General features: G+C 37.2%; 7 protein-coding genes, 1 long non-coding RNA gene, 2 other non-coding genes and 3 pseudogenes across 12 annotated transcripts; 7 read left to right on the forward strand and 6 right to left on the reverse strand.

Annotated features, from left to right (window-relative positions):
• Positions 1–344: 344 nt before the first annotated feature.
• LOC104720404 (FBD-associated F-box protein At4g13985-like) lies at positions 345–2,866 on the reverse strand. Its single transcript, XM_010438310.3, has 3 exons — positions 1,155–2,866; positions 923–1,063; positions 345–824 (listed from the first exon to the last, which is right to left on the reverse strand). Exons 1-3 carry the CDS (start codon positions 2,133–2,135, stop codon positions 462–464), a joined length of 1,485 nt encoding a protein of 494 aa, XP_010436612.1. The 5' UTR covers positions 2,136–2,866; the 3' UTR covers positions 345–461.
• A 2,411-nt stretch (positions 2,867–5,277) lies between these two features.
• LOC147936131 (putative xyloglucan galactosyltransferase GT14) lies at positions 5,278–7,247 on the forward strand. The gene has a single exon (XM_087469783.1). It carries the CDS (start codon positions 5,664–5,666, stop codon positions 7,221–7,223), a length of 1,560 nt encoding a protein of 519 aa, XP_087325909.1. The 5' UTR covers positions 5,278–5,663; the 3' UTR covers positions 7,224–7,247.
• Positions 7,248–14,070: 6,823 nt separating this feature from the next.
• Positions 14,071–14,705, forward strand: LOC147936132 (protein RALF-like 32 pseudogene; annotated as a pseudogene). Its single transcript, XR_015568034.1, has one exon. The product of XR_015568034.1 is annotated as a protein RALF-like 32 pseudogene (transcript).
• Positions 14,706–16,868: 2,163 nt separating this feature from the next.
• Positions 16,869–21,196, reverse strand: LOC147936133 (uncharacterized; annotated as a pseudogene). The gene is made up of 6 exons (XR_015568641.1): positions 21,047–21,196; positions 20,282–20,553; positions 19,176–19,827; positions 18,886–19,085; positions 18,213–18,457; positions 16,869–18,001 (listed from the first exon to the last, which is right to left on the reverse strand). The product of XR_015568641.1 is annotated as an uncharacterized LOC147936133 (transcript).
• A 582-nt stretch (positions 21,197–21,778) lies between these two features.
• On the reverse strand, positions 21,779–24,586 carry LOC147936134 (heat stress transcription factor A-5-like). The gene is made up of 3 exons (XM_087469411.1): positions 24,157–24,586; positions 22,329–23,507; positions 21,779–22,010 (listed from the first exon to the last, which is right to left on the reverse strand). Exons 1-2 carry the CDS (start codon positions 24,400–24,402, stop codon positions 22,341–22,343), a joined length of 1,413 nt encoding a protein of 470 aa, XP_087325537.1. The 5' UTR covers positions 24,403–24,586; the 3' UTR covers positions 21,779–22,010; positions 22,329–22,340.
• Positions 24,587–26,343: 1,757 nt separating this feature from the next.
• LOC104720405 (FBD-associated F-box protein At4g13985-like) lies at positions 26,344–28,865 on the reverse strand. The gene is made up of 3 exons (XM_010438312.3): positions 27,154–28,865; positions 26,922–27,062; positions 26,344–26,823 (listed from the first exon to the last, which is right to left on the reverse strand). The coding sequence occupies exons 1-3, from the start codon at positions 28,132–28,134 to the stop codon at positions 26,461–26,463; spliced, it is 1,485 nt and encodes a 494-aa protein (XP_010436614.1). The 5' UTR covers positions 28,135–28,865; the 3' UTR covers positions 26,344–26,460.
• A 2,411-nt stretch (positions 28,866–31,276) lies between these two features.
• Positions 31,277–33,246, forward strand: LOC104719061 (putative xyloglucan galactosyltransferase GT14). The gene has a single exon (XM_010436906.3). It carries the CDS (start codon positions 31,663–31,665, stop codon positions 33,220–33,222), a length of 1,560 nt encoding a protein of 519 aa, XP_010435208.1. The 5' UTR covers positions 31,277–31,662; the 3' UTR covers positions 33,223–33,246.
• A 7,112-nt stretch (positions 33,247–40,358) lies between these two features.
• Positions 40,359–46,058, forward strand: LOC147936135 (disease resistance protein RPS6-like; annotated as a pseudogene).
• Positions 46,059–46,106: 48 nt separating this feature from the next.
• Positions 46,107–46,760, forward strand: LOC147936136 (uncharacterized). Its single transcript, XM_087468604.1, has one exon. It carries the CDS (start codon positions 46,107–46,109, stop codon positions 46,758–46,760), a length of 654 nt encoding a protein of 217 aa, XP_087324730.1.
• Positions 46,761–46,988: 228 nt separating this feature from the next.
• LOC104719062 (uncharacterized) lies at positions 46,989–48,924 on the forward strand. Its single transcript, XM_010436907.3, has 8 exons — positions 46,989–47,179; positions 47,280–47,342; positions 47,554–47,620; positions 47,715–47,815; positions 47,895–47,939; positions 48,027–48,308; positions 48,401–48,503; positions 48,624–48,924. Exons 1-8 carry the CDS (start codon positions 47,051–47,053, stop codon positions 48,704–48,706), a joined length of 873 nt encoding a protein of 290 aa, XP_010435209.1. The 5' UTR covers positions 46,989–47,050; the 3' UTR covers positions 48,707–48,924.
• Positions 48,925–56,793: 7,869 nt separating this feature from the next.
• LOC147936137 (uncharacterized) lies at positions 56,794–57,467 on the reverse strand. The gene is made up of 2 exons (XR_015569236.1): positions 57,330–57,467; positions 56,794–57,110 (listed from the first exon to the last, which is right to left on the reverse strand). It is a non-coding gene; the product is annotated as an uncharacterized LOC147936137 (long non-coding RNA).
• Positions 57,468–59,592: 2,125 nt separating this feature from the next.
• LOC147936138 (small nucleolar RNA R71) lies at positions 59,593–59,702 on the forward strand. Its single transcript, XR_015569798.1, has one exon. It is a non-coding gene; the product is annotated as a small nucleolar RNA R71 (small nucleolar RNA).
• Positions 59,703–62,020: 2,318 nt separating this feature from the next.
• On the reverse strand, positions 62,021–62,127 carry LOC147936139 (small nucleolar RNA R71). Its single transcript, XR_015569696.1, has one exon. It is a non-coding gene; the product is annotated as a small nucleolar RNA R71 (small nucleolar RNA).
• Between the last annotated feature and the right edge of the window lie 8,905 nt (positions 62,128–71,032).

The raw sequence follows: 71,032 nt of genomic DNA on the forward strand, positions 1-71,032 counted from the left end.
ATTGTATGAAATGCAATAATTTTATAAACATTCTTCTGAATATGCAATAATTTCATATTGTACTTTAATTTATTTATTTTCAAAAAAAAAAATTCAAATTAAGAGACTCAATATTAAAACCCACCATTGGAGGGGAACATTTTAATTAAAATTCCAAAAATTCTTATTCAACCAAAAATACAAAATATATTAATTAAAAATTTTAAGAGTCCCAAAAATATAACCATCATTCACCCATTGTGGATGCCCTTAGTTCCATTAGGGTGACAGATTGTCAGATTCTTTTCGCTTTCTATAATCATCCAATCATAGAGTGAGTTCTATGAGGATTTTGTTGACTAGAAAGCATTAATAGAATAATAGTCATACGTAACAAAATACCAAACATACGATTCTTCTTACTAATTTATACAATTTCTCAATTTCAAGTTAAAAAAAAAAAAAAAAAAAGAACATAGAGTTCACGATAACTTAGTACTCAAAAGACAACCTTGTACGCAGTTCATCACCGGAATAAAGACTTTGTGAGGATCAGAGGACAAAACTTGGCATGCGGTAGAGAGTCTTGGAATAGTAAGGAGTTTCCTAAGGATGACAGATTCTTCCTTACGTCTCAAGTTACCTAAGCATAGTGTGAGTTTCTTGAGGATTGCTGAGTTCTCTAGAAAGTAACTCATTAGTTCCAGGTTTATTATCTCTGTCGCCTCCTCCTCCTCATCCTCTGAGTCCGGCTTCACAATCTTAACATACTCGAGAGATGTTAGAAACCTACGAGGTCCTGGTAAGATACCAACTCCCTCCTCGTCTGGACAAGTACAAAATTCCTGCAAGTACGAAGAAACAAGTTGATATAATGTCTTACTTTTAACAATTCCATTCATATAGTGAGGAAAGAAGTTTATGATTCAGCAAAAGTCCTAACCAAGACAAGAGATTTTAGATTCGTGAAGCTCTCAAGAAAGATTGGCAACATTTCCCACCTGTCGTCGGTGAATTCGACTCGCAAGAAAGATATATTACGGAATAAGGGTAGTTTTTCACATCTTGAGTAGTCATATATGACCTGTTAGAAGGTAAAAAAAAGAAGAAGAGATTTTAAGAACTTATAGGATAAAGTAAAGCATCCAAATAGTAAATTCAGCATCGACGGTTACCTCAAGAGTACTCGAAGAGATGATCATATCTATAACACAAGATATCCCGACAAGAAAATTACGAATCCTATGTCTCTTTGGTAGATCATCTGGATCGAACTCATCTTCGATAAAGAAGCCAAACGCAGTATCGATATCAGCCTTAACAAGGGAACCATGATTTTCTATTAAGAAACTTTCAGTTCCCTGATCACTGAGCCTCAGATACTCAAGCATAGGAGAATCAATTACAACTGTCGTAAAACCCTCTTCCACAACATAAGTGAAGGTCAATAGAGACGGAGAACACACTTTAAGATTTTCTAAATTGACGTTGTTTACAGTTAAGCTTTCAAGGACAGGGGAGCCTGAGATCAGCATTTCGAAAACCAAATCGTTGTCAAACATAACTGCATCTAGAACGATAACTTTGAGAGAAGGTAAAGACACAAGCTCGGGGGGCTTAAGCAAGTACAAGTCACAGAGAGTTAAAGATACCAAGCTCTCACACGAGTAAACTGTTCGGGGTATCATCACCTCAATGACCTCATGGTCCTCATCATCATATATCCCCAAAATTTTGTTCAGGATATGGAGATGTTGAACTTTCCGCTCAACAACAGTGTTGATCCACTGGGTGATATGACTATCAAACTCGACATCATCTTTCCAACTAACCGTTAACCTAAACTTTTGTAAGCACGACTTACTGTTGAAACCCAGAAACCTATAAACGAAACCCAACAAAGCGTTGAAATCGGAGGAATCATCACACTCAATCAACATGAAATCACGACACTCCAAGTCCAAGCCAGGTACATATCTCCAGATGTTTCTCCATCGGCGGGATAACACACTACACTTAACCACATCCTTCGTGGGAACTTTCAAGAGAATCTCATAAAGCAAGCAATCTGGTAAGTTTCTCAGCCGATCTACTTCCTCGACTTTATCACCTGATCGCTTCGTACCAACACTTATCTCTCCGTCTTCATCATCCATGTAACCTTGCCTAACTAGACCAAAGCGGAGCGAAATAGAAAATCTTCCGACCAAATGCGATTGTATCTACTACTTTGTCTCCACTCCAGTTAGGGTTTCAGGTCTCAAGTATCGGTAACTACTTCAGTTTAACTTGGCCAAGCTCGATCCATATGTTTGGGCCTTTCAAAACTTAGCCCAGTATGGATAAAAATCGAAACAAAATCGATTAAAAAAAGTTTCGGTTCAAATCGGCGAATTTTAAATACTGTACCGATTAATTTAAACTTTTTCGGTTCAATTCGACTAGCTTTAAGCTAAACCGAAGAAAACGAGAACACCGAGACCGAGCAGTTAACACCAAATAATACGAAGAGCTTATTATGGATCTTACCTTTGAAGTTCTTCAAAACCATTAAAATTATTACCTATATGAAGATGAAAATCTTTAAATTTTCTTGACAGACCAATAATAGTATCAAGAATTCAACATACTAAAAACCATACACGATGACATCACCAAATGAAAACTTTAGGAAAGTTGAAATTTCGTCGGTGGTCATATTAGTTTCATAAAATTCGCCGAGATCAATGGTGGTTGAAATCTAAAAGTCACCCTTCTTAGTTAGGCTCTTACGTTGAATTTATCAAATGTCAAAAATACTCAAAACTATAGAGAATCAACTGCTACTTTTCATATGATCATCATATCGCTAACCAATGTTAAACATTAATGTATTGTTTCCTAATATACGGATCTTGATTCTTGAAAGGACATAGAAATAATAATTATGAGACTGAAAAAAATATTAAAAAATTTGATATCCCTTTCGTTTCTTATAAATGTCTTTTTTTTTTTTTTTGTCATCAAATGTTTTTATTTAGTACTAGTATAGAGTATAGTATATATATATATATTAACACTTAAAAAATACTTTTATCACTCTTAAAATCAGTTTTTTTTTCTTGTAAAACTATGTGTAAAACTATGCTTTTAAATATCATCAATTTTTTTATTTTATTTTTCTTTTTATTAGTTCCCTTTTGTTCAGTTTACATACTCATCTGATCTCTATTAGATATAGGGGATGTATTCAACTTGGCATTTTAAGTGATTTGTGTGAAATTTACAAATTCTATGTTATTCAATCATGGATTTTAAAAAGTCTATTAAAATCCACTGTTATTGAACTGATGATTTAAAATCTACTTTAAAATCTATTAAAATTCACTGATATTGAACTGATGATTTAAAAATCTACTTTAAAATCCACTGTTATTCAAAACAGTTTTGTGGATTAGGATTTTAATAATTTTTAGGATTCTAGAGGATTTTGGAGGATTTGTTTAGTTAAAAATAAAGAAATCCAAATCTCATAGTTTTAGGTGGGATTTGAAAGAATTTTACAGAAAATCATATGAACTTCCCTAAAACCTATCAAAATTCTAAATTTACTAAATCCCATCAAATTCTCCAAAATCATGGTTTGAATACACCCCTCATACAGTATGTCAATTGGTTCACAGAAACTAATACATCTTGTAATAATTATTATTAATTATGATAAAAATATTATTAAAATAATTTTAGTCTGTGAATGGTTGTCTAGTCTCCTCCGGACCGTACTAAAGTTGGACCAATCCGTAGTAAATTCACCATTCACAATTCTAAACTAGTATGCACTACTCCATAATGGTCTGCAATTGAAAAAGAAACTGCGTACTATGAAATTGTACTATTAGTCCGATTTTTTCAGTTTACTCCTTAAAACCTCCATACCAACTCCATACCAAAAGTGAAAGTTGGATTAAAACATGATTCTTAACTAGTTGGATCCAAGTTCTTTGTTCTCATTGGTTAAATTTGTGTTTCTTTGTACTTTTGAAAAATGTGTATACATATGATCATTCATAAGTATTAAAAATTCACAAAATAAAATTCCCAAAAAAAATACTGGAGCCCATTTCAATCTTAGAAATTTAATTTTTTTTTGAATGAACCATTTATCTCAATAATCGAAATAATATTATTATGGGAGAATCAAAATAATAGCTTTTGACTTATAATTATAATATTAGAAAGCTATTTTTTTTTTGAACTCTATGTTATGGGATAATTGAAAAATAATAAATTTTGATTTATAATTCTAAATACATCTTGTAATAATTATTATTAATTAGGATAAAATATTATTAAAATAACATTAATCCTTTGTACACACCACTCCATACTATGGTCTGATTTTTACCTTTCATAATAGTATAGTGTTATACATATGTTGTATGGTGTTGTGCATACTAATGTTTACTCCATACTACAGTTCATTCCACTCCATACTAAAATGTTAGTACGCACTATCTAGTATGGAGTATATGGAGCAACCATTCAAAGCCTTAATCTTTTGTACACACCACTCCATACTATGGTCTGATTTTGAATAGTTGTACAGTATGGTGTAGATCGGACTATGCATACCAATATTTTGGTATGCATTATATTAGACTGTAGTATGGAGCAAACTAATTTGGAGTTTATAATGGTATGAAGCTCTTGAGGATTGGAATAAAAAATGCAGACCAACAGTGAATTTACAATGGTATGGAGTTGTATGCTGAAATGCGTACTAGTATGAAGATTTTTAGTATGCATTGTTGCATATTGGTACGCAATGGTGAATGGTAACTTAAGTGCGGACTAGTCCAATTTTAGTCCGGTCTGAAGCATACTATGCAACCATTCAAAGCATAATAGTATGGTGTTTTGCATACTATTGTATGGTGTTGTGCATACCAATATTTACTCCATACTACAGCCATTCCACTTTATACTAAAATGTTAGTACGGATTATCTAGTATAGAGTGTAGAGAGTAACTATTGAAAGCCTAAGATTTAAATATGAAAATGATTCAGAAATTACTCATTTTAAAGATCAGTTTCTTCTCCTTGCAAAAGTGCTTTAAATATCTTATATTTAACTTTCTCCCCCTCTCTCCTCTTTTGTCGAAGTGTAAATAAATTAAAAATTCTCAATCAAAAAAGCTACTTCATTATGTGAATTTGTTCAACACATATTTTTCAATAATTGATTCAATCATATTTGCACCTTTTTGTTATTATAAGGTTTGATACTAAAATCTACAAAAATTATTTGCACATTTTCTTTATAAAAAATTTCCATATCTATTTTTAGCTTTATACAATGAAACCCACTAATATACAAATTTGCAATTAGTTAAACATACTTAACAATTTATATTTTAAAATTTAAAATACCATTAATAGAGAATACTATTATTAGGTGGAGCCGAGAGAGAAAAGAGAAGGTCTTTATTGACTGAAGCATGTGAAACTGAATCTCCCCTTAAACTTCATTTGCCGACAACGAAACCGTCACTTTTATTAGTACCTCGACACATCCATGTGTCACTCTTAACTCTCATACTCCTTCTCTTCTCCCCAAATTCATGGTCACACACACTATCATCTCCGTTAACTTCTCAACAAATCTTCACACATTCTTTTTTATTTTTTTCCTCTACCTAATTTGATGCGACCCAAGAACTATTCTCAGATGGAGAAACCCATCTCCATCGCGACGGGCAAGTTCCGTAGCAACAACAACCATAACCATGTCTGGTTCATTGTTCCACTCTTCTTTCTCCTCTGTTTCGTCCTCCTCTGTTTCGACTACTCTGCTCTCTTCACCGACACAGACGAAACCGTTTTCTCAATCCCCGACGTTACCCAGAACTCAATCTCCTCTGAATTCACGAAAGATGACAACTTTTCTCGATTACCCGACGACCCATCTCCTGTTTCTTCTTCTTGCTCCGGTCGGTACATCTATGTCCATAATCTTCCTTATAGATTCAATTCCGAATTGCTTGATAACTGCTATCTGATTACTAGAGGAACCGAGAAAGACATTTGTCCTTACATCGAAAACTACGGTTTCGGTCCTGTGATTAAGAGCTACGAGGATGTGTTGTTGAAACAAAGTTGGTCCACGACGAATCAGTTTATGCTCGAGGTGATTTTTCACAACAAGATGATGAATTACAGATGCTTGACGAATGATTCGTCTCTAGCCTCTGCGGTCTTCGTGCCCTTTTACGCAGGTCTTGATATGAGTAGGTACCTTTGGGGTTTCAACATTTCTGTTAGAGACACTTCGTCTCATGAGCTGATGAATTGGCTTGTGGTACAGAAAGAGTGGGGACGTATGTCTGGTAGAGACCATTTCTTGGTTTCAGGAAGGATTGCTTGGGATTTTAGGAGACAGACTGATAACGAGTCTGACTGGGGAAGCAAGCTTAGGTTCTTACCTGAATCAAGAAACATGTCGATGCTGTCTATTGAATCGAGTTCTTGGAAGAACGATTACGCTATTCCTTATCCGACCTGTTTCCATCCTAGATCAGTGGATGAAGTTTCGCAGTGGCAAGAGCTAATGAGGTCTCGGAAACGGGAGTATCTGTTCGCGTTTGCGGGCGCTCCAAGGCCTGAGTATAAAGACTCGGTTCGAGGGAAGATCATTGATGAGTGTTTGGAGTCAGGGGATCAATGTTACTTGCTAGACTGTAACTATGGGAAAACGAACTGTGACAACCCTGTCAATGTGATGAAGGTTTTCAGGAACTCGGTGTTTTGTCTTCAGCCACCGGGAGATTCTTACACGAGAAGATCCATGTTTGATTCGATATTGGCTGGCTGCATCCCGGTGTTCTTCCATCCGGGGACAGCTTACGCTCAATACAAGTGGCATTTGCCTAAGAACCACACGACTTACTCTGTTTATCTACCGGTTAGGGATGTGAAGGAGTGGAATATCAAAATCAAGGAGAGGTTGATTGAGATTCCAGAGGAGAGAGTGGTGAGTTTGAGAGAAGAAGTGATAAAGTTGATACCGAGGGTGGTCTACGCTGATCCCAAGTATGGATCAGAAGGGAATGAAGATGCGTTTGAGCTGGCTGTGAAGGGAATGTTAGAGAGGATTGAAGAAGTGAGAGAGATGATGAGACAAGGGAAAGATGGTAGTGATGGGTTTGATGATAGTGATGATTATAAGTATACTTTTTCTCCATATGAAACTCAAAATTTGACATAAAAGTGAAATATATGACATTCATTACTGTGGCGTTTTAGTTTTACATAGGTAGAAACAATTTGCTCAAGAGTGGGAAAAAAAAACAATAAAAAGAAGCTATTTTGATACACAAGGTAAAACAAAAGAAGTTGTTCTATTACTTTTTATAAAGCGATGCATGACCTATCTTTGAGCAAGTAAGATAAGTACATATAAGCAAATAGTTTTCAGTTTAAGTTGGGACGTGATTTCACCTTTTTGATCAGCCAAGCCCAAGAGCGAAGCAATACGAAGGAAACTCATCTCCCTCATCGTCTTTTTCTCCAATGTATCGATCTAATATGGTTGGCTGTCTTCGATAAAAGTCCCCTCCGATGTAACTAGAAACTACTGATATCCAATTTTCTTGTGATGCTTCGAGTCTAAGCAGCTCAAATTCCCATTCATTGATGTCTTTCTCGAATAAGAAAGAGCCAAACACTTTAAGGGCAAGTGGAATATGACCTGTAATAAAGACAGCACGAGCAGAGAATCTATCAAAGCCACTAGGAACGTGTATCTCTTTGAAGGCAAATTAATTGTGAAAACATTTGAAGAGCTTCATCGTATTTTAGAGGCTCTACTTCATATAGATGCCTGATTCCAGACTCAAGTAGTAAACTCTTGTCCTGTGTGACTAAGATGAGTCTACTACGCGGACCGAACCAACTTGCAATCAAAGTGATATCATTGAGTTGGGCGATGTGATCAACACCATCGACAATAAGCAAAACCTTTCTGTGTCCAAACTTGGCCTTCACAACATCACAGTTCCTAGTTACACTCCGTGAGTACGTTGTCTTTAGAGCAGCTCTTGTTATTATCAGTGATATTTGTATATCAATATAAGAATAGGGATCTAGTTGTAAATATTGTAACCCTAGTCTCCTTGTGTACTATAAATATATTTGTAACTTATTATCATTAATCAAGAATTATTACAGCCTCTATATGGTATCAAACCTAAACCTAAATTTTTTTAAACACTACGCCTCCTCTATGGCTACCTCTAGCAATGCCTCTCCTTCCACCGGTGAAGTCATCCTGACTTCTACTAATCCTCTTTTCAATGTCAATACCTCTAATGTTACCAAAGTCAATGACATCAATTACTTGATGTGGAGTCTCCAGATCCATGCTTTGATTGACGGCTATGAACTCGCCGGCTACCTTGATGGATCTTAACCCTGCTCCATCTCCCACCATTACGACTGATGGTGTCACCATTCCAAATCCAGACTTTGTTCTCTCGAAGCGCCAAGATCGCCTTCTCTACAGTGCCTTGCTCGGCGCTATGTCTGCTACTTTTCAACCATTGGTGTCCCGAGCCACTACCGCTGCTGAGGTCTGGGAGACACTTACGTCTATCTTTGCTAAGCCAAGCCGAGGTCACGTTCAGGGTATCAAAAATAAAATTAAGGCGTGGACTAAAGGTAACATGACTATTGATGCATATGTACGTGGTCTTGTTATTCGTTTTGATGAACTTGCTACTCTTGACAAACCGATGGATCTTGAGGATCAAATTGAAAAGATCCTTGAAGGTTTTCCCGACGACTACAAATCTGTCATAGATCAGATTGAGGGTAAAGATGTTACACCAACCATCATCGATGTTCATGAACGCTTACGTAACCGTGAGTCTCGCCTCATTGCTGCTGCCGCTGCTACTCCGACCCCTTTTCCGGTCTCCGCAAACATTGTTCAGCATCGCATGGACAACAACAACAACAACAACACCAACAACAACACCAGCAACAACAACTCCAACCCTAGGAACAATGGTCGCTCACGGAACCAGAACCAGCACTCTCGCTCGTTCAACAACACCAATTGGCAATCCTCTCAAGGTAACAACAACAACCGATCTTTTAGGCCCTACTTGGGCAAGTGTCAATTATGCAACACTCAAGGACACATTGCTCGAAGATGTCCACAACTTCTCTCCATGCAACAGTCTTCATCTCACCACAACAGCCCCTTCACTCCATGGCAACCTCGGGCAAACATGGCTGCTGTCATGGACTCCGGTGCTACACACCACATCACCTCTGATCTTAACAATCTCTCGCTGCACCAGCCATACACTGGTGGTGATGATGTTATGATTGCTGATGGGTCTACTATTCCAATTACACACACGGGTTCCATGCTTCTTCCCTCACAAACTAAAGCTTTAAAATTGGATAAAGTTCTATGTGTTCCTGATATACATAGAAATCTTATTTCTGTGTATCGACTATGTAACGCTAATAATGTTTCTGTTCACCTCTTTCCTACATTCTTTCAGGTGAAGGATCTGAGTACGGGGGTCCCATTACTCCAAGGCCGAACTGAACATAGGTTGTATGTGTGGCCGATGACAAATCCGAATGTTGTGGCGATGCTCTCTTCGTCTGGACCAAGAGCGAGTCTCGTTTCATGGCATTCACGTTTGGGCCATCCTTCTCCACCTATCGTTAACACTATTCTTAATGCTTTTTCGCTTCCTGTTGCTTCTTCTTCACAAAAACACTTTTCTTGCTCAGATTGTTTAATTAATAAAAGTCACAAGTTGCCATTCACAAACACATCTATCATATCCAATCGCCCTCTTCAATATATTTTTTATGATGTTTGGACTTCTCCAATTCTCTCCACTCAAAATTACAAATACTACCTGATTCTCATTGACCATTTCACTAGATACACATGGCTTTATCCCCTACAACGCAAATCTGATGTGAAAGATGTGTTCATCACTTTTAAAGCACTGGTTGAAAATCGTTTTCAAACGAGAATTGGCACCTTGTTCACCAACAATGGCGGCGAGTTCGTGGCTTTACGTCGGTTTTTATCAACATCTGGCATTACACATCTCACATCACCACCCCACACTCCGGAGCATAATGGTCTATCTGAACGAAAGCATCGTCATGTTGTGGAGACGGGTCTTACGCTCATGTCTGTGGCTTCTCTACCAAAGGATCATTGGCCGTATGCTCTTGCCACTGCTGTTTATCTTATCAACCGGATGCCAACACCAGTCCGTGGTCTTCAATCACCATTTCAGAAGTTATTCAATCAACCACCGAATTATGAGAAACTTAGAGTATTTGGGTGTTTGTGTTTCCCTTGGCTTCGCCCATATACACAACACAAACTTGATGATCGCTCTCAAGCGTGTGTCTTTCTTGGTTACTCGGCTACACAAAGTGCGTACTATTGTCTACATGTTCATTCTGGTAGGATCTATACCTCAAGACATGTTCGCTTTGTTGAACATGTCTTCCTGTTTCGTGAGATGGTCTCCAACCGGTCAGTTCATCCTATCTCAGCCACTGGTGCATCGTCCTCCACTTCATTAGTTACATCGATTCCGGTGGCTCCATTGATGATGCAACCACCGTCGTCCCCACATACTCCCTCTCCGTTGTTGTCATTACCCATATCACGACCTCCCATTGTTCATACATATCAACGTCGAGATCGAGTAGTGGGCCAAACACAAGGCCCAACAACAACACTTCCTAGTGCTTCTACTGGATCCACAGCCCAACAACACAATAATTCATCTATACGTCCAAGTCCAATTGCTGCTTCGAGTCTCTTTGCTCCGACATCGACCTCGTCTTCTTCGTCTTCGAGTTTGGGAACCTCCGCCACATACCTTCACTCGCCATCCTCGCCGTCGTCTCCACACCACCCTCAGGTATCGTCTCTTTCTCCTTTGTCTTCTCCTACTACGTCTTTGGAGCCTACTGCTCCTCCTGAAAATGAGTCGCGACCCAGCCACAACCCCGTTCCAATGAGCCCACTGCTCGACCACAAAATGAGTTGCGACCCACAACTCAGCCGCAACCACCACAAATCCCACCACCACACCAAGCTGTTTCTATTCAACCACACAACCAAACACAAAATAATGCGCCACCACAAAATCTCCACAATATGAAAACTCGTGCCAAAAATAATATTAACTAACCCGTCCAAAAGTTTGGTCTCAAGGTTACATTGCATTCCTCTCGTTCAAATGAACTAGCTACAATTGTTCAAGCACTTAAAGATCCTCGTTGGTCACGGGCATGTTCGGTTGAGTATGATGCTCAAATTGGTAACCATACTTGGGATCTCGTACCTCCAAATGCTCATCAGAATATTGTTGGTTGCCGCTGGGTGTTCACCACGAAATTTCTTGCTAATGGGACACTAGACTACAAAGCAAGGTTAGTTGCTAAGGGTTTTCACCAACAATATGGCAAGGATTATGCTGAAACTTTTAGTCCTGTTATCAAATCCACAACAATTTGTGTGGTGTTAGACGTTGCAGTGAAGAAAGCATGGCCTATAAAACAACTCGATGTCAACAATGCCTTTCTACAGGGTGATCTCACTGAAGAAGTGTATATGTCACAGCCGTCGGGTTTTGTCGATAAGGATCGACCCTCTTATGTTTGTCGCCTACAGAAGCCAATTTATGGACTTAAGCAAGCCCCCCGTGCATGGTATATGGCTCTTAAACAACATTTATTTGATACCGGCTTCTCCAACTCCCTCGCAGATGCTTCACTCTTCATTCGCAGCTCTAGTCGCCAAATTACATTTGTTCTAGTGTATGTCGACGATATTTGTCACCGGTAGTGACTCTGGAACTGTAGATGTTGTTCTTTGTGCTTTTGCTGACCGCTTTTCCATCAAGGACCCTGTTGACCTACATTATTTTCTTGGGATAGAGGTTACACGGTCCGTCCAAGGTATGCATCTTATGCAATGTAAGTGCATCACTGACCTACTACACAAAACAAACATGATCGAAGCAAAACCTGTCTCAACTCCTCTACCGACAACACCCAAGCTTACTCTTACTAGCGGTTCTCCACTTCAAGATGCTTCCCAATATCTATCTGTTGTGGGCAGTCTTCAATATCTCTCATTCACAAGACCGGACATTTCATATGCGGTGAACCGTCTCTCACAATTCATGCACCGACCCACACATGAACACTGGCAAGCTGCGAAACGAGTACTATGATATCTTGCTGGTACTACCACACATGGTATCTATCTTCACGCTTCATCTCCTCTTTCTCTTCATTGTTTTTCCACGTCTCCTATCAAATTACAAGGTTTCTCTAACGCGGACTGGGCGGGAGACACTGATGACTATGTCTCGACAAATGGTTATGTCATTTATATGGGTCACAATCCAATTTCCTGGTCATCTAAAAAGCAGAATGGTGTTGCTTGTTCCTCAACGGAAGCGGAATATCGGGCTGTTGCCAACACTTCAGCTGAACTTCGTTGGTTATGTTCCTTGTACTCTGAACTCAAGATTGATATTCCTGCTCCTCCTGTTATCTATTGCGTCAATGTGGGTGCCACTTATCTTTGCGTGAATCCTGTCTTTCACTCTCGTATGAAACATATTGCACTTGATTATCATTTTGTTCGAAACCAGATTCAGTCCAACATGTTACGGGTTTCACATGTCTCTACTCATGATCAGTTGGCCGACACTTTTACGAAACCATTACCACGAGCCCGTTTCCAACAAGCATGTTTCAAGATTGGGGTCGTTAAACTCCCTCTTGAATATAAGTATAGGGATCTAATTGTAAATATTGTAACCCTAGTCTCCTTGTGTACTATAAATATGTCTGTAACTTATTATCATTAATCAAGAATTATTACAACCTCTATAGTTATTTCCTCTAGTAAACACTTTGAATCACGACCGCCTGGAGAAGAGTTGCTGGTATCATTCATGACGTAGCAGTGATCTTGAAACTGCAGCGATATCTGTTCGTAAACACATCTCACAAGTGTGGTTTTCCCGACTCCTCTCACATCCCAAATGCCGATTTGTCCAACTGATTCGTCTTTCGAATCAAGATGAAGCAGTAATGCGTTCACTGCTTTTATGTGCTGATCTATCCCAACAAGACTGTTAAATTTACTAGAAGTCACGGACAACTCGTTGTCATTCACATTCACAAAGCCCCTAAGCCTAGGCTTGACTCTAATAGGATTTTCCCTGTTCATATACTCGTTACTCTCAGTCATAGGTGTTCTTAAGCTTTCAGGCTCATTTACCACGTAAACCTCAATCGTAGCCCTAGGTTTAGGATATGTGAGGTTTAGGATATGTGAGGTTATCAGTTTAATTCGCCTCGCCTGGATGTCTAGTTAAATTCATAATTTTTTTGTTATCATATTTGATTTTATAACACAACTGATTTTTATATTTCAAAAAATTGTGTATATGAAATTTAACTTTTTCCTTAATACTAATTTAAATTTTAAGATAATATTTTACTACCGTCATCATTCATATATATTTTTCATCAAAATATATCAAATATACCTACGCGTAGCGTGGGTTCAAAACCTAGTTAAAATAAAACTCTTAAACTTACCATTTAGATTTTAAATCAACTTAAATAGCAAGTTTGGAATCAGAGAATTTCAATAGATAATTAAGAAATACCCTCTCACAAAAAAAAAAAAAAAAAAAAAAAAACTGATTAATTATGATTATTAAATTACTAAAACGTTTGGTGGTATACATTGTTTGTCATCATAAGTACCTTTTGTTTTGGCTCTACTAATAAAAGTACTTTTCCAATAAGAAGAATCCGGATCCAAACTTTTTACCACCAAAAAATAAAAAAATCATTATAGTAAAACAAAAACCGAAGTGTATAAGTTTTACATTAACATAGAGTGGTGCGACATTAATATACACTCGTACTCAATTATAAGTAAAGCAGTGTGTTAGGTGAAGTGCGGCCCCTCCTAGTGCTGCTCCCACTAAGTTTATCTTTACACTGAGGAAATCGTCTCAATGTGGCATTCCATGCTTATTTATTATTATATAACCAAAGACTCGTCTTCACAATTCATTCTCTTCTTCTCTCTTTTTTCTATTTTTCTGGCGTCTCTAATAAAATGGAGACAAAACCCTCTGTGATCTTTTTGACCATCACCATCTTCTTCGTCTGCCTTCTTGTGCATGTCACCTCCAAAACATCATCATCTCTTTGCAATGGATCGGTGGCAGAGTGCAGCCGTGTGGTGGAGACAGAGGAAGTGACGGTGATTATGGAGTCTTGGTCAAGCCAGAGGCTGACGGAGGAGCAAACACGGAAGCTTTCGTATGGAGCTTTGAGGAGGAACCAGCCTGCTTGCGACGGTGGTAATCGTGGCGAATCTTACTCCACACAATGTCTTCCTCCGCCGTCTAATCCTTATAGTAGAGGCTGCTCTAAGCATTACCGTTGCAGGCGTGACTCTTGACCATTCATTCACCAGCCATCTTTATGAATCTTTATGTTATGTAACTGTATACCCATATATATGTTCTTTTAATTTGTTAGTGAAATTTGAATTGTTTTGGTTCGAATTGTATAATCTCTTTTCAATCTTTGTAACACTCTGTGAATCTGGGGTTTCGTTTATTAGATTAAAAAAAGTGTTGGGTCGAAATCAAAATCTGAAAAAGATAGGAATATTTACATTCTAACACACTTTTCTATAAAAATTTGCATTCTAACACACTTTTGCACCACCACACACTTTTTTTATAGTGTTTTACTTTCTTACCCTCTAACTCTTTCTCTCCAAACACATTACTTCTCAACACACATCTTTCTTTTATTTTTTATTTTTCACTCTATTTTCTTTCATTTATCTTTTTTTTTCACCCTCTCTAACTCTCTCTCTCTATTTCCAAATAATTTTTATTTTTTTATCTTACTCCCTTTCTTTGATATATGTATTTGAATAATCTTGAGTAGTGAATTATCTTAATTTTTATTTGTTTATCTTACTCCCTTTCTTTGATATATTTGTTTTGGGTTTAGGGTTTAGAGGTTTAGGGTTTAGGGTTTAGGATAGATATAATGAACACTCTCATGCTTAGTTTTTTAGGGGATATGATGAGGTTAAAATTGTTTGATAGTTAACAACGATTGTTTCACCAAAACACAAGTAGTTTTCAGTGGACGTGTATAACTCATCATCCATGTGGATTTGATTTTAGAATAAGTATCCACAAATAAGACATTAGTATCCACAAATACGTCTCAACATAAGAAGACATTTTTAGCATCCACATAACAATTAACAAATATTCAACTATAATTGGATAATTATGTATTCATATATTTTTCTCTGATCATCCAAAAGTAAGTATTCGTCTAGATATGTTAACCATCCACATAATAGCGAACAATTATTCAAATATAAATAGATAATGTACAACTAATCAGTATACATAGCACCTCATCCACATGATGACATCAAATTTTCATTATACAAACCTAGTTTTTAAGATACAAATACAATTCGCTCCATACAAATTAATGGACACCAATTTTGTAAAGAATGTTGTCCACATAAACAATACATAATGGACACCATTAGAGAAACATTCTTATTGGAAGCAATGCATTATTATGTTAATTAGGCATTCTTATGTATCCACAAAAAAAAATATTCACAAAAACGTATCCACAAATAAGTATCCATCAAAAAGTATCCACAAATAAGTATCCACATAATAATTTACAAATATTAAAATATAATTGGATAATATGTAATACAATTATTCATTTTTAAATATAGTAAAATGGAATTTAAAATATAGAAAAAATAAAATTATAATGATTCATAAATACAAAATTGAAAATATATGTCCTAATAATTAAATAAAATGATTACAAAGAGAGAAAGAAATAAACAAGAAAAGAAAAAGAGAAAGAAAAAAGTGGACAATTCTAGTTAACACTTAGTTAGAGAGTTTCAATCTTTCTGGTTTTCCAAGTGTTTATAGCATAAAAACCAGTGATATAATTCTCAAATCTTTCTTTATCAATTAAAAACAACATCAATGAATTTGGAAATTTATAAAGAATCTAATACAAGGAGTCAAAAATTATTCAATTTCATGTTTTCTAGTAAAAATTCTTCAGACTTGGCTACATTTGTTAAAATTGCTATAAAATTAAATTTATGATTATGGTTTATGATCTAAAGTTTTGGATATATTAAATAATTAATAAAAAACATCGGAAAAAAGAGAAGGAATATAAGAGAAAAGACAAGAAATGAAGAGAGAGAAGAATGAGAAAGGAGACAAAATATTTTTATTTTTTTGTTGCTTTTAGTAAGAGTATAATAGTCATACAATAAATAAATAGTAGAAAATATGATGCAAAAAGTGTTCTAGCAAAAAATGTGGTTGGTTAATTTTCTTCATATCATCGTCTTTTATGCTTAGGCTTTGAAGTTTGAACTTACGTACATTGAAAAAGACTAATATTAATTTTATTTCATTTTGCCCCAAAAAAAAAATATTAATAAAATAAATTTCACACGAAAATTTGAGACAAAAACAACGATGAATACGATTATTTCATCTTCCTACTCAGTTACACAAATCATAATGATCCCATTTACATTTCTATAAGTCCCATCTCCGGCAAAGAAGAGTTGACAAAGACTTAGTGGAGCAGAGCGAGGTTGTGGTGCTTTCATAATCTATTCAACAGAGCTGAGTACAAGACACGTAACCGTATTACTTGAGACTGTTGTTGATTTCAGAAGCGTCCTTAAATTTACTCATTGACGTTGTAGCACAACGGATTCTTTTCCTCTTTGAAGGAGCCTCTTCATCATATATAGGAAGTGGATGTGACTCAAGTCTCCAAAGACCCGGTAAATGTTGCGTCTCAGTTTGTGTCTGCTCAACATTCGATTGCTCACTAAAATCTTGAAAACACTTGCTAAGTTCTTGGCTCGGCTCAGTTACTATCATTCATACACTCCCTTGCTCGGGTGCCCAAATTTTCAACCTTTTCGCACCTCTTTCACAATTCTCGTTCATGTTGTCTGCCTCATTCAGCTAGTCGAGGTAACATTCTCTGTAGCAACTTTGGTTGAACATGGTGAAGGTTCGAGTTCCATTTCAGAACCCAAAATAACGACTTCTGCATTTTCTGAGCAGGCCCTCAGACAACTCATTGGCAATTTACTCAACTCACCATCTAAATCAGTAGTAACTTCGCCTTGACCCTCGTGTGTATCTAGCAAATCATACTCATCAAGAGATTTTCCATTAGATGGTTCACTGAAAGCAGTTTCTTTCTGCAAGTTACCTTCGTTAGCATAGCTCTTTTGCAGATTGACGGGTGCGTTTATTTGCTTTTCCACAGAGACGGCCAAAGAAACTGCATAATCACGAAACAAGGAATCGCGAGGTGGGCAGTGTAGAAGATTAATCAAGGTCTGATAATACTGTAGAAGGCTCGCGGACTGCCTAGAAGCTCTGTTTCCAAGACACTGTTGTGTAAGTTTGATCATGTGCTTACATATGTATCCCTTTTCTGCCCAGCTGCAACTGCAAACCCCAAACTGTGACCCTGGATTCCACACAACATGAATTTCGTTGCCTTCACACTCATCTCTTATTTTTGCAGACATACCAGACATAACAACATCAGAATCTGGTATACTCAATGCTTTGCGGAAGGAAGTCAAACCGCTCACCCATTCCTCTTTCCAGTACCTGGCAAAATTATCTTTTCCAGAATATTCATCAAGCCAGAAGTAAGAATGTACTTTTGTCCCTAACTTATCGACCAACCAATCAGCACGTTGATAAGCTTCAGAGTCCCTCTCATTCAAAAGCCTGCACTTCAGCTGATAGTGGTAAAGCTCCATCGCTGCACAGGTCTCTTGGCTTGCCAAGGGAAGAGATTGTAACGCACTTGTCCAAGCTCCTATGATATTAGAGGGAAAAAAGTCATTCTCAAGGGATATTGTCAAAGCTCTGCAATAATTTCTGGTAGAGTGGCAAAGTACCAATGTAGAATTACATGTATACACTTGATGATACTTAGGGTGCATGAACCTTTAGACCAACCAATATATTTTAGATGACCATGCAGATAGAGTGTTAACAGGAATGAAAAGATAGAATCGGAAAATAACCTATTCTGGGAGACCAAACAGCTCTGAAGTACTCCACAAATTCTGGACTACCAACAAAATCCTCCACAAAACTGTTAAACAATGTGGCTGTTCCTTGTCTTCTACAGATTTTATCTACAGCCTCCCCAAGATGTCTTGAAATCTCAACGCGTGTCTCTGTTTCTGGACATCTCTTGAATATGTTCTTATGCCATGCATGGCGAACACGCCAAAAGGAAAGCAAGACCGGGCATTGAAATACATCCCTAAGAACATCACAAGCAATATCATTCAATATATATATTATAGAGGGTTGAATTTGGTTCCTTGTCTGAAATATATGCTTACACCAAATTTCTTATTAACAAACGAGAACAATATGGTTCAGTATCTGTTGATGAAGTGATGAACCCTATAATCTAAATATGTCAAGCTGCACCTAGCCAGTCCAACCAAGTATTCAAGACTTATGGTTGTAACATTCAAGAAAATTTGTCCAAATAATGCTACATAGAGCTCCAATATTGAAATTACCAAAGGCAGCTTCATTCAATATGTCGATATTTGCTTATGTACTTAAAGTTAACTGCATTCAAAGCCAATTGCTTTGCTGTGGTAAACTCTACCAGTTTTACTGAAGGAAGGAACATGCAAAATATGTTTAAATGAAAAAGTGGTCTTTGAAGCAACCAACCTGATCGTTGTTATGTCAGCAAAAGGATCATCAACTATGAACCCAGCCACCTTCCAGGAGGGATCCTTGGCATAGACTCGGTTACAAAGTGCTCTCATCCATCTATATGCATCTCCACTGGAAAACCGTGGTGCAATTATCCAAGCAACTGGAATAGCCTTATTCTCAGAGTCGAATACAACAAGACTATGGATAGGATACTGAAAATAAACGCAACACATAGATCTGAGAATCATCCTGATAATATAAATACCAAATTTAGCTACTGATTCAAACTGTAAGAAACTGACCTTTAGTTTATTTGTTCCAAACCTCGAGTCTGAAGCCAAAAGTCTACAGTTTCCAAAACGAATCATTTGTTGCAACTGCCACTCAGTTTGGATACCCAAGGAAAAAGGGTCTGTATCAGAGATTCCTTCAAAGAAAAACACATGACTTTGATGACTTTCAACCCACATGCTGATGCTGACATCATCATCCTCATTGAGCTCATATGTTGAACGTCGGATACTCCTCTCAAGTCTTCGAACATATCTATGAGTTAACAAATCATCTCGGTTACTTGGACCACCTTGTTTTTCGACTGATTCATTATGCCTTTGCATTATGGTCTCCACAGAGACACCCACATAGAGCAAAGATAATACACGTAGTCTAAGGTCTTCGGATATATATGGAGCAAACATAGCTCTTGTTCCGGCCGCTTTTTTGTCTTGTGGACCGTGGCAGGGCAACCCTTTTTCATCTACATGCTTGTCATTATTATAAATTACTAAAGCCACTGTTGGTTCTGCCATTAAGCGTTTCACAATGAAGTGACACCTACAACCTCTCTTAGAATTGGGTCGGCCTGCATTGTTCTTTTTTGCAACATATGTGCTCCTACTTGGCCGTACAGCTCCGCCTGTCCTATTGTCATCCGGTCCAAAGGAACACCAATACCTACTCACACAAAAACACTAAATTATAACCAACGATTATAATCCACACTGACTAACAATACAAGATGCATGCGGAGGACAACTAAATAGCTCGGCAATTTTTGTAGTATGAACAATCTAAATCCAAATAGCTAGCCAGATACGGCCTACAATGAGAATAATTTAGGATCATAGTATTTAGACTATCCAGATATGGTGCAACAACAAAATGGATACAGAAAGCTTGGGAAATATAAAGGAAAAGAGAATGAGACAATTAAAAGGAACACAGAAACATACACGAAACAAACAAAATATAAATTCTTTTCCCCTTTAGTAGAAAAAGATGACCACAAAGTATGCAGAAAACGAAACATAAAGTAACAAAGTAACGACGATGTGATAGTAGACTCGATAAATAACCATATAGATGATCTAACTTGCTGTGACCAATACAAAACAAATGTGTAACTTACAGAATATACTCCAGGATGCCATCAACCTTTGGCTTATATTTTTTCCCTTTGGCTTTCCTTCTTCTAGCTTCAACATGAAAACTCGTAGGACAATCCGTATTCAAGGATTCACCTCTTACAAAATCATCCACCCTAGTATACGGGATGAGAGCTAACCTATCTATATTGTCACGGTAACCTTCAACCTTTGACCAAACAAGATCAGCAGAACAAAATTCTGGCAAAGCAGGGTTTTGTACAGGTAAGGAGAAGATCTGATCCCATCTAGCCATCTGCATTTTCATTATGTAGTCATCAAAAACCATGAATAAAAATGACACGAATTAAGAAATTTCAAGAGTTGAAAACACTATTCTATACTGCAACTAGGCATATGCTCAAACAGAGATTTTGATTGCAACGATACATTTGTTCACACTTGACACTTAAAAGGGTTTGAGGTTTAAAACTTGAGACGTCTCTGCTTATAGGAAAAAACTCAATTTCAATAAATCATGTACAAGAACACAGCAAATCAATCAAATCACTAGAGGGTAAACGTAAAGAGATTAACGCCACAAAAAAAAAGTTAAAGGAAAAGATTATCATCAATAAAATCAAACCAAGGGGAATATAACACTACCTAAATCAAAACTTCGAAGATATCAAAATTCTCAAATACTTAAATTAGTTATGTATTTAAAAGGTTAGAGCTTTATTTGGAATTCGTCAGAAACCCAGAAAAATGAAGTGGCGAGTTGGACAGAGAGAGAAGGAAGCACTAACTCTGAAACGGCGGAGTCAGAAACAGATGTCGACTTCGATAAACCCCAGAGCCGACCGACGATTGAAGAAAAACGCTTTTAGGGTTCTTCTTCTTCAGTGAGAAACGACGAAACCTGGGGGAGAGTGAGAGAAGCTAATACGACGCCGTTCAAGTGTAAAATAAGAAACGACACTGTTACAGGAAAATCTAAAAAACCCGGTTTAGGTATGTGGTTTAATTACTTATAAACCTTTTATTTCGGTTATGGTACAATTAGTTGGTTTGTCGTTGGTAACTGTTAAGTTTTTACAATTGGGGAAATCAATCAAGAACAAATAAAGTATTACTTTCTCTCGAATCATCAAAATCTCAGAATCTTCGAGGTGGTTCTTCTCCTTCTTGATTTCCAATCTTTGAACTATCGTCACATGCTTGACAAAAAAAAAAAAAAAAAACTATCGTCACATTTGAATAGCATCCCCATATATACTTTTAAGAAAATGAAGCCCGGGGCGACCAAGTCCGCATCCACCCAGTTCCATTGATTATATGTAACTCGTGGGATTCGAAAATGCATGAACCGGGATACTCAGAGATATAAAATGCGTATCAAACTTTCGAGAAAATAAATTTTGATACCCAATACAACAAGTTGCCAATAAAAGAAAACGCTTTCGAGAACATACATACATACACCAAACAGAAAAAGAATTAGAAACACATTTCAGCGGATGTTACCTTCGACGGTTCTAAGGTAAGAATAATGCTTGTTCAATTGAAGACGTAAGAATAATGTTTGTTCAATTTGAATCCTATGCACTTAATTTACAGTCAAATTACATGTGTAGAAAATAAAATAATAACAAGTGTTTACACCAAGGAATGCTACTTACGCTTTGGACGCTATAGCAGCAGTCCATCGTTTCATTACTTACTCAGCCAATACATGTGCCAAAAACCAAAGACCATACTCGTTCATGTAACCTGAAAACCATAAAGACAAATGGATAATTTTTCAGCATTATATATATTGGCATAAACCGATGACAACTTAAACAAACTTTACTGACAAAACCAAGTTAACATTAGCATGCGTTATATATTCCTAATCAATGCAGAATGATTTCCAAGCAAAATAGGAAAATTTGACAGGTACTGCATATGTTCTCTTTAACAAGAATTGTCGACAAAGTCTAGCTTAGACAACCAAATTGTTGCCAAACATCATGCAAGTATCGAGAAGGCTAACATGTTTATCACCAAGCAGTCTCAAGATAACAAGTAGGTTTAAGGATGTATTACCGGTTAATTACTTTATAAGGTGAGCTGCTTAGTATGATTTGTATTACGTGAGATTATATTCCCGTTTCTTTTGTCCTCTTGCTCTTCGTATGGGTTTCCTCTATAAGTCGAACTTGCCTCCTCATTCTCTGAAGACCCCGGCCTTTCTGTTAGGAACTGTTCCCAGAATACATCATTCACTCTTGCTGGAGGAGCTGCTTTTGCTTGGCTAGCAACCTCTTGTTGTCTTCCCCGGTTTTTCTCACTTGCATTTGTTTCTATTGATTTAAAGTTTAACTCAGTACATCTTCCAATTTCCTGACTTTTATGAGTTGCCTTAGCTATCTGTGAAGCTGTCTTGTCCGGTAATGGAGCAGAAGCCAGTGTCAGATTTAAATGACATGAAAAGCTACCATCGGTCTCCTCTGAAGAATTTAGCCTCTGCTGTAAGGTCTCCACTCTTGTATTGTCATTTAAAAGTACTCTCCTCGGGCATGTCCCGGTATCCGCAAGCTCTAGTGCTTCAGGTGAAAATGGTGGGCCTTCTCTTCTGGTTAGTGTAGTTTTTGGATCACTTCCTGACAGTATTCCCTTGGGACTCCCTCCTTCTTCATTGGAACTTTGTATACTGTGTGAAACCATGTTCATATCTGAAATAGCTGGAGAAAGCTCTAGCCGCAATTTATTCGAGAAATTTTGATGGAAAATATTTCCAGACTCGGGTCTCGAGCTACCACTGCTATTATCCAGATGAGAATCTTCTGAAGGAGGCTTTGATTGCTCAACTTGAGGGAGCCTTCGCTTTTTGTTGTAAGCAGAAATATCCAATTGCTCAACTTTACGACCAAAATTCTTAACAAAAGTAGGATTCCGAATAGCCGTTTCCAAGAAATTCAGCAGCTTCTTCTGCCTCTTCTCCATATCATCAACATGCTCAGTCATTTCTTCAAACTGATGCTTCGCTACAGCCTTCTGTTGTTTGAACTTCAAAAGCTTAGCTTCGATAGCAGCCTTTTCACGTGAAAGCTTGTCCATTTGATCTTGCAACGCTGCTCTTTCTTGATCTGCCGACGCAGTAGGTGGATGACTGTGGCTGTGTATAGGTTTCCTTCTATGTATATTCTTGAGAAGATGCTTCTTATCCTTAATAAAATCATCATTCAAAAATTCCCACCTCTCTGGATCAATCTTCCGGAACCCCTGTAACCAACCAAAATCACAAGAACATTCACCGTTAATAGAAACCTAAAGCAGAGAAAGAGGAATATTAAAACAGTCCCTAAGTTCCAATCAAATGATGACACTGGAGGAGATAAAATCTGAATGCTAACAATGTAACTGCTTTTAAAGTCCATAACACAGTCCCTAAGTTCCAATCACATGATGACACTGGAGGAGATAAAATCCGAATGCTAACAATGTAACTGATCTTAAAGTCCATACAAAGCCTTCAATTTAAAGCTACACTTCATCTTCGTGATGAATATCTTAGGCAGAGGTAAAACATCTAAGATGCAATGACAACATTGGAGCTTGGAGGTGATAAAATTCCTATAAATTCACCCATTTCTACAATTCAATCTATAATCACACAGCCCTAGATGCGTTCTAAAATTCCAATTAATAGATTCTTAGCTTGCTACATACAAAGCCTTCAACTTAAGCTACATTTCATCTTCTTGCTAATCCGTAAACTCAATTCCATAATCCAATCTATAACTCACACAAAATCCTAGACGCATTCTAATAATTCCAAAACCCTCAATTCGAATTTTGAACATCCCAACTTCAATTAAACGATGCGCAACAAAAATTAGGTCAATTCGAGAGAGGAAAAAAAAAGACTAACATAGGTATTGAGCTGACGGATGAAAGAAGAGAAGTTATTGTGCTTGAAGTAAGTTGGAAGAAGAAGGCGTGAAAACTCCGCATGGTTCCAAACGATGAAGCTGTTGTTGTTAGCGCTCCACGATACAATCTGGTCCGTAGACGAATCATCTACCATCTCGTAGGTCTTCACCAAGAAGGGAGCAGGTCCTCCAACTCCTTCTCCCCCGCTCACGGATGCGGAGGAGTTACCTAATGCGCCGTTCATTGTTGAATCTAATCAGGAAACAGCAACGAGAGATGGTGATGCCCGAGAGAGAGAGAAAGTGATCCTTAGACGTAAATAAATGAATTAACTTCTTTTTTTCTTTTTTTTTGAGTAATATTACCTAAAATATCTTTAAAACTACAATTTTTAAACCCAAAAATTAGCCTTGCGCATTTGGGTACCCGTTCAGGTTCGGATCAGGTATTTCAGATTTTCAGATATTTCGGTAAAGGGGTTCTAGACCCAGTTGGGTTTTTTAAGTATTCGGGTCGGATTCGGGTAAACACCCATCGGATTTGGATCCCAATAAATCCTAGATCCATTCGGGTATTTTAAAAATTCGGATATGGATTCAGATCGGATTTGGGTCGGATTTTCGGGTTCGGGTATTTTGTCTAAGCCTACTAAATATACCTAAAATAACTACAAATGCCCCAGGTAAAAAATGATAATTCTCAACTCACTTTTGTCCAAAAGAAACAAAAAACTATAAATCGTCCAAAGCTGACACAAATTTAAAGTTTCAATGGTAATTTACTGAAAATAACAACAAAAAATATTTATAATTTTGATTAGTGAGATATTTGGAAGAAAAAAAAAATATTATTGAATTTTGTATATTTATTCACTTTTTTTTTTGAAAAGTAATATTTTCTAGGTGAATTACTATATTATCCTAATTAGTGATTTATAATTACTGCAATACGTTTGACAAAAAAAAAATTACCGCAATACTTAGTCTTGAACTCTAATTTTAACTGTGTAACTTGTTGTGTAAACAAATTGTTTTGGAATTAAAAAAAAACTAATCATCTCAAAAATTTTAGAGACTGTCATTTAAGGAACTAAATTTAAACTAGTAGACTTCTCACTCTACTCAAAGATGATTTTTAAAATTTAGTAATTCATGAAAGAAATTATTCATATAATGAGAAATTATAAATACAAGTATATTTTTCTGTAAAATAATATTCGATAAATTAATATATCGATAAATATATAAATTTATTTATCTCAAATTGATTTCTTTAACACTAAACAAGAGGAGTTTCTAGAAATTTTACTCATTGAGCCTTGCAAGAATCTTATCATTTTGGTTCAGTTTGAATCTTAAAGAACTGATTTTTCTTTTTCTTCTTTTGGTATCTATTCGTATTTCCTACTCAAGTCTGAATTATGATTATCTAGCAAAAACATTTTTCAAAACCAATTACTAATTTAAGCCAAACATTTTTTCTCTTTTTTTTGGGTATCAGTTTAAGCCAAACCCAAACATACTAACATAAAAGTCTTAGAAGCAGAGGAATCAAGTCTTGCTATCAGTGGCTCAAGTCCTGATGAGAAGCAGAGGAATCAACTTAGCAGAGAATTGGGTTTGGCTCCTATACAAATCAAGTTATGGTTTCAGAACAGAAGAAATCAGCTTAAGGTTTTGTCTCTCTCACTCTCTTGAGTTTTGAATATGAAAGAAAGGATTTTGATTTTGATTGTGGTATTGTTTTTCGTAGGCGCAACATGAGAAAACATGAAAGATCATTTTCACTTTTTATGAATTGTATTTCTATTTTATTATGTTTTAATACTTTCTATATTTAAAATTGTATGAAATGCAATAATTTTATAAACATTCTTCTGAATATGCAATAATTTCATATTGTACTTTAATTTATTTATTTTCAAAAAAAAAAATTCAAATTAAGAGACTCAATATTAAAACCCACCATTGGAGGGGAACATTTTAATTAAAATTCCAAAAATTCTTATTCAACCAAAAATACAAAATATATTAATTAAAAATTTTAAGAGTCCCAAAAATATAACCATCATTCACCCATTGTGGATGCCCTTAGTTCCATTAGGGTGACAGATTGTCAGATTCTTTTCGCTTTCTATAATCATCCAATCATAGAGTGAGTTCTATGAGGATTTTGTTGACTAGAAAGCATTAATAGAATAATAGTCATACGTAACAAAATACCAAACATACGATTCTTCTTACTAATTTATACAATTTCTCAATTTCAAGTTAAAAAAAAAAAAAAAAAAAGAACATAGAGTTCACGATAACTTAGTACTCAAAAGACAACCTTGTACGCAGTTCATCACCGGAATAAAGACTTTGTGAGGATCAGAGGACAAAACTTGGCATGCGGTAGAGAGTCTTGGAATAGTAAGGAGTTTCCTAAGGATGACAGATTCTTCCTTACGTCTCAAGTTACCTAAGCATAGTGTGAGTTTCTTGAGGATTGCTGAGTTCTCTAGAAAGTAACTCATTAGTTCCAGGTTTATTATCTCTGTCGCCTCCTCCTCCTCATCCTCTGAGTCCGGCTTCACAATCTTAACATACTCGAGAGATGTTAGAAACCTACGAGGTCCTGGTAAGATACCAACTCCCTCCTCGTCTGGACAAGTACAAAATTCCTGCAAGTACGAAGAAACAAGTTGATATAATGTCTTACTTTTAACAATTCCATTCATATAGTGAGGAAAGAAGTTTATGATTCAGCAAAAGTCCTAACCAAGACAAGAGATTTTAGATTCGTGAAGCTCTCAAGAAAGATTGGCAACATTTCCCACCTGTCGTCGGTGAATTCGACTCGCAAGAAAGATATATTACGGAATAAGGGTAGTTTTTCACATCTTGAGTAGTCATATATGACCTGTTAGAAGGTAAAAAAAAGAAGAAGAGATTTTAAGAACTTATAGGATAAAGTAAAGCATCCAAATAGTAAATTCAGCATCGACGGTTACCTCAAGAGTACTCGAAGAGATGATCATATCTATAACACAAGATATCCCGACAAGAAAATTACGAATCCTATGTCTCTTTGGTAGATCATCTGGATCGAACTCATCTTCGATAAAGAAGCCAAACGCAGTATCGATATCAGCCTTAACAAGGGAACCATGATTTTCTATTAAGAAACTTTCAGTTCCCTGATCACTGAGCCTCAGATACTCAAGCATAGGAGAATCAATTACAACTGTCGTAAAACCCTCTTCCACAACATAAGTGAAGGTCAATAGAGACGGAGAACACACTTTAAGATTTTCTAAATTGACGTTGTTTACAGTTAAGCTTTCAAGGACAGGGGAGCCTGAGATCAGCATTTCGAAAACCAAATCGTTGTCAAACATAACTGCATCTAGAACGATAACTTTGAGAGAAGGTAAAGACACAAGCTCGGGGGGCTTAAGCAAGTACAAGTCACAGAGAGTTAAAGATACCAAGCTCTCACACGAGTAAACTGTTCGGGGTATCATCACCTCAATGACCTCATGGTCCTCATCATCATATATCCCCAAAATTTTGTTCAGGATATGGAGATGTTGAACTTTCCGCTCAACAACAGTGTTGATCCACTGGGTGATATGACTATCAAACTCGACATCATCTTTCCAACTAACCGTTAACCTAAACTTTTGTAAGCACGACTTACTGTTGAAACCCAGAAACCTATAAACGAAACCCAACAAAGCGTTGAAATCGGAGGAATCATCACACTCAATCAACATGAAATCACGACACTCCAAGTCCAAGCCAGGTACATATCTCCAGATGTTTCTCCATCGGCGGGATAACACACTACACTTAACCACATCCTTCGTGGGAACTTTCAAGAGAATCTCATAAAGCAAGCAATCTGGTAAGTTTCTCAGCCGATCTACTTCCTCGACTTTATCACCTGATCGCTTCGTACCAACACTTATCTCTCCGTCTTCATCATCCATGTAACCTTGCCTAACTAGACCAAAGCGGAGCGAAATAGAAAATCTTCCGACCAAATGCGATTGTATCTACTACTTTGTCTCCACTCCAGTTAGGGTTTCAGGTCTCAAGTATCGGTAACTACTTCAGTTTAACTTGGCCAAGCTCGATCCATATGTTTGGGCCTTTCAAAACTTAGCCCAGTATGGATAAAAATCGAAACAAAATCGATTAAAAAAAGTTTCGGTTCAAATCGGCGAATTTTAAATACTGTACCGATTAATTTAAACTTTTTCGGTTCAATTCGACTAGCTTTAAGCTAAACCGAAGAAAACGAGAACACCGAGACCGAGCAGTTAACACCAAATAATACGAAGAGCTTATTATGGATCTTACCTTTGAAGTTCTTCAAAACCATTAAAATTATTACCTATATGAAGATGAAAATCTTTAAATTTTCTTGACAGACCAATAATAGTATCAAGAATTCAACATACTAAAAACCATACACGATGACATCACCAAATGAAAACTTTAGGAAAGTTGAAATTTCGTCGGTGGTCATATTAGTTTCATAAAATTCGCCGAGATCAATGGTGGTTGAAATCTAAAAGTCACCCTTCTTAGTTAGGCTCTTACGTTGAATTTATCAAATGTCAAAAATACTCAAAACTATAGAGAATCAACTGCTACTTTTCATATGATCATCATATCGCTAACCAATGTTAAACATTAATGTATTGTTTCCTAATATACGGATCTTGATTCTTGAAAGGACATAGAAATAATAATTATGAGACTGAAAAAAATATTAAAAAATTTGATATCCCTTTCGTTTCTTATAAATGTCTTTTTTTTTTTTTTTGTCATCAAATGTTTTTATTTAGTACTAGTATAGAGTATAGTATATATATATATATTAACACTTAAAAAATACTTTTATCACTCTTAAAATCAGTTTTTTTTTCTTGTAAAACTATGTGTAAAACTATGCTTTTAAATATCATCAATTTTTTTATTTTATTTTTCTTTTTATTAGTTCCCTTTTGTTCAGTTTACATACTCATCTGATCTCTATTAGATATAGGGGATGTATTCAACTTGGCATTTTAAGTGATTTGTGTGAAATTTACAAATTCTATGTTATTCAATCATGGATTTTAAAAAGTCTATTAAAATCCACTGTTATTGAACTGATGATTTAAAATCTACTTTAAAATCTATTAAAATTCACTGATATTGAACTGATGATTTAAAAATCTACTTTAAAATCCACTGTTATTCAAAACAGTTTTGTGGATTAGGATTTTAATAATTTTTAGGATTCTAGAGGATTTTGGAGGATTTGTTTAGTTAAAAATAAAGAAATCCAAATCTCATAGTTTTAGGTGGGATTTGAAAGAATTTTACAGAAAATCATATGAACTTCCCTAAAACCTATCAAAATTCTAAATTTACTAAATCCCATCAAATTCTCCAAAATCATGGTTTGAATACACCCCTCATACAGTATGTCAATTGGTTCACAGAAACTAATACATCTTGTAATAATTATTATTAATTATGATAAAAATATTATTAAAATAATTTTAGTCTGTGAATGGTTGTCTAGTCTCCTCCGGACCGTACTAAAGTTGGACCAATCCGTAGTAAATTCACCATTCACAATTCTAAACTAGTATGCACTACTCCATAATGGTCTGCAATTGAAAAAGAAACTGCGTACTATGAAATTGTACTATTAGTCCGATTTTTTCAGTTTACTCCTTAAAACCTCCATACCAACTCCATACCAAAAGTGAAAGTTGGATTAAAACATGATTCTTAACTAGTTGGATCCAAGTTCTTTGTTCTCATTGGTTAAATTTGTGTTTCTTTGTACTTTTGAAAAATGTGTATACATATGATCATTCATAAGTATTAAAAATTCACAAAATAAAATTCCCAAAAAAAATACTGGAGCCCATTTCAATCTTAGAAATTTAATTTTTTTTTGAATGAACCATTTATCTCAATAATCGAAATAATATTATTATGGGAGAATCAAAATAATAGCTTTTGACTTATAATTATAATATTAGAAAGCTATTTTTTTTTTGAACTCTATGTTATGGGATAATTGAAAAATAATAAATTTTGATTTATAATTCTAAATACATCTTGTAATAATTATTATTAATTAGGATAAAATATTATTAAAATAACATTAATCCTTTGTACACACCACTCCATACTATGGTCTGATTTTTACCTTTCATAATAGTATAGTGTTATACATATGTTGTATGGTGTTGTGCATACTAATGTTTACTCCATACTACAGTTCATTCCACTCCATACTAAAATGTTAGTACGCACTATCTAGTATGGAGTATATGGAGCAACCATTCAAAGCCTTAATCTTTTGTACACACCACTCCATACTATGGTCTGATTTTGAATAGTTGTACAGTATGGTGTAGATCGGACTATGCATACCAATATTTTGGTATGCATTATATTAGACTGTAGTATGGAGCAAACTAATTTGGAGTTTATAATGGTATGAAGCTCTTGAGGATTGGAATAAAAAATGCAGACCAACAGTGAATTTACAATGGTATGGAGTTGTATGCTGAAATGCGTACTAGTATGAAGATTTTTAGTATGCATTGTTGCATATTGGTACGCAATGGTGAATGGTAACTTAAGTGCGGACTAGTCCAATTTTAGTCCGGTCTGAAGCATACTATGCAACCATTCAAAGCATAATAGTATGGTGTTTTGCATACTATTGTATGGTGTTGTGCATACCAATATTTACTCCATACTACAGCCATTCCACTTTATACTAAAATGTTAGTACGGATTATCTAGTATAGAGTGTAGAGAGTAACTATTGAAAGCCTAAGATTTAAATATGAAAATGATTCAGAAATTACTCATTTTAAAGATCAGTTTCTTCTCCTTGCAAAAGTGCTTTAAATATCTTATATTTAACTTTCTCCCCCTCTCTCCTCTTTTGTCGAAGTGTAAATAAATTAAAAATTCTCAATCAAAAAAGCTACTTCATTATGTGAATTTGTTCAACACATATTTTTCAATAATTGATTCAATCATATTTGCACCTTTTTGTTATTATAAGGTTTGATACTAAAATCTACAAAAATTATTTGCACATTTTCTTTATAAAAAATTTCCATATCTATTTTTAGCTTTATACAATGAAACCCACTAATATACAAATTTGCAATTAGTTAAACATACTTAACAATTTATATTTTAAAATTTAAAATACCATTAATAGAGAATACTATTATTAGGTGGAGCCGAGAGAGAAAAGAGAAGGTCTTTATTGACTGAAGCATGTGAAACTGAATCTCCCCTTAAACTTCATTTGCCGACAACGAAACCGTCACTTTTATTAGTACCTCGACACATCCATGTGTCACTCTTAACTCTCATACTCCTTCTCTTCTCCCCAAATTCATGGTCACACACACTATCATCTCCGTTAACTTCTCAACAAATCTTCACACATTCTTTTTTATTTTTTTCCTCTACCTAATTTGATGCGACCCAAGAACTATTCTCAGATGGAGAAACCCATCTCCATCGCGACGGGCAAGTTCCGTAGCAACAACAACCATAACCATGTCTGGTTCATTGTTCCACTCTTCTTTCTCCTCTGTTTCGTCCTCCTCTGTTTCGACTACTCTGCTCTCTTCACCGACACAGACGAAACCGTTTTCTCAATCCCCGACGTTACCCAGAACTCAATCTCCTCTGAATTCACGAAAGATGACAACTTTTCTCGATTACCCGACGACCCATCTCCTGTTTCTTCTTCTTGCTCCGGTCGGTACATCTATGTCCATAATCTTCCTTATAGATTCAATTCCGAATTGCTTGATAACTGCTATCTGATTACTAGAGGAACCGAGAAAGACATTTGTCCTTACATCGAAAACTACGGTTTCGGTCCTGTGATTAAGAGCTACGAGGATGTGTTGTTGAAACAAAGTTGGTCCACGACGAATCAGTTTATGCTCGAGGTGATTTTTCACAACAAGATGATGAATTACAGATGCTTGACGAATGATTCGTCTCTAGCCTCTGCGGTCTTCGTGCCCTTTTACGCAGGTCTTGATATGAGTAGGTACCTTTGGGGTTTCAACATTTCTGTTAGAGACACTTCGTCTCATGAGCTGATGAATTGGCTTGTGGTACAGAAAGAGTGGGGACGTATGTCTGGTAGAGACCATTTCTTGGTTTCAGGAAGGATTGCTTGGGATTTTAGGAGACAGACTGATAACGAGTCTGACTGGGGAAGCAAGCTTAGGTTCTTACCTGAATCAAGAAACATGTCGATGCTGTCTATTGAATCGAGTTCTTGGAAGAACGATTACGCTATTCCTTATCCGACCTGTTTCCATCCTAGATCAGTGGATGAAGTTTCGCAGTGGCAAGAGCTAATGAGGTCTCGGAAACGGGAGTATCTGTTCGCGTTTGCGGGCGCTCCAAGGCCTGAGTATAAAGACTCGGTTCGAGGGAAGATCATTGATGAGTGTTTGGAGTCAGGGGATCAATGTTACTTGCTAGACTGTAACTATGGGAAAACGAACTGTGACAACCCTGTCAATGTGATGAAGGTTTTCAGGAACTCGGTGTTTTGTCTTCAGCCACCGGGAGATTCTTACACGAGAAGATCCATGTTTGATTCGATATTGGCTGGCTGCATCCCGGTGTTCTTCCATCCGGGGACAGCTTACGCTCAATACAAGTGGCATTTGCCTAAGAACCACACGACTTACTCTGTTTATCTACCGGTTAGGGATGTGAAGGAGTGGAATATCAAAATCAAGGAGAGGTTGATTGAGATTCCAGAGGAGAGAGTGGTGAGTTTGAGAGAAGAAGTGATAAAGTTGATACCGAGGGTGGTCTACGCTGATCCCAAGTATGGATCAGAAGGGAATGAAGATGCGTTTGAGCTGGCTGTGAAGGGAATGTTAGAGAGGATTGAAGAAGTGAGAGAGATGATGAGACAAGGGAAAGATGGTAGTGATGGGTTTGATGATAGTGATGATTATAAGTATACTTTTTCTCCATATGAAACTCAAAATTTGACATAAAAGTGAAATATATGACATTCATTACTGTGGCGTTTTAGTTTTACATAGGTAGAAACAATTTGCTCAAGAGTGGGAAAAAAAAACAATAAAAAGAAGCTATTTTGATACACAAGGTAAAACAAAAGAAGTTGTTCTATTACTTTTTATAAAGCGATGCATGACCTATCTTTGAGCAAGTAAGATAAGTACATATAAGCAAATAGTTTTCAGTTTAAGTTGGGACGTGATTTCACCTTTTTGATCAGCCAAGCCCAAGAGCGAAGCAATACGAAGGAAACTCATCTCCCTCATCGTCTTTTTCTCCAATGTATCGATCTAATATGGTTGGCTGTCTTCGATAAAAGTCCCCTCCGATGTAACTAGAAACTACTGATATCCAATTTTCTTGTGATGCTTCGAGTCTAAGCAGCTCAAATTCCCATTCATTGATGTCTTTCTCGAATAAGAAAGAGCCAAACACTTTAAGGGCAAGTGGAATATGACCTGTAATAAAGACAGCACGAGCAGAGAATCTATCAAAGCCACTAGGAACGTGTATCTCTTTGAAGGCAAATTAATTGTGAAAACATTTGAAGAGCTTCATCGTATTTTAGAGGCTCTACTTCATATAGATGCCTGATTCCAGACTCAAGTAGTAAACTCTTGTCCTGTGTGACTAAGATGAGTCTACTACGCGGACCGAACCAACTTGCAATCAAAGTGATATCATTGAGTTGGGCGATGTGATCAACACCATCAACAATAAGCAAAACCTTTCTGTGTCCAAACTTGGCCTTCACAACATCACAGTTCCTAGTTACACTCCGTGAGTACGTTGTCTTTAGAGCAGCTCTTGTTATTATCAGTGATATTTGTATATCAATATAAGAATAGGGATCTAGTTGTAAATATTGTAACCCTAGTCTCCTTGTGTACTATAAATATATTTGTAACTTATTATCATTAATCAAGAATTATTACAGCCTCTATATGGTATCAAACCTAAACCTAAATTTTTTTAAACACTACGCCTCCTCTATGGCTACCTCTAGCAATGCCTCTCCTTCCACCGGTGAAGTCATCCTGACTTCTACTAATCCTCTTTTCAATGTCAATACCTCTAATGTTACCAAAGTCAATGACATCAATTACTTGATGTGGAGTCTCCAGATCCATGCTTTGATTGACGGCTATGAACTCGCCGGCTACCTTGATGGATCTTAACCCTGCTCCATCTCCCACCATTACGACTGATGGTGTCACCATTCCAAATCCAGACTTTGTTCTCTCGAAGCGCCAAGATCGCCTTCTCTACAGTGCCTTGCTCGGCGCTATGTCTGCTACTTTTCAACCATTGGTGTCCCGAGCCACTACCGCTGCTGAGGTCTGGGAGACACTTACGTCTATCTTTGCTAAGCCAAGCCGAGGTCACGTTCAGGGTATCAAAAATAAAATTAAGGCGTGGACTAAAGGTAACATGACTATTGATGCATATGTACGTGGTCTTGTTATTCGTTTTGATGAACTTGCTACTCTTGACAAACCGATGGATCTTGAGGATCAAATTGAAAAGATCCTTGAAGGTTTTCCCGACGACTACAAATCTGTCATAGATCAGATTGAGGGTAAAGATGTTACACCAACCATCATCGATGTTCATGAACGCTTACGTAACCGTGAGTCTCGCCTCATTGCTGCTGCCGCTGCTACTCCGACCCCTTTTCCGGTCTCCGCAAACATTGTTCAGCATCGCATGGACAACAACAACAACAACAACACCAACAACAACACCAGCAACAACAACTCCAACCCTAGGAACAATGGTCGCTCACGGAACCAGAACCAGCACTCTCGCTCGTTCAACAACACCAATTGGCAATCCTCTCAAGGTAACAACAACAACCGATCTTTTAGGCCCTACTTGGGCAAGTGTCAATTATGCAACACTCAAGGACACATTGCTCGAAGATGTCCACAACTTCTCTCCATGCAACAGTCTTCATCTCACCACAACAGCCCCTTCACTCCATGGCAACCTCGGGCAAACATGGCTGCTGTCATGGACTCCGGTGCTACACACCACATCACCTCTGATCTTAACAATCTCTCGCTGCACCAGCCATACACTGGTGGTGATGATGTTATGATTGCTGATGGGTCTACTATTCCAATTACACACACGGGTTCCATGCTTCTTCCCTCACAAACTAAAGCTTTAAAATTGGATAAAGTTCTATGTGTTCCTGATATACATAGAAATCTTATTTCTGTGTATCGACTATGTAACGCTAATAATGTTTCTGTTCACCTCTTTCCTACATTCTTTCAGGTGAAGGATCTGAGTACGGGGGTCCCATTACTCCAAGGCCGAACTGAACATAGGTTGTATGTGTGGCCGATGACAAATCCGAATGTTGTGGCGATGCTCTCTTCGTCTGGACCAAGAGCGAGTCTCGTTTCATGGCATTCACGTTTGGGCCATCCTTCTCCACCTATCGTTAACACTATTCTTAATGCTTTTTCGCTTCCTGTTGCTTCTTCTTCACAAAAACACTTTTCTTGCTCAGATTGTTTAATTAATAAAAGTCACAAGTTGCCATTCACAAACACATCTATCATATCCAATCGCCCTCTTCAATATATTTTTTATGATGTTTGGACTTCTCCAATTCTCTCCACTCAAAATTACAAATACTACCTGATTCTCATTGACCATTTCACTAGATACACATGGCTTTATCCCCTACAACGCAAATCTGATGTGAAAGATGTGTTCATCACTTTTAAAGCACTGGTTGAAAATCGTTTTCAAACGAGAATTGGCACCTTGTTCACCAACAATGGCGGCGAGTTCGTGGCTTTACGTCGGTTTTTATCAACATCTGGCATTACACATCTCACATCACCACCCCACACTCCGGAGCATAATGGTCTATCTGAACGAAAGCATCGTCATGTTGTGGAGACGGGTCTTACGCTCATGTCTGTGGCTTCTCTACCAAAGGATCATTGGCCGTATGCTCTTGCCACTGCTGTTTATCTTATCAACCGGATGCCAACACCAGTCCGTGGTCTTCAATCACCATTTCAGAAGTTATTCAATCAACCACCGAATTATGAGAAACTTAGAGTATTTGGGTGTTTGTGTTTCCCTTGGCTTCGCCCATATACACAACACAAACTTGATGATCGCTCTCAAGCGTGTGTCTTTCTTGGTTACTCGGCTACACAAAGTGCGTACTATTGTCTACATGTTCATTCTGGTAGGATCTATACCTCAAGACATGTTCGCTTTGTTGAACATGTCTTCCTGTTTCGTGAGATGGTCTCCAACCGGTCAGTTCATCCTATCTCAGCCACTGGTGCATCGTCCTCCACTTCATTAGTTACATCGATTCCGGTGGCTCCATTGATGATGCAACCACCGTCGTCCCCACATACTCCCTCTCCGTTGTTGTCATTACCCATATCACGACCTCCCATTGTTCATACATATCAACGTCGAGATCGAGTAGTGGGCCAAACACAAGGCCCAACAACAACACTTCCTAGTGCTTCTACTGGATCCACAGCCCAACAACACAATAATTCATCTATACGTCCAAGTCCAATTGCTGCTTCGAGTCTCTTTGCTCCGACATCGACCTCGTCTTCTTCGTCTTCGAGTTTGGGAACCTCCGCCACATACCTTCACTCGCCATCCTCGCCGTCGTCTCCACACCACCCTCAGGTATCGTCTCTTTCTCCTTTGTCTTCTCCTACTACGTCTTTGGAGCCTACTGCTCCTCCTGAAAATGAGTCGCGACCCAGCCACAACCCCGTTCCAATGAGCCCACTGCTCGACCACAAAATGAGTTGCGACCCACAACTCAGCCGCAACCACCACAAATCCCACCACCACACCAAGCTGTTTCTATTCAACCACACAACCAAACACAAAATAATGCGCCACCACAAAATCTCCACAATATGAAAACTCGTGCCAAAAATAATATTAACTAACCCGTCCAAAAGTTTGGTCTCAAGGTTACATTGCATTCCTCTCGTTCAAATGAACTAGCTACAATTGTTCAAGCACTTAAAGATCCTCGTTGGTCACGGGCATGTTCGGTTGAGTATGATGCTCAAATTGGTAACCATACTTGGGATCTCGTACCTCCAAATGCTCATCAGAATATTGTTGGTTGCCGCTGGGTGTTCACCACGAAATTTCTTGCTAATGGGACACTAGACTACAAAGCAAGGTTAGTTGCTAAGGGTTTTCACCAACAATATGGCAAGGATTATGCTGAAACTTTTAGTCCTGTTATCAAATCCACAACAATTTGTGTGGTGTTAGACGTTGCAGTGAAGAAAGCATGGCCTATAAAACAACTCGATGTCAACAATGCCTTTCTACAGGGTGATCTCACTGAAGAAGTGTATATGTCACAGCCGTCGGGTTTTGTCGATAAGGATCGACCCTCTTATGTTTGTCGCCTACAGAAGCCAATTTATGGACTTAAGCAAGCCCCCCGTGCATGGTATATGGCTCTTAAACAACATTTATTTGATACCGGCTTCTCCAACTCCCTCGCAGATGCTTCACTCTTCATTCGCAGCTCTAGTCGCCAAATTACATTTGTTCTAGTGTATGTCGACGATATTTGTCACCGGTAGTGACTCTGGAACTGTAGATGTTGTTCTTTGTGCTTTTGCTGACCGCTTTTCCATCAAGGACCCTGTTGACCTACATTATTTTCTTGGGATAGAGGTTACACGGTCCGTCCAAGGTATGCATCTTATGCAATGTAAGTGCATCACTGACCTACTACACAAAACAAACATGATCGAAGCAAAACCTGTCTCAACTCCTCTACCGACAACACCCAAGCTTACTCTTACTAGCGGTTCTCCACTTCAAGATGCTTCCCAATATCTATCTGTTGTGGGCAGTCTTCAATATCTCTCATTCACAAGACCGGACATTTCATATGCGGTGAACCGTCTCTCACAATTCATGCACCGACCCACACATGAACACTGGCAAGCTGCGAAACGAGTACTATGATATCTTGCTGGTACTACCACACATGGTATCTATCTTCACGCTTCATCTCCTCTTTCTCTTCATTGTTTTTCCACGTCTCCTATCAAATTACAAGGTTTCTCTAACGCGGACTGGGCGGGAGACACTGATGACTATGTCTCGACAAATGGTTATGTCATTTATATGGGTCACAATCCAATTTCCTGGTCATCTAAAAAGCAGAATGGTGTTGCTTGTTCCTCAACGGAAGCGGAATATCGGGCTGTTGCCAACACTTCAGCTGAACTTCGTTGGTTATGTTCCTTGTACTCTGAACTCAAGATTGATATTCCTGCTCCTCCTGTTATCTATTGCGTCAATGTGGGTGCCACTTATCTTTGCGTGAATCCTGTCTTTCACTCTCGTATGAAACATATTGCACTTGATTATCATTTTGTTCGAAACCAGATTCAGTCCAACATGTTACGGGTTTCACATGTCTCTACTCATGATCAGTTGGCCGACACTTTTACGAAACCATTACCACGAGCCCGTTTCCAACAAGCATGTTTCAAGATTGGGGTCGTTAAACTCCCTCTTGAATATAAGTATAGGGATCTAATTGTAAATATTGTAACCCTAGTCTCCTTGTGTACTATAAATATGTCTGTAACTTATTATCATTAATCAAGAATTATTACAACCTCTATAGTTATTTCCTCTAGTAAACACTTTGAATCACGACCGCCTGGAGAAGAGTTGCTGGTATCATTCATGACGTAGCAGTGATCTTGAAACTGCAGCGATATCTGTTCGTAAACACATCTCACAAGTGTGGTTTTCCCGACTCCTCTCACATCCCAAATGCCGATTTGTCCAACTGATTCGTCTTTCGAATCAAGATGAAGCAGTAATGCGTTCACTGCTTTTATGTGCTGATCTATCCCAACAAGACTGTTAAATTTACTAGAAGTCACGGACAACTCGTTGTCATTCACATTCACAAAGCCCCTAAGCCTAGGCTTGACTCTAATAGGATTTTCCCTGTTCATATACTCGTTACTCTCAGTCATAGGTGTTCTTAAGCTTTCAGGCTCATTTACCACGTAAACCTCAATCGTAGCCCTAGGTGTTGTTAGTAAGCTTTCAAACTCACTTAGCTCGTTACTCCTAGTTCCAGATGTTCTTTCAGATCCATGTTTGCCTGGTGATCTGCCTGTGGATAAATGTTCAGAAATATAATTGGTAACTCCATCGATGATGTAGGAGTCTTCTTGCTCCCTAAAGAAAAGCAAAAAAGAAAGTGAGAAGATGATGAATGTTTCTCAGAATATGCATAGAAAGAAGCTGAAAACAATCGTACCAATCTAAGAAACGATCAAATGTTCGAGTAAACTTTGTCAATGCATCTCTCCAATTGTCTACCTTGTCTAAGTTATCTCCAACGACATGCTCCTGAAGATTGTCTGCTTGTCTCAAAACATTAGAAGGATCTATGCAGTAAAAGACTAGCACCACCAAGAACAAGGAACTGGTTGATCTTTGGGATCTTTCTCCCTACACTCCATTATCTTGGCTAATTCGTCTAAGCAAGAAAAAGAGGAAGCAAAGTTCTTTGATATGACCACAATCGCAGCTCTAGACTCTTCAATTGACTGAAGTACTTGCGAAGAAGCTGGTCTCCATTCATCGGTTTTGGAAAACCTTATTTCTTTCTTAAATAATGAATGACAAAGATGGCTCACAAAAGTTCGCCGAGTGTCAATTCCTCTAAAACTGACGAAAACATCGAACTTCATTTTTTTTAAGAACTTGGTCGAATGGAGATAGGCTAAAATGTAAGTCCTTGCGTAATTTCCTTTTTCACAATCGGGATTGTTTGGTAGGCTTTCGCCATTAGAGGTCTCTTTCTTTACATCATCATTCAATTTTGATTGGATACAAGAGTCCTCTATTTATTAATATACTAGTTGTTTTTGCTAAACATACAAATAATGCATGGGGGAGATTAATATATATGTACACTTGTCCTTTGGTTGGATTTAAAAGTCTTCCAAATGGACTTTTCGTTCTCACCTCGACTTGTTATGTTAATCGTAGTTGTTAGAGAGTTTCAACTCAATACCAAATGGCTTCATCCTCCTCTTCACATCGACTCTGGAACTATGATGTCTTTCTCAGCTTCCGAGGAGAAGACACACGCAAAAGCTTCGTTAGCCATTTGCATAAAGCTCTTGTTAGTAGGGGAATTGTTACTTTCAAAGATGACTGAAAGCTTGAGATCGGAGAATATATTTCTGAGGAACTCTGTAAAGCCATACAGAGTTCAAGATTTGCCGCTATAGTTATCTCCGAGAGCTACGTAACTTCAAGGTGGTGTTTGGAGGAGCTCCGATTGATTATGGAACTTCAGGGAAAGAAAGAGATTAAAGTCGTTCCTATTTTCTATGGAGTGAATCCCTCTGACGTGAGAAATCAGCGAGGAAGTTTCGCTTTAGAAAGGTACCAAGGTTTAGAAATGGCCGACAAGGTTCTTGGATGGAGAGAAGCACTTACTCGTATCGCCAACAGAAAGGGCAAGGATTCCACACAATGGTAGGTTCTTTCTATATTTTCATCAAAAGTGGCTTAAAATCTTTTGTTCTTTAGTGAGTTTTCTTCGATGTTAGTGTGGATGAGGCCACCATGATTGAAGACATTGTTCGACGTATGTCAAGCCGATTGTTATCTATGTTGCCGATAGATTTCAGTGATATTGTTGGGATAAAAACACATGTGGAAGGTCTCAGTCCTCTCTTGAACATGGACGCCATTGATGAGGTTCGTATGATAGGAATATGGGGAATGGGAGGCATTGGCAAAACCACCATAGTCAAGTACATTTATGAACAATAGAAACATAGATTTTCACCTCATTCTTGTTTCATACCAAACATTAGGAGAATTTCTTCCAAATATGGTCTCTTATACTTACAAGAACAGCTTCTTTCCAATATTTTGGGTGAACATCATGTAAAGTTTTGGAGTGTGGAACAAGGTGCTCATTGTATCAAGTCAAGGCTTGGACACCTCAAAGTTTTTATTGTACTTAATGATGTGAGTGATGTGAACCAGCTGTATGCACTAGCAAAAGAGGCTAGATGGTTTGGACTAGGGAGTCGAATTATTGTAACAACACGAGACAAGAGCTTGCTTAACAACTCATGCGGAGTATGATTTGTGTATGATGTTAAGTGCATGGATAACGATACTGCCCTCAAACTCTTCGAGCAGTTTGCTTTTGAAGGAGGATATCCTCCTTCTCATGTCTACAAAGATCTCTCAATTCGTGATTCAAGGCTTGCACAAGGTCTTCCTTTGGCCCTTGAAGCTTTTGGCTTCTATCTCCATGTCAAGTCAGTAGTGGAGTGGAAAGATGGTTTGAAATCGTTTGAAGAAGCTTCTTACGAAAACATTATGAGTATCTTGAAAATTAGCTACGATAACTTGATGAAGTTGGTAAGGCTACTTTTCTTCATGTCGCATGTCTTTTCAATGGAGATCCGATCCTACGAGTCAGTACCCTTCTTAATCGCGTGAATTTGAGATTAGGCATTTAGCCGAAAAGTCTCTCATTGACATATCAATTGATGGGTGTATAGCTATGCATGGTTTGGTAGAGCAAACGGGAAGACATATCGTGCGTCAAGAATCTGCAAGCAGACCTGCCAAACAACGCATCTTGTGGCATCATGACGACATATATGCACTAATGGCAAACTATGCAGTAAGCCTCGCCAAACTTGTTAGATTTTGTTGTGTCTCATTGTGCGAATATTAAAATGTTTGTTTGGCTATGCCATGGTTTCTTCTTAAACGTCACATTTACATATGTCTACTATTGTCAGGGTACAAGCAAAATTGAAGGCATTACACTCGATGTTAGTGCACTTCCCTATAGCTTTCATATTCAGTGGTATGCTTTCGAGCCAATGAGTAATCTCCAATTTCTGAAGATGTACACACATTCTAGAGGTTCGAAGTCCACGATACGACGCGATCTAGAGGGAAACCATATAGTTTCTCGTCAGCTTAGACTACTACATTGGGATGCATATCCTTATACAACCTTGCCACCAATAGATAGGCCATATTGTCTTGTTGAAATAAATCTGTGTTACAGCAAGCTCTCAAGCCTTTGGACTGGAGTCCAGGTATGTTACTTTTTCAATCTCCTAATATATACTTGCTAAAAGGTGTTTTTGTTTTTTTATTTTTTCTAACACAATTTTCTTCGACTATGTCTCATTCTTCTCAGAGTGTTTTGCATTTGAGGAGGCTAGATCTGACAGGCTGTAGGGATATGAAAGAACCTCCAAATCTTCAGGAAGCAGTGCGTCTTGAGGAGTTAATACTCGAAGGTTGCATTTCCTTGAAACTGATTCCAAAGTCTATATGGTGCATATCTACACTAAAGAAGCTTGATGTATCCAACTGTGATGGGCTAAATCTAAGGCTCATAATAAGGGAATCTAAATCTTTTGACTTTCAACGCAGTAGGTCCGAATTGTGCCTACGCGTTCGACTAATCCGCATGCAAGTACTTGATGCTGAACCGTATGAACTCTCAGGAATTTCCATTCCAAATCTATCAATCAATGGCGAGATAAAAATCATGTTGGTGCTTCTTGAGGGATACACAGAGCATATCTGTTTTCTTTCTGAGCAAAAGATACCCCATGAACTAATGACGTTTGAAAATGAAAAACCTAAGCTCATGTCACCTCCCTACTGTTTTAAATCACTCGACATCATGTGGTTTAGCTGCAGTGGTGATGATCAGAGCAACGATCCATTCAAGTGTTGCAGCTTTTCAGATTTTCCCTGGTTGACGGAGTTAAATTTAATCAACCTAAACATCCAAGAAATTCCAGATGGCATCCACCATTTACTGGTTCTAGAAAAACTAGACCTTGGCTTCAAAGTGTTACCAACGACAATGATTCTTCTTACCAATTTGAAACATTTGACGCTTTGTACCTGCCGTCAACTCGAGTCATTACCAGACCTATATCAGCTGGAGACACTCACTCTTTCTGATTGTACAAATCTCCAAGCAATTGTGAACCTTTCTGATGCGCAACAAGATGAAAGAAAATACTGTTTGGTAGAGCTTTGACTTGATAACTGCAAGAATGTCCAATCCTTGTCTGATCAACTTACTAGGTTTGAAAATCTAACATATTTGGATATCAGCAGACATGATTTTGAAATAGTTCCTACAAGTATTAAGGATCTCTCCTCATTGGTTACTCTTTGCCTCAATCACTGCAAGAAACTCACATCACTAAAAGAAGTAGTAATTCCATTTAGTCTCAAGTATCTATATGTGCATGGCTGTATTTCCCTGGATGCTTCCATTGAGAATCATGTTCATCACAGTGATCTTAGCCCGTGCTTATAGTGGAAGCAGGATTCTATTCAAATTACTCAGTTTCCAGCTAGAAGATGTAATGAAGAGGTAAATATGTGGATAATGCTTTGCATCACTACCCCATGCCGCATGGTTGACCACTTTTCCGACATCGTATAGCGTTTTTGAGGCTGGAGGTTGCTCAGATCATTTGCGATGTTGCATAGAGTTCTCGGTAGGGGATGGTTCCCCAGGTAGTCTTAGGAAACCATTTAAATTTGTGAATGCCCTCGCAAGTCTCCCCGAGTTCAACCACCTCATTGGTGAGACTTGGCAAGGTATGGAGCCACTGCATATGTCAACTTCCACATTGCATCGGTTCACCAAGAAATTGAAGTCACTGAAACCGGTTCTACGCCACTTAGCGAATAATCGTCTTGGGGACTTGGTTAAGAAGTCCAAGGAGGCCTATCAGGCTCTCTGTCAAAAGTAGTCGCATACACTTTCATGTCCTACAGTGCAAAACATGGAAGAGGAGAATGTCGCTTACGCTCGTTGGGAACGTGTTGCTAGTCTGGAAGAGAAGTTCCTCAAACAACGCTCCAAGTTGCACTGGTTGCAAGTGGGGGAAAAGAACAACAAGGCGTTTCATCGAGATGTTCTCAAGAGGCAAGCTTATAATTCGATTAGGGAGATCAAATTACCAAATGGCTCTCTTACTAAAACCGAAGGGAGATAAAGGGTGAGGCTGAGCGATTCTTTCGAGATTTTCTATAGCGGGTACCTGACGATTACGAGGGGCTCTCTACGGATGACCTGCAGGGTCTGTTGTCCTATTGTTTTTCTGATGCAAACAAACTCATGCTCACTCGCACAGTGTCTGCGGAGGAGGTCAAAAGAGTGCTGTTTGCAATGCCGGCTGACAAATCCCCAGGTTCGGATGGTTACCCTTCTGAATTCTACAAAGTGGCATGGGATTTTGTGGGCGGCGAGTTTGTCTTGGCGGTACCATCATTTTTTGTTAAAGGTTTTCTGCCTAAGGTAGTGAATTCTACAACTCTAGCTCTGAATCCTAAAAAAAAACAGAAGCTGGTGAGATGAAAGATTAACGACCTATCTTGTGTTGTAATGTTCTGTATAAAGTTATCTCGAAAATCTTGGCCAATCGGCTGAAACTGATTCTGCCTAAGTTCATTACGGGAAACCAGTCAGCGTTTGGGAAGAACCGACTACTTCTTGAGAATGTTTTGCTTGCAACAGAGTTGGTGAAGCACTATCATAAAGACAACATCTCTAAAGCGTTTGATTCGGTTCAATGGGATTTCTTGCATAACACGCTTGAGGCAATGGCCTTTCCATCAAAGTTTGTCAAGTGGATAATGTTTTGCATCACTACCCCATCCTTCTCGGTCCAAGTTAATGGTGAGCTAGCTGGATATTTTAATAGTAATCGTGGTTTAAAGCAGGGATGCTCTCTCTCCCCATATCTGTTTGTCATTGCCATGGATGTTCTTTCAAAATCTTTGGATAAAGCAGCGAATTCCCACTGGTTCGGGTATTATCCTCGCTGTAAGGTGATTGGTCTAACCCACCTTTGCTTCGCCGATGATATCATGATCTTTTTCAGATGGCAAGGCTAGCTCCATTGCTGGCATTGTACGGGTGTTTGACGACTTTGCTAAATGGTCAGGCTTGAAAATAAGTATGGAAAAAACAACTGTTTACCTAGCTGGTATACCAACTGAAGTGTATCTGGAAATAACTGACAGGTTTGCCTTCACGACGGGGGTTCTACCGGTTAGATACTTGGGGCTACCTCTGGTAACTAAGCATTTGTCCTCTGCGGATTATCATCCTCTGATTGAGCATATTAAAAGGAAAATTGGCTCTTGGGCCTCACGTTTTCTATCATATGCGGGCCGCCTCAACTTAATCACATCTGTCCTCTGGAGTGTTTGTAACTTTTGGATGGCAGCATATCGTCTTCCACGGGGCTGCATACGAATGATAGAACAGCTCTGCTCTGCCTATTTATGGTATGGTGCTGACCTAAATACGAATAAAGCGAAAGTCGCTTGGGTTGATGTTTGTAAGCCTAAATCTGAAGGGGGATTGGGTCTCCGCTCTCTGAGAGAAGCAAATGATGTAAGTTGTCTAAAACTTATCTGGCGTATCCTCTCCAGTGCGGATTCTCTATGGGTAGCGTGGGTGAGGCAGGTTCTGCTCAAAGGTTCCTCTTTCTGGGCTGTTGTGGAAACACAGCTCGGCTCTTGGATGTGGCGTAAAATACTGAAGTACAAGGACACTGCAAGATCCCTCTCCAAGGTTGTTGTGAAAAATGGCCAGCGAACTTCGTTTTGGTATGATCAGTGGTCTAGTATGGGACGTATGGTGGACATTGCTGGGCAGAGAGGACCCATTGATATGGGGATTGGTTTGCAGGCAATGGTGACTTAGGCCTGGAACCGTCGTAGGCGACATCATCGTGCACACCATCTTAATTTAATGGAGGATGAGCTCGCTACACTTCGGACTACTTATTCGGTTGAGGACGATGTGGTCTTATGGAAAGGGAAAAATGATGTTTATCGCCCACGTTTCTCCACAAAGGACACTTGGAATAATATTCGCTCGGTCTTCACTGTTGTTACTTGGTACAAAGGGGTATGGTTCTCCCACGCAACCCCAAAACTCTCTTTCTGTATTTGGCTGGCTGTTCAAAATCGGCTATCAACGAGAGATCGTCTTTTGTCATGGAATAGAGGCGATGATGCAACATGTGTGCTGTGCAACTCTGCAATTGAAACGAGGAATCATCTGTTTTTCTCCTGCCCTTTCTCTGCGGGGGTTTGGCTGGATCTCGCCTCGCAAGTCTTCTCTACTTGCTACTCTACCGACTGGCCGACTATTGTGGACTCTGTTTCTACCGACTGGGCTGACATAACTCTGGGATTTCTTGTGAGATACGTTCTACAGGCTTCGGTCTACACATTTTGGAAGGAGCGTAATGACCGTCGCCATGGCACTTCGCCCACTGGTTCAACACAGCTTGTTCAACGGATTGATCGCCAGATTCGGGACCAACTGCTTGCTATTCACCTTGGGGGTGACCAGCGGTTTGGGGATGGCTTACAAACTGGGCTTGCTGCACGTTTCTAATCTCTTCCGCTTTTAAAATCTCATGTGTCTAAAGTAAATGTTGCATTAGTTGTACAAACGCTATTTCTTTTTTGAATCTAATTTTAAAAAAAATTTAGAAAAAAAAAAAAAACACATGATTCATTCCAAGTCCCACTAGCAAAATTTTGTTTAACAGTTTGGGTGATTTAATTGATTGGTTTAGTGAACCGATATATCTAATCTCGTACCGACCGGTTTGATGGGTTTCTATTCTATGTGCTCTTCTCTCTGGTCTGGCCTCAAAGTGCTGCCGCCGAAGCTTTTTGTCAATGGCGACGAACCCGACGTTTGAGCTGTTTTCTTCTTCACAAGGTTCTGGTCTAGGTTTAGGGTTCCTTGAGTCACCAGAGCCAGCTCTTCCTCCTCCGCCTCCTCCTGTTGAAGTATTATCCTCCGAGGTAATGTCACTAGCTACTACTTCCTCCTCTCCAAAAACTCATCTCCACTTTCTTATGTAATTTTCCCTCTTTTTGATTTATGTGGATTTCGTCGCAGTAGGCGTCTTCCTCCGTTGATCTAGCAGTGGATAAAGTGACTTTCGGCGATATCACTCTTTTGAAGGTGCGTTTCTGTTTTCACTTTACCGAGAAAGTTCACCAAAATTTAAGAAAGAAATTGAGAAATTGAGACTCTCAGATGCTTAATAGCCTCTAAAATTCGTGAGTCACAGCGAGTGTAATCTCAAAATATGTTCAGTAAGCTCAAAGCTAGTCCCAGTTGAGATGATGATGTTCATGGAAATGAGTAATTTTAGTTACTGGTTTTGTTTTAGGGTCGTGTGAGCACTAAAGAGGTCTTTGGATTGCCTAATTCAGATTTGGTTCCTGGTGTATATGAAGGTATAATGGTTTTATTCTACCTATGGTTTGTGAGATGTGTAATGTATCTCCTGCATTATGCATTTCTTTTGTTAATCTTGAATTCGATATCTAGGCGGGCTTAAGCTTTGGGAAGGATCAATTGATCTTGTCAAAGCTCTTGAAAAAGAATCACAATCCGGAAACTTATCACTTTCTGGAAAACGGGTTCTCGAGGTAGGCTCTTTCCTTAAATTGTCAAACGATGGCTATCATTCGTTCTTTACATCACTTACCTATGAATCTATTGTTTCAGCTTGGATGTGGTCATGCACTTCCAGGAATCTATGCGTGTCTCAAGGTAAGTTGTTGCTTTCTGATACTCTATATTATGCTCTGTGTGCCAAGCCCCATCTTTCTTAGATCTATGGTCTCTTTTGGTGTCCAGGGTTCAGATGCCGTTCATTTCCAAGACTTCAATGCTGAGGTCCTTCGGTGTCTCACCATCCCGAATCTGAATGCTAATATCTCCGACAAGTCTTCCTCCGTCTCAGTAGGTGAAACAGAAGTACGCTTCTTTGGCGGTGAGTGGAGTGAAGTTCATCAGGTTTTTCCACTAGCTAATAATGACGGCGAGATTGATAAGAAGGGTGGTTATGACATCATTCTAATGGCTGAGACGATATATTCCATCTCCGCTCAGAAAAGTCTATACGGATTGATTAAAAGGGTAACACTCTCGTTTTCTCCTAGATAGAAGAAACTTTTTACAATCATTCTTAAAGATTCATTGGAGGTTGTTCAACACTTGGTTCTTTGCAGTGTCTGGCGTATCCTGGTGGAGCAGTTTACATGGCTGCAAAGAAGTACTATTTTGGGGTTGGTGGAGGGACAAGGCAGTTCTTGTCTATGATAGAGGACGACGGTAAGATGACCTATTCGATGATGTATATATATATATATAAAGCAAGGGTTGCTTTGTTCATCCTCTACAATGATAATATAACCCACGTACTAAGACCTCATAATTTTATCTTCATTGCAGGTGTACTTGCTTCAACGTTGGTGTCTGAAGTCACAGATGGTTCCTCAAATGTCAGAGAGGTATGGAAGCTTTCGTACAAATAAGTCAAAGTTCTATCAGGATTCAGTGTCGCTCCAATCCAACGATCCGACACTAGTAGTGGATTTGGGTTGCTCAGTAAAATGAGTTGAGAATTCAAAATGTCATTCATGTTTAGCTTATATATAGATTCAGTTGAATTTATAAGAATCGCTTAGTTTTGTACTTTAATACATTCTCTGACTTTTAACGTACGGCTTATGTGATCTGCTGTTGATTCTCACCGGACTAAAGTACCAAACTAAGCTTACGTGGGGGGGGGGAACCACTCAAATCTATTGCGTTTATTTTTGTTTTAACTTATTGACTGACTTTAACTTCTTTATACCTCTGATACCTTTTCTAGTTTACCAAGTAAATTTTAGAATTCCCACATTGAAACTGGAATGACCTCTTCTTAATTAGAAAAGGGAGTAACTTCGATGTATAAATATTCTTAAGAAAAATCTGAAGTATTCTTCCCTTTCTTTTTTTTCCGACAAAATACAAAATGTTAAGAAAATAGATAGAAAGTACTTAAGTTACCAGAATTTATTTATTCGTCGAGACTTGTTTATCGATTATCTAACAACCCGTAAAGGAGGGGTCGTGAATATACAACATATTGTATCTTAACTAGCACAAACACAACAACCATACAAATCTACCCTTTGATAGTAAGTTCCTAATTACCCGACGACCCGTCATTAGCACTCGGTTACGCCCTGCAACCACACGGCTATGGTAATAGCCTCACAACGTCCAGTTACGTATGAATACCCATTACTCCCTTTATGCATGCCATAGACCTATATGGCTATATGCAACAACACAATACATTAATATTTACTTAATACATTACATCAACAACACTAGTCTATCTTTTACCTGCCTTGTTAAAGGTTGTCCTAATTAAGTCAACACTATGGTTGCCCATTAATCAGTTAGTGCAGTGCAGCCCACGCTAGGCTTACATGGTAATGTATTGATGGGGATGGCTCGGATGATTAGGTTTTGGTCTCCAATTGAATTTAAGATAAGAGGCGTAGCAGTTGGCGTTGAGTCGACTGGGTCAAAAAGTCAAAATTCCCGACAATGAAAAAGGTAAACTTCTTTCACTTACACCTACTTTCAATACTTACTATACTTTCTCATCTTTTTGCTTATGTGTCATTTTTTATGACCAAACTGCCCTGCAACAATATACTAATATTGAGTAAGTTAGATTTGTTGGGGCAAAATACAATGGTCTCCTCCCCCTTTCTCTCTCTTTTTTTTTCTTTTTTTTTTCTTGTCATTTGTGTAGTTATTATCAATTAATTATATAAATCTTTTTGTACGATAGATTATGATTATATTTTTTCTATATTTTAAAATGCATTTTGCTATATTTTAGGTGAATAAATTATATATTATCCATTTTGAGCTGAACAGTTGTTCATTGATAATTGAATGGTAAATTATGGTGTTATTTATGGATACTTACTTATGTTTGAACATTAAAAAAACATATGAAACCCTAATTAATTAAAAAGTTTGTGGCTTAGTAAATTAGTTATGAATAACTAAATTTCAAAAAATAATATAATTATTGAAGATCAATGATGAAATTTATTGACAAGTTTATTGCATGTTCAAACATCACCATAGTTTAGGGTTTAGACTTTAGAGGTTATATAATTCATTATCTATGTTTTGAGTTCAGGTTGTATGGTCTAAAGTTCAAGATGTATGATTTAGGGGTTAAGGTTAAAAGTTTTGGGTTTAGGTATGTGGATGATGTGTCTATATTTTTAGTTCATGGTTTAAGATTTAGGGTTTAGGGTTTAGGATTTAAGGTTTAGGGTATAGGGTTTAGGTTTTTGGGCTTATATGGATTCAATGTCTATTTAGTGTTATGGTTACGAGCTAGGGATATATCTAACCAAATTTTAGTGGTAGAGAGGGTGGATGGACTTTAAAGTAAACCCTAAACATGGTGATGTTTTAGGGTTTAGAGTTTAGGATTTATGACTTATGTTGATTTAGGGTTTTGGATACAACGACAACATCAAATCCATATGTTCATGGTTATGTGGATACCAATAGAATTTGTGAGTTCTAGAGATTTAGGTTTAAGATACGACGACAATATCAAATCCATATATTCGTGGTCATGTGGATACCAATATAATTTTTGGGTTCTAGAGATTTATGGTTTAAGATACAACGACAATATCAAATCCATATATTCGTGGTCATGTGGATACCCCATAAAATTTGTGGATTTTAGAGATTTAGGGTTTAGGATACAACGATAACATCAAATCCATATATTCATGGACATGTGGATACCAATAGAATTTGTGGGTACTAGTAACACATGACCATAAATGTGGGTATTAGTAACTCATCAAGCTTTGTTATCAAATCCATAACACTTGACCATAAATATAGTACTAGCAACACATCAAATCCATATATTCGTAGTCATGTGGATACAAACCGAATTTGGGGGTTATAGAGATTTAGGGTTTAGGATACAACAACATCAAATCCATATATTCATGGTCATGCGGATACCAATAGAAACCCATAACCGTTGCGTTTGAATACAAAACATATTCATACATTAAGATTCATGATTTCCATCCATGCCCATCCACTAACCTTTGACCACATGATAATAAACCCTAATCTGTCGACATATGCTTGTTGGACACAAGCACATGCTTTCTTCTTCTCAGTTACAAACAATTCAAGCAACATAATATATTTTTTCTCAGCAGCTACAATTGCTTTCTTCTGCTTTCATACATTTAGAACAAGCACATGCTTTATTCCGCTTTGATATTATTTAATTTAGTTTGGTTGCTACAAATTATAACCATATGTAAAAGGTAGCATGGATACCAATTGTTCATACATATTATATTGGTATAGTACTGTTTTGTTCTAAAGTTTCTTCTTTTGATCTCTCAATGATTTTGGATTTGTATGAATTTGCCAAATTGAGAGAAAAATACATTTTTTTTGGATTTGTGTGAATATGCCAAATTGAGAGAAAAATACATTTTTTTTGGATTTGTAATAAGAGATTTCAGTTTTTATCGGATTTGATGAACAACGATGAAGGAGAAGAAACAAGGAAACATATAATTGGGGGTCTAAGGCTTCGACGGCGGATGGAAAAATTGAGAATTTGATGATTGAAGAATTGAGGATCTAAGGTTGGAATTATTTTTTATTTTATCTTTTACTTTGATATAAAAATATATACAAAAGAGGTGGAGGATGGAAAAAGTAAGGAGAGAGAAAAGTATATAGAAAGGGTTAAAAGGAGTGAGGGGTAATATGTAAAGTAGGTGTAATGGTGAATAGTTTTGGAGAAAGTGGGTGTCGGTGCAAATTTTCCAATTAATAAAGTACCAAGGCAGGGTAAAACAAAATGTATTGTTTTTTTTTTGGGCAACCATGTGTCCATCCATGTATTGCTTTTTTGTTAAAAAACAAAATGTATCGCTTAAGAAATAAATCAAGTGATGTCAATCATTTATAATTGCTACAAGAGTATATAATGAGAGATTCTCAAAAATAGCACAGAAATAAGTTTTTTTCTAAACATAGCATAACATCTCTAAAATTCCAAAAATATCACTAATTAATCTTTCAAAATTGAATTTTAAATTCAAAATACCCCTTAAAACTATATCCTAAATGCGAAATTGATAACCCAAACATAAAAAAAATTCTAAAAATTAATTTTAAATATTTGAATGTGTTAAATAATAATATTTTTGGAAATTTATTGAATGTGTGCTATAGTTGTCCATAAAACTTGGTTTAGTGCTATTTTGGAGTATTTCTCATAGATATAATCCATATATAATAAATCTGTTTATTTTTATTGTGATAAAAGACAGTACATCTATTCAATTATACCTGAAGTACTCACTATACTCAAATTGGACCATGACTTTGTTTTGGTAGGTTTTTCATTAAAAATTATTAGAGAATCACTTAACTTAATTAAATTAACCTATAGTTACGATTTTTTCTAATGACTATTATACCCTTCAGTCGACCACTAAATATCCATCGGGTCGGGATGCGGATCCTGTATGACCCAGAAACAGAAGAAATAAAATTTGCGGATCTGTTTGTACTCCATGTTTATAATATTCGGATCCTGTTTTTGATTTTGCTCAAGAATAGTTATTTTCGTTACCAAACAGAGGTATAATCCCTACAAATGAGAAATCTGGTATCCGAGTATTTAATGGTTTCAGTAATATCAAATATTAACTACTACCATACTTAATCCCTATAATTACTACGAATATTAATAATAATGAGAAATCTTTAATACTTATGGATTGTGACTTTGTTGCTTCCAAAATAATCAATAGATTAAATACGAAATTGTATATATATGTAAACTTATTTGATTTGCTTTTATATTGTGAGATATTTACGGAAACAAAAAATCAACTTACTACAATTAAATAAAAACAAATCATCATTTAGTTTAGATGTTTCAATATTTCCTTAACGAAATTATAGTAACTAATTATGATGAATATATGGAAAGAATAAAAAACGCAGAAATAATATATATGTAAAGTTGTAAACTAATTTACAGAAAATGTGTACTCTATATCCCACATCGACCAGATAGTTTGGAATATGGTTCATAATCACTATAAATATATGACTAATATGTTTTGAGTACAAATTAGCAGAAAGCTTGATTTATCAGGTATCCAAATTTAACAGTTTAATTTGGTTCTATATTTGAGCATATTTAAAATTTTAAAATGTAAACATATTATAATATATTTACGTTTTTTAAAAAAGTTCAAGAAATTATAAATATTTAAATTTTTATAAAATGTTCAAATTATTATAAATATTTGAACTCCGTCTAGAGTTTAAAATATTATAATATATTTAAATATATAAAATATTTAAGTAATATTAATATTTTTATTCTTAAAATTTTTAAAATCTAAAAAAAGTTTGAGTTAAACCCGTTAAAACAAGTTTTTTATGAAACTATAAATTAAATTGGTTTTTTACAATTTTGTTAATATTTGATAAATGATAACCTAAATATACATAATCACACTATAAATACAATGGTTTCCTAACCATTAAAATATCTCACACTAAAATTTAACAAGCAACTTCTCCTCTTTTGACAACAAACCAAAATAAAGAAAACTCATACTCTTACAAAACTACTATCCGATATTGCGGTGTGTCTATCCTCTTACAAAACTACTATTCGATATTTTGGAGTGTCTATTCTCGTACAAAACTACTATCCAATATTGTGGTGTGTCTGTTTCCATGGAAAGCTACATTTTACAAATTACTTACTCTATTAGGATTTCTAATTTATTGTATAGCCCCAAATATACAAATAAACATAAACAAAGAAAATAAGTCAAAATAAAAAACTATATTACAAAAATACAAATTACAAAAAAAAAAGTAACTAACAAAATGTATAATCTCGTGCTACAGCACGGGGTATCACCTAGTATAATATAAAAGAGAGTGACAATACATAAAAAATAAAAGAGAGTACATATAAAAAAAAATGATGAATTAATTAATAATGAGTCCCATTATTGGTATCCTTAGATATGGAAGACTCTTGAGATTCCAAAGTAATATAGCAACAGCAGCGGTTGACACGAGGAAAACAAACCCCTCCTAATGTGTGATTTTTAGGGAACGACGTCCTATTTCCCCCTCCACTATCATATCGTACCAGATTCACCCCGATCTTTGACCTCTTTCTATATCTCCCACAAACTTAAGTGCTCCATTGATTTCTACCCGAATTCATAGTTCTATTGATATTTCCCCATCAATCTGGGGTTAGACGGTTTTAAAGCTAAACCCGGTATAAACCCACAGAAAACCGGTATGAAACCAATTTATAACCCGACTAAGATATATAACCCGACCCATCATGTTCTTCATTTCCAAATCGAAAATTCCCAAATTCATTTTGTAAAAACCCTAAATGGGTAAACCAGAAGAACAAATTTTGAACCGTTTTGAGCAAAGAACAACAAAATTGTTTGAGAGAGTAAAATGCATTGTATTCTCCATGAAGGAGCTCTTGAATCTGAAAACACATAAACGATTTCTGGATTTTTTTTTTTCTGGAACGAGTGCATTATCTCTCTACAAACGGATCAAAGACAATCACATAGATTTATGTTCATGAGTGGAGCTTGGCCAACCCCGACCCCATCATCATCATCATCATCTCATTACCCACTTTCACCTCCCTAAATTATTCACTCAAGAACAACAACAAGCCCTTGGAACTCTCGATACATCTGCAAATTAAAAAAATCTGAGAATTTATCATTTGAGTCACTTAAAAATCTAGTCTTTTTGATCTGGGAAACAACAGCAGCAGCGGAGGACGTCGTCGGTGGTGAAACCATACGTCGGCTGCTCCTCCTCCTCCTCCTTCATGTTTGATGCAACCGTCTCCGGAAAGTAGATTTCACTTTCTCTGTTTCATTGATTTCGTGATCGATTTAAAAACAAAACAAAACAAAGAAGATAACACGTGAAACTAAGCTTATGTGTAATTGACTAAGCTTATGTAATTGATTATTTGTTCTTTTATGATTGTTTGCAGGTTTTGAATCCACTTCTCTAAAATGAAAGAAAAAACGAGAAGAAGAAGATAAATTGATTTGGGAATTTTTTATTTTAAAGTTTTCTAGGTTTAGTTTTGTAATTGGGTTGAATTTCAGTTTAATCTGGTTACATAAGTTCATTAGTTGGTTAATCAAATAGTAAAACCAATACTAAACCGTATAAACCAAGATTCATGGGACAATAGATGATATATGATATTCCGAAAGAGAAATAGCACTAAAACTATGGATTTGGGTAGAAATGGATGGAGCAATTAAGTTTGTGGGAGATATATAACGAGGTCAAAGATCTGGGTGAATCTGATACGATATGATAGTTCTGAGGGGGAAACAAGGTCGTTCCGATTTTGCAAAGCTCAACGCATGTCGATGTGTTGTTGTTACATACTAGGTTTGAGTAACATTGCGTGTTTTGCCCTGTTAAAGTTCATAAACAAACACATGAAACAAGAATAATAGTACGATATTTTAAAATTTGAATATAATATCTTAACTTGTACGTTATTCAAATATAACCAAAAAGCAAACAATATCTTGAGTTTTTATATATATATTACCTGAAATCATGGGTAGAAGAAGGATGAGAGCGAAGACCATCAGCGACACAAGAAATGAGATACTCTTGGTTACCATTTCGCTAGAGAATGCAACAAAAGTATTTGTTAGAAGATTTCATTAGAAGCTTAAAAGAAAAACAAAGCCTATGAAAAACGGTAAGGTTCAAAATCAATATCAAGAGAAGTTCTATGTCTAATACGAACACCAACATACATTTTACACACACAAAAAAATTACAACAAAGTGTTTCCTTTTCCTATAGAAAATTTTCAATAAGTCCTACGTATTTATACATCTTTATAACCTAATTTATAAACGGTTTCTAATAAACTTCCCATAGTTATTAACCTTGTTAGTCTAACAATATATAAAACGACATTCAATATTTTCGTTAATAGAAAACAAGATCGCTTACCTCACATATTTGTACTTATATATTTTCCCCTTATATTCTCTGCAATGAAACAAAATCGCATTCACTGATATACTATAACCGAAACAATAATATCGTCTACCTATGCATATTACGATTTGTAAAAAATGGCAAAACACTAATTTGAAAACTAATCTTTGGAATCATTGTCATATTCAAGAAAATCCTAACCAAAATCTGAGATCTCCAAAGATATTACCTACTTATTCACCAAGTTACTCACAGAAAACCCAACTTTCTCATTGATAATTTGTAAAAATACTCGCTCTTTCCCGGCAGCTCATAACAACACCACAATCAAAATTAATGTTTATAAGTTCAAAGACTATTTAAAAAAGGGAATTAACAATAAGAGTAAAATTAATACTTTAAAAGCAAGAGTCAAAAGTGTGAAATTGGTAAAGTACTAAGGAAGGGTAAAACAAAATGTATTGCTTAATAAATCATGATGTGATGTAAAATCATTTATAATTTTTACAAGAGAATATATTCAAAGTTCAAATATATAATCCATATATATGAAATTTTAAATATTTATTGTGACAATAGAGAATACATATAAAATGATGAATTAATTAGTAATGAGTACATTATTGGTATCCTTGGATATGGAAGACTCTTGGGATTCGATGAAAGTAATGTAGCAGCAGCAACGTTTGACACGAAGAAAACAAACCCCTCCTAATTTGTGATTTTTAGCTTTGCAAAGCTTATTGCATGTCGCATTGTTTTTACATGTTAGGTTTGAGTAACATTGCGCGTTTTGCCCTGTTTAGAGCATAAACAAACACATGAAACAAGAATAATAGTACAAAATTATCGATTATTAGTTTTATGAATTAGTATAACTAGTCTACCTAATTATTTTTTATTTTTTTTATTTTAAAAAAAAAATATAAATTGAAAGTTCTTTTAGAAAACTAAACTGTCACCAACTAAACAAATCTTTGGCCAACCTAAAACAATATCTTGAGTTTTATATATTACCTGAAATCATCGGTAGAAGGATGAGAGCGAAGACAATCAATGATACAAGAAATGAAATCCTCTTGGTTCCCATTTTGCTAGAGTATGCAACAAGTATTTGTTAGAATATACTAGATTTCATTAGAAGTCTGAAAAAATAAATCAAAGCCTGTAAGAAAAATTTAGGATCACAATCAACATCATGCGAACTTCTATGCCTAATACGAACACCACTAGTACGATTAGATATATAGAGGAAAAAACTTACGTTTTACAAATATTTAAGTATGTCGATCTTGAAAATTTATTTTTACACTCTACCTACAAATAGTTTCCTTAAATATTCAATATGTCCTACAAATTTATACAACCTAATTTAGGAAATCTAAAATTTTCTTTTCCAATAATCAAGCCATTGATATCTTTCTAAGAGTTACCAACTTTTTTCCCCCTAAATTTATTTGATTTGTATATTAGTTACCAAATTACAAGACATAATAATCTACATAATTGAAAATTTTCCAAAGCTAGTCAGATTTTAAGCTTTAGTCAATAAATTAACATCATATAAATATATAATATCTTGAAATTTATTTCAATGGATCTCTCATAATATATAATGGATTCTCTAGCATAGTTTTTTTTTTAAATTATTATTTAGACAATTAATCTTGGTAAAATACTTGAGTCATACTTATTAACTTTAAGTTACTTTATGATAAATAAATAAACAAATCTTGCTCAAACACGCTATGGTAATTTATACATAAAATAAATTTTCATGACAAGATAGATATTTTAAGTCTTACTAGGTTCGAACCCGCACGTACGTGCAGGGTCATATTTGTTAATATAATTCAAATTTAAAATGGTTTGGTTTTAATAAGTTTATGAATATTTGAAATAATTATGATTTCACTACAAAATTTTAATCCAGGTATACCAGATCAAACTTGAACAAAATTAGTAACCGTTAGATTTTTATTAAATCCGTATACTATTAAATCAGATAAAAATCATCTAAAAATTAAACTTCTCGAATGGGATAACCTAAATTATCAAGATGCGCAAACACACCACCATAGGTCTATCGTCCAACAAATTTAATATTTTTTTGACCCATATAAAACCCGTTTCGTGAAACCCACATGAGTAATGTGGGACACCTATAGAGAGAGATTTGTTTGCACAACTTAATAATTTAGGTTATTCCATATATTTTTTTTTTCTAATTTAGTGGGGGAATCATTGCACAAGCTTCAACAAAAGGTAGCCTTACCAATAGTTGCCCGACAAGCTCCTTGAGTTTGGCTCTCTCTTTTTCTTTCTTAGAAATTTTAGTTGGATATAGTACCTTGGGTTGATAAATGCGCGTCGGAGGTGGAACTTGAGGTAGAGTGTCCTTGGTGAGCTCCTCGTGGATAAGCTCTTCTCTTTCCTTTTCCCCTATGGTTCCTTTTTCTTCTTCGACAGGAATAACTTCGGGTGCTCGATCTTTCTCCAAGTACCCTTCTGGATATTCTGGTTCTTTGTAGGCTGTTCCGCTCCTCAACGTTATAGCTTTTAAGTTTGCAAGGTCAAGCACTTGCTCATTGGTCTCCAAAATGGGCTCCTTGAGTTTCTCAGGAATAAGAAAGTTTTCCCTATTCTGCTTCTCGAGGTTACTAACCTTGATTGTAAGGGAAGTCATCTTGTCGTTCAGATCCTTATACGTATCGCTCATCTTCAAATTAATGTCTTCAGTAAAGGCTTGTGCGTTGGCCGCAATCCCTAGCATCCAATCTCTCAAGTCAGGGCCTTGATCTCTCATGGTTGGATTAGGAAATCCTCTTTGAAAACCTTGAAAGTCGGTAAATGTAACTCTGTTTTGGAAATTGCCTAGGTTGAATTGATGTCCTTGATCTTTGAAGTTTCGGTTATGAAACCTCCCTTGGTAGTTACTTCTAGCTCCAATGTAATTCAACTCTTCTTCTTTGTCACAAAATCCTTCCTCATCTTCGAACGTGTCATCTCCTTTTTGAATATGCTCGACGATCAAACTCGTTGTTTCTTTGAGCTGTCTAATATCTGAGGCTTGATCAGAATCTTCCTCCACGTCCAAAGGGGTTGAGCGTCCAAAAGGGTCGAGCGGTAGTTGTTATCACTCTCAGCTAAATTGCAGATTAAAATCCGGGCGTCCTCAATCGTCTTTGTAGCAAAATTACCATTACTTGCTACATCAAGAGATAGCTGGTTTTTAGGGTCAATTCCTTCAGAAAATTTGTTCATCAAGCCACCATCTGTAAAACCATGATGAGGGCAGTCCCTCTCATATGCTCTAAAGCGCTCCCAAGCTTCACTAAATGATTCAGTTTTTCCTTGTCTAAATCCTTGTATTTTACTCCTCAAGAGGTTAGAGCGAGATCTGGTGTAAAAGTGATTTAGAAAAGCGGCCTTACATTCTTCCCAAGTCGTAATCGATGCTGGGGGCAGAGACTTCAACCATCTACTTGCCTTGTCTTCAAGGGAAAACGGAAACAATTTACACATCGAGTAGTTCTGAGATTCCTTGGATGTAGCAGTTACTCCACATATTTCTTCGAAAAGTTCAATGTGGTCTATCGGGTGCTCTATGCTAAAATCATGAAACTGGTTTTGCTTTACCAAGGTGATAACTTGAGGACTTATTTTAAAATGATCTTTTGGCGGTCTTGTAGGTTGAATCGCAGATCGGTCTTGAATGTGTTGATAAGGGGTATCAAATTCAGCAATGGTTTGAACGAATGGATCAAGTTGATCTTGCTCACAAACATAATCATGTTCTCGGGTGTACTCTTCGTCATCCATAGCAAGTCCTTGACCGTTCCTCCCAGGTGGAGGATTGTTAAGGTCTCGTAGATTGTGGTTCTAGTTTTCCATTGAGCTAAACCTAGAGTTCCTGAAAATTTAAAAGAAGAAATCAAAGTAAACTGAAATAAAAAAAATGCAAAACGAAAACAAAAATAAAAGATCCTAGACGATAATCCTAGTCTTAAACTCGAAAGTGACTTAATAGGTCCCCGACAACGGCGCCAAAAAGATTGATGTGTGTGGAATTTCACTTCAATCTTTTACCTCAGAAGACCACACGAAATACTGCAAGTGCACAGTTGATCGGTAGCAGTATTTAAGGATCGATCCCACAGAGACGAATAAATCACGTTAAGAGTTTGTTTAGAGAGGTCTATGGCTAAGGCTATAATAAGATGGGGGTTTTGGTTGAGTTTGTAACTAAAGAAATCAATAACTAAATGTAAATATTCTAGGAAAATATAAATGGACGGAATGTTGGGCTGTAGGGGATTCTTAGGGTATCAAGCACCGGTCTAAGCCTAAAGGGAATAGGATTGGAAGTTCAATGGTTAAACGTTCTTGGACTACGAAACACGAAAGAACGGGAGATAAGCTACTCGCTAATCACCTATCTAAAGTCTGTATACTCCGTTACTCAACTTTCGCAGGCAACGGCGCATATATCCCAGCAATTAAAGCAAGTTTGATTCTAATCCGTAAGGTTTTATAACTCAACTTACGCATGTTATAACACGATACTTGTCTAGGCTATTGCGAGTGAGTTTACAACACTTGTGATGTGTAAAACGCCTAAAATCAATCGCTAGTTAGCTAATCAAGCAATATGCATTAAGAATAAACCTAGATCAAATAACTAAGATGAACTAACCAGATCTAAAAACCCTTAAGCAAACGATACATGAATCCCCTTTGAAATCCATATTACCCAACAAGTAAACTACTCACACATACTCATGCAAATCAAAACCATATGAATAAGATATTGCATATAAGATTAGAAGTATGAGAAAAGGGTTTAGAGATCTTCTCTGTAATACAAAGTAGATGATCCTTCTTCCTTAAGCAAGTAGGAAACCGAAAATAAGAAAACTAGAAAGATGTTTGGTGACTTCAAAGGCAACGGTGGTGGCTTCCAAGAGAGCTGTAGATTAACGAACTTCGACGGCTGAGTAGAGGTCTAGGGACGTCTCTAAGGCTGCTGCTGGAGGCGTGAATGAGTGATTAAGAGGCGGAAAAGAGACACCAAGGAAGGACACCACAAAACCCTAGATCTTAAGAGTATTTATAGGGTTTTGTTTAGGGTTAGGGTTTTGTAAGGGTAAAAACGTCTTCTCTTCTTAAGTGCAGGATAAAGGGCGGCGAAGGAGGCTTCTGGACCGTGTAGGAGGCTTGGACTGGGCCGTGGTGATGGTCGCTGGTCAGGCCTTGAATAAAAGCCCATCGGCTGATTGCTTCTCTTCACGTTGTTTTATAACACGTCTCGATAAATCAGGCATAACGTCCGGATGAATGAATGGATTGACTTGATTCCACTTCGAGAAGAAAGATGACTCTTCCAGCTTTCCATAGACACCACGCATGTATATTTTGAGCTCTGGAAGCTCTTCAAAATTGGCCCGTACTGTAAAGCTCTGAAACTTTCCTAAAACGTATTTTCCTTGCCTTTTGGTCCTTTATGCTATAAAACCTGTAAAATCTTATTGAAACATGAAATACTTGATAATAGACATTATAGCCTTGAAATCATAATAAACTCTTCCTAAATGCATACTAAAACTATAGCTAAAATGAGTAAAATAATGATGTTATCAACAATCACTAGTTGGGATGCTTGTAAGAAGACCTTCCTAGCTAAATTCTTCTCTAATGCAAGAACTGCAAGGTTGAGGAATGAGATTTCTGGTTTTGCACAAAAGAATAATGAAAGCTTTTGTGAGGCATGAGAGAGATTCAAAGGCTTCCAAACTCAATGTCCACACCATGGCTTTAACAATGAATCTCTACTCAGCACCTTATATAGAGGAGTTGTACCTAAGATAAGGATACTTTTGGAGAAAACCTCCAATGGAAATTTCCTCAATAAGAATGTAGAAGAAGGATGGGAGCTAGTGGAGAACTTAGCACAATCTGATGGGAACTACAGTGAGGACTATGATAGAACAGTAAGGGTTGTTCCAATGATCAAAATGAGAAGTATAAGAAAGAATTGAAGGTTGTTCATGAGAAGTTGGACAAGATTATGCTTAGTCAACAGAAGAACATTCACTTCCTTGCTGAAGAAGACACAACAATACAAGTTGGGGAGAATGAAATGGCTGAGTTGTGTTATGTACAGAACCATGGTGGTTACAAGCCTTAGAACCAGTTCAAGAACAACAACTTTTCTTATAGGAGTACTAATGTGGCAAACCCACAAGATCAAGTTTATCCACCTCAATAGCCCCAACAACAGAACAACTATGCACCAAGTAGAAACACAATGGTTTTCAGGCTCCAATGTGTCCCCCTGCAAGGTTTCAGACTAACCATGGCCAAGAACCAGATTTGAGAGCTATGATGCAGCAAATGTTGCTTGGCCAAGCAAATGGGCAGATTGAGGATGCAAAGAAGTTTGCTGAGCTGAACCAAAAGTTAACTTCTCAGTATAATGATCTAAACATCAAGTTTGAGAGTCTGAACTCTAGAGTGAAATACATGGAGAGCAACATTGCGTATACTTCAGCTCCAAAGACTAATCAACTTCCTGGAAAAGCTATTCAAAACCCAAGGGAGGTTACTGCTAAAGCTATTCACCTTTATGAGGAAGTTGTCACTGAGGACAGTGAAGTTCAAGCTGGGGAGGATTTGTCACTAATTGAAGCCCAGAGCAAAGATTTTACACAGCATATTGAAGCCGGCAAAGCACTCAACCAGGTGCTCAACCATACACACGATCGAGTACCTGATCGAGTGACCGGTTGAGTCATTGCCACAGAATCTGTTAAGCCTGTTAGATACATTCCTCCTGCTTACAAACCACCTCTACCATTTCCAGGGCGCTTCAAGGAGCAAAAGCTCAAGGAACTAAGGGAAATAATTGAAAAGAAGGAATTGATGGCTTTGAAAGAAGAGGTTGTGATTGAGAAGAAAGAAGAAGAGAGGGGACCTGGTTTGGAACATTATGCTCCATATCCTCTCTACAAAGGCATGCTGCTTGAAATATCCAAGACGAAGGCTCAGAATCAGGACAAGAGGGATCTTGAGAATATTGGGGAAGCTGTTATCCCAACAAAACTAGAAGACCCAGGTCCATTCAACTTACCATGCTCACTGAACTATATGCACTTCAACAAGTGTCTATGTGACCTTGGAGCCTCTGTGAGTGTTATGCCCTTTTCAATAGCACAAAAGCTGGGTTATGAAGAGTTCAAGCCAAGCAACCTCTACATTAGTCTTGCTGATGGCTCTAGAAGAGATGTGATTGGTAAACTGGAAAGCTTTCCAGTGAAGATAGGTAAAGCAAGGATACCAACTGACTTCATCATCCTTGACATGGAACAAGATCTTGATTATCCTATTATCCTTGGAAGACCATTCTTGGCCATAACTGGAGCAATGATAGATGTTAGAAAAGGTATAATCAGCCTGGAAATTGCTAATGGGTTGACTATGAGGTTTGACATCATGCATGCAACAAACCAACCCACCATTGGAGGCCAACCTTTTGCCATAGAGGATATAGCTGATGCTGAACCAGTTAAGGAAGACAAGGATTCTAAGATCAAGGTCCCAAACAATGAAGAAGCTGTTCAAGGACTTAAGGATACAGTTCAAGAATTGACTGGTCTAGTGAAGGATCTACAAGTTCAGTTCAACAAGAGGTCTTTGAAGAAGGCAAGACCAAGACTCCAGCTTAAGAAGAAACAAAGTTGAAGTGTTAAGGGTGTAGTGATCAAGGATCAGCACCATTGTGATCAAGTTGTACCAGGTAGGATCTCATCACCTCCTTGGTCTCCAAACCAAGCCTGAAAGGGCACCAAAAGTCAAGCTTAGAGACTATAAACAAGCTCACTAGGGAGGAAGTCCCTAAGGTATCATTGTACATATGTTTAATTTTCCTTGTAGTTTTGATTTCTTTTCTTTTATGTTTGTGTTGGGAAGGCCATTTTATGAGAATGTAGATGGGTTTGGGATGAATTGAACTTGTAAAAGTTGATTCGCAAGCCCACTCAACCGGTACACAAGAGGTACTCGATCGAGTGGCATACAAGCCAAAGCCCACTCGATTCAAATTTCTCTTGCACAATCGAGTGGAGGGAGAAAGGAGTTTGAAATTCAAATTTTGGTCAAGCACTCGACCACGTGGGGTCGAGTGGCAAAAAAAAGAGAGTCAAGGATTCCCAATTCAAGTTTGAATGCCAAAAACGCTTCACCCTTGTCTCTTTGTCCCCTTAGCTTCTCTGTAAAGAGATAAACTCGTTCCTAATCTCAACACTCTTTCATATGCTTTAAACAATCAAAATCTAGCTTAAAATCTCTCTCAAATTCATCTTCTTGCTCAAAGTTCAGTTCTTTTGGTTTTTGGGTTACTAATCTATTAACTTTGAACTTTGAGTCTATTCCTTTCAGTTCTCTTTCAAAATGTCTTCAAGGGGTAGAGAAACATCAAGACAAGCTGCTATTCATGAAGTTGAAGGCAAGAAAGCTGCAGCTCGCTCATTGGATCGACGTGATGCACAACTTGCATCAAGAAGAGAAGATGGTGAAAGTGCTCGATCACTTACTCGAACAGGAAAACGAACGAGTGCTGGTTCGAGTAGGCGGTCGAGTGGCATAGCGAAGAAGAAACATCAGCAATTTGAAGAGGAGAGGACCCAGAGCGAACTGAAATTGAGGAAGAGATGGAGTTCACTCTTCAAAAACACATGAGGAGGAACAAGACAAGAGGGAAGAGGCCAGCAGTTGAAGAACAAGAAGAAGAGAGTGAAGGTGAAGAAGAGGAAGAAGAAGGGGAAGAAGAAGAAGAATCTTGTGGTTTAACTACAAAACAGCTCTATGAAGCTTTCATGAGGATGAGTTTTCAAGGAACAAGGTATCCACACAAGGAGGCCATGGAGAAGCTGGGTATTGATGAAGATGTAGAGTTTCTCTTTGAGAAGTGCAATCTAAGCAAATTCATGGGCTTGTGCATGGAAGGGTATAGAGAAGAGAGCTGTGAGTTCTTAGCCACCATCAAGTTTTACTTCTTCCCAAGAATGGATAAAGAGTTGGGAGATGGTTGTTGTGACTTCACCATCAAAGGTAGAAGATATGAGCTTTCATTCAAGAAGATAGCCAATATCTATGGATTTGAAGTTGGTAGTAAAAGGAATATGGTTATAGTAAGGGAAGAGCTCTTTGCTATTTGGAAAACCATTGGAGACAACAACATCTACTCATCCTCAAAGTCCAAGAGCTCAAAGATAAGGATTCCAGTCCTAAGGTACTTCCACAAGGCCTTAGCAAACACTTTATTTGCTAGAAAGGAGACTGGAAATTTGAATGAGGGAGAGCTTAAGATGATTAATGTAGCACGTAATGGCATCATCCTTCAAGAAAGAGATGGGACCACTGTCCTTGGTAGTAGTGTGGAGACCGATCTTGTTATGGTCCTCATTGACCAATTGATCTACTATAGAAGCTGGGTGAGCAAGCTATACAAGAGAGGCTCAACTGGAGTTATAACCATTGGAGGCATCATTACTCCAATGCTAGTAGCTGCCAAGGTACCACCTCAAGGAGAAAAGGCCAAGCCAAGATGGATTGATACCAGCTACCTCACCTCCACTCTCATTCTAGCCAAGGAGATGCACCATGGGAAGCACCTCTTCAACTTTGAGCATCCAACACTAGGGAAGACTCAGCTTGTTCTACCCAACAAGGCACTCACTACCATAAGTGAAGGGCTAAACATTGATTTTTGGCCAGCTGCTAAGCTTTTGTTTGATGGGACAGCCCAAATAAGAGAAGATCATGATGGAGATGTGGAGATGACTGATGGAGAAGAACAATTCTATTTTGAAGATTATGAGCCACGTCCAAGGGATAGTAGAGGAGTGAGAGAGACTAGCAAGAGATTGACACTTCTACATAAGTGGAACAAGTGACATGGAAATAATTTTGACAAGTTGAAGAAGAAGGTGGGAAGGATGACTAAGTCCATCAAGGGTTTAAAGAAGGAGATTGCTATATTGAAGAGTGGAAATTCTTCACCAAGCCATTCTAGCCCATTGAGAAGGAGTAGCTCCACTAGAGCATTATCTAGAGCTTCAATGCATGAGCCAATTCAGAGGAGGAGAAGTTCAAGTCGTCCATAACAGTAGTTTCTAAGGCACTCGACCGGTTCACTCAAGCACACACTCGACCGAGTACCTCCAATGCACTCGGCCGAGTACATGCCCAGACCTCCCTATGTTTTTCCAGCTCCAGCAGGCTATCCAGGCTATCCCTATGGCCAAACATACCCTCCCATACCTCCCCAATACTTCATGGATCCAACCCTCTTGCAGCAATACTACCATCAGCAAGGACAACAATTTTTCCCACCACCACCAACTCGACCACCCAACCCGACCGAGCACTCGACCGAGTACCAGTCGATGGCCATCGTCGAGTTGCCTCCTTCCCCACCTCCAAATCAAGCTCCAACCTCCAACTACACATTTGACAGCATGAATGAGGATGTGGACAACTTCTTCTACAACCAATAAGGTACCAACATCACCATTTCATTATAAATACCATTCCATGTCTTGTTTAGTTTTATTTTGAATCTTGAATCCTCTTACAAATTTTTCTTACACAAGGGACTGTGTAATTTAAGTTAGGGGGAGGGTTTGAGATAGCATTTGACATTGTTTTCTATTTTCTTATTTCAAATTTTTAGCATAATCATGTTAGTACTTGCATTTCATCTAAGGCATAAAAAAAGACCAAAAAATTTGAATTTTTTTCACAAAAAGCTTTAAAAAAACCGAGTGTTCATGTAGTTTGCATTGCATATTAGGATCTTGTCAGTATGTTCCATGTAGGACTGTTTCATATTGCATTAGGGATCAATGATGAGTTTAGCCTTGTTAACTTGTTTAAATTCACTAAACTATGATCAATGCCCAAGTTAATAGTACTTTGATGCTTGTTGAGTGGTTAGAAACATAAGACTGAACCAAGTCTAGAATTCCTATATTGCATTCTGTCTAAACTGAAACATGTTGTGATATGAAACCACTTCCTATTTATAAGAACCTAATATTGACTTTTAAATATCAGTTTGTGCATTGCTTTAAACTCATGGATACTTTACACATATTTGGATCATCTTTCCCATTTCTACCACTCTTGATGATCCAAGTAGCTGATTTCATAATTGAATCAGTTTCCCATACCCTTAACCAACCTTTCTTTCAAGCCTTGTTAAATCTTGCGTGTGTGAGGCCTATTTTGGGATTGAGCTTGGTAGAAAGTGTTAGGTTTGAACTGACAAGAATAAAACCTTGTGTAGTTCTAGTTTGCATTTTTCAAACTAGATAGGACTAGGAGGTTTAAATTCTGGGTTGGGACTTGGTATGTTTAAAAACAGAAAAGAAAAGAGGGAAAAGATAAAGAAAAGGGTAAAGTCCTTAGGAGTCAAACTTAAGTGAAAGAATGGGAGTATTAAAAGTTCTAAGTAAGGTTCTCGTCAAAGAAAAGAAGAGTCTAGTGAAAAGTTTTATGACTTGGGAAACAAGTAAGAGTAAGAACCTTAGCAAATAAGAAAGAAACCCCATTCCACTAAGAGGAATCAAGTAATAAACCCCTCATAGGACAGAAAAACAAAGAGAAAAAGGGCAAAAGAGAAAAGAGGAAGTTAGAGGGTAGAAATAGGACATCATGGGTTTAGAATGATCAGGAACAAACACTTTGGGTACCTTTGGGTAGACAAGGTTCTGTTCTTGTATGTGTCTAAGTGATCTTACCTTTAGCCTTCTTTTAAAGCTTAATCCATTTTTTGTGAGAGAACCCTTGTTATTGATACGCCCCACTCAAAAGAGAGACAATTTTTGTCTCTAAACCCTTATTACCAAGCCAAATGAGTTTAAGCATTGCATAATCTGATTCATGTTCTTGTTTAATGAATGTTAAAGGAAGTGGTTGATTTGAATGCATATGGAAGTCTAAGGCTTGAATCAGTTAAGGTTGTGAAAAACTTGTCTAAAATTTTGAAGTAAAAGCTCATTCAACTTACATCATAGTACTAGTAACTTGGACATTGATTCTAGCTAGCTTATTAGCAAGTTTTAGGTGCAGAGATCCCACTTCCAACCCTCATTCTTCTACTTATGTCTTGTTTATTTGCTTGAGGGCAAGCAAACACTAAGTTTGGGGGTGTTGATGTTCATATATTCCACCTTGTTTTACCTTAGTATATTCACATATTTTGCATGATTTACTATCTAGTTTGGCCATTATTGAGTAGCATTAGGACTGTTTTATGCATTATAGTATATTTGCATTGCATTTGCATAGTTTCTTGCATAAACAAGTGATTTTGGATCCTAAGGAGCATGAAAGGATGCTGAGAAGGATTTGAGCTATCAAGTGAAGAAGATCAAGGAGTTAGAGCAGAAGGAACTAAGTCCGGGAGTCCACTTTACCACCACACTCGACCGTGTGCGGAGAGGGACTCGATCGGTTGGAAGAAGCAGAAGAAGATGTCACTCGACCAAGCACTCGACCGAGCACCTGGTCGAGTTGACCGAGCCGCCTACCTATTTTGTATTCTAGCCATTTTAGGGCTTCCCCTCTCTTCTATATAAAGACCTTGTACCTCATGGCCGCAAAAAGAGAACACTTTTTAGGGAAATAATATCTAAACCTAGTTTTTACCCTTTTGGGGTTTGTCTACTTTTTCTTTTCTTTTTGCTTAGATTCTTAGCCACTTTTGTACCAAAAACCAAGAAATCTTTGATACTTGTTAGATCCACAACTTTCTAAGTATTGAGAATTTGAGTTTGATTTCTTCTTCAATATTGTAGATCTCTATCTCATCTATCTAATCATGCAAGTTTCATTGATTTCTGGGTTTATGACTTTGTTCATCATGTTTAGTGATTGCGAGTAGTGTGTAGAGATCTTAAGGATGGATTGGCTGGGTAAAGGTTATGGGTGTTTAGATTGATCAAACTTTATTGTTATACATCTCTTCTAGATTAGATATGCTCTATCCTGTTCTTATACTGAGAGGGTAAGAATAGATCTTAAGCTTCTTAGCATCACACCAATGTCTAAGTTGCTAGATATGGCTCATCATGAAGCATGCTAAGAGATTAGATGTTTTAAGTGATTTTTGACATTGATGATCTGGTTGTTTAATGTCTGCTTTTATATGTAATAGCTAGTGAGAGCTAGGTCTAAGAAATATTTAGGGGGAGGTATTGGTTTAAGATTTAGAAAGAATTTTAATGACTTTAAAAGTTAGGTAAAATATGTTGCTATTCAATCAAGACTTTTAAAAACTCTTTAAAAATTTGGTGTTATTGGTTGTGGATTTGTAAAAAGTTATCTAAAATCTTGATAAATCTAGTGTTATTGGATTAAAAGTTTTATAAAGTCATTAAAAGGTTTATGTTATTCAAGTAAAACAAAAGAATCTTGGATTGTTAATGAATTCAAATTTTATGTTATTGGTTTAGGATTTTATATCATTTCCTTCATAACAAAAGTCATAAAAACTCTTTCATCAAATAGAAAGATTTTACAAGATTAGAAAAAACAAATCATCAAGATTTTAAAAAACTTCCTAAACAATCTCTTAGAATCCTTTATTTTTAACTTTCAATTTTCTATGATTCTAACAATCAGCAAGAACATAAAGTCATTAAAATTCTTTCTAAATCCTAAACCAATACCTCCCCCTTAAGCTTGATTGTTATTGTCATGAGAATGGATTAACATGTATTAGAAGATCATTGTCTAGAGATAGCTCTTTGTTGATTGAGGTTTGTTGATCAGTTTAGATAACCATAGCTTGAGTCCAGCCCATGAATCCATCCTTAGGACCTTTCTTTGTTTATTGATTTTCTAGTTCAATTATTGTTATTCGCTTCCTGTTTGATTTACTTTTGTTTTGCTCTGTTTGGATAGTTGTTCTGTCTTTGTTTCTCATCTGCAAGTTCACTCGACCACCCCCTCGATCGAGCATCGGATCGAGTTCTTGCTCGACCATCATCCAATGTTCTTGTTTATGTTCTGCATTTATTTGTTCACTACCTGTTTCATTTCCTGTTGCATTCATTAAGTTTCTGTTTGATCATGTTTCACTACTTGTCTTGCATTAGTTTAGTTCCTGTTCTTGCTTAGTATCATTACGGCTTTGTTTTATTGTTTACTTTGCATTTAGTATCTTGTCTTAGTAGCTTTACATTCTGCATATTATCATTATCATTAGGTTGCTAGTGAAAAACATTCATCACATTTGGCTTAACTTAGATAAGTATTCATATCCTGATTGCTTGCATCACACCCATTATGGATTGACATCCTTTATGCTACAACAACATAAGGGTAATTGAAACACCTTGCATCCACCTGTTAATTCATCATCTCTACAATCATTCATTCATCATCATCACCACACAAAAGATATGTTTCAGGAGCCATCTTGTAGAATGCCTTAGACAAAGGTGTCGCCCATGGTTCTAACTCAATCGTAAAGGCATCAGACTGAGTTGGTGGTAACCCCTGCAACGGTTGAAATACATCCTCAAACTCCCGAACCACATGAATCTCACCTACAAGAACCTGTCCTATACACTCCAACATAGAAATAATGGTCAGATAAGCCTCATAACCCTTCCTGATCATCTTCTCTGCCTGCATAGCCGAAATAACCAGAC

This window comes from Camelina sativa, chromosome 10 (assembly GCF_030686135.1).
Source record: "Camelina sativa cultivar CO46 ecotype springtype chromosome 10, ASM3068613v1".
NCBI lineage: Eukaryota > Viridiplantae > Streptophyta > Magnoliopsida > Brassicales > Brassicaceae > Camelina > Camelina sativa.

Bases quoted from the DNA above. Each gene is read 5' to 3' on its own strand.
- LOC104720404 (XM_010438310.3), bottom strand. From the start codon at position 2,135: ATGGATGATGAAGACGGAGAGATAAGTGTTGGTACGAAGCGATCAGGT. The intron at 1,064-1,154 runs GTAACCGTCGAT...ACCTTCTAACAG, and splicing joins TCTCTTCGAGTACTCTTGAG to GTCATATATGACTACTCAAG. The intron at 825-922 runs GTTAGGACTTTT...TCGTACTTGCAG, and splicing joins ATCTAAAATCTCTTGTCTTG to GAATTTTGTACTTGTCCAGA.
- LOC147936131 (XM_087469783.1), top strand. From the start codon at position 5,664: ATGCGACCCAAGAACTATTCTCAGATGGAGAAACCCATCTCCATCGCG.
- LOC147936134 (XM_087469411.1), bottom strand. From the start codon at position 24,402: ATGAACGGCGCATTAGGTAACTCCTCCGCATCCGTGAGCGGGGGAGAA. The intron at 23,508-24,156 runs GTTAGTCTTTTT...GGTTGGTTACAG, and splicing joins TCCGTCAGCTCAATACCTAT to GGGTTCCGGAAGATTGATCC.
- LOC104720405 (XM_010438312.3), bottom strand. From the start codon at position 28,134: ATGGATGATGAAGACGGAGAGATAAGTGTTGGTACGAAGCGATCAGGT. The intron at 27,063-27,153 runs GTAACCGTCGAT...ACCTTCTAACAG, and splicing joins TCTCTTCGAGTACTCTTGAG to GTCATATATGACTACTCAAG. The intron at 26,824-26,921 runs GTTAGGACTTTT...TCGTACTTGCAG, and splicing joins ATCTAAAATCTCTTGTCTTG to GAATTTTGTACTTGTCCAGA.
- LOC104719061 (XM_010436906.3), top strand. From the start codon at position 31,663: ATGCGACCCAAGAACTATTCTCAGATGGAGAAACCCATCTCCATCGCG.
- LOC147936136 (XM_087468604.1), top strand. From the start codon at position 46,107: ATGGAGGATGAGCTCGCTACACTTCGGACTACTTATTCGGTTGAGGAC.
- LOC104719062 (XM_010436907.3), top strand. From the start codon at position 47,051: ATGGCGACGAACCCGACGTTTGAGCTGTTTTCTTCTTCACAAGGTTCT. The intron at 47,816-47,894 runs GTAGGCTCTTTC...CTATTGTTTCAG, and splicing joins CTGGAAAACGGGTTCTCGAG to CTTGGATGTGGTCATGCACT. The intron at 48,309-48,400 runs GTAACACTCTCG...GGTTCTTTGCAG, and splicing joins TATACGGATTGATTAAAAGG to TGTCTGGCGTATCCTGGTGG.